General features: G+C 34.9%; 6 protein-coding genes across 10 annotated transcripts; 3 read left to right on the forward strand and 3 right to left on the reverse strand.

Annotated features, from left to right (window-relative positions):
- Positions 1-7,353: 7,353 nt before the first annotated feature.
- Positions 7,354-10,401, reverse strand: LOC108327719 (4-hydroxy-tetrahydrodipicolinate reductase 2, chloroplastic). The gene is made up of 8 exons (XM_017561410.2): positions 10,019-10,401; positions 9,593-9,830; positions 9,308-9,441; positions 9,000-9,074; positions 8,389-8,490; positions 7,936-8,045; positions 7,740-7,827; positions 7,354-7,630 (listed from the first exon to the last, which is right to left on the reverse strand). The coding sequence occupies exons 1-8, from the start codon at positions 10,235-10,237 to the stop codon at positions 7,562-7,564; spliced, it is 1,035 nt and encodes a 344-aa protein (XP_017416899.1). The 5' UTR covers positions 10,238-10,401; the 3' UTR covers positions 7,354-7,561.
- A 2,260-nt stretch (positions 10,402-12,661) lies between these two features.
- Positions 12,662-13,957, forward strand: LOC128195231 (uncharacterized). The gene has a single exon (XM_052872462.1). The coding sequence runs from the start codon at positions 12,662-12,664 to the stop codon at positions 13,955-13,957; it is 1,296 nt and encodes a 431-aa protein (XP_052728422.1).
- Positions 13,958-16,484: 2,527 nt separating this feature from the next.
- Positions 16,485-21,049, reverse strand: LOC108328417 (TPR repeat-containing protein ZIP4). Its single transcript, XM_017562283.2, has 5 exons — positions 19,598-21,049; positions 18,790-18,979; positions 18,673-18,705; positions 17,546-18,160; positions 16,485-17,391 (listed from the first exon to the last, which is right to left on the reverse strand). Exons 1-5 carry the CDS (start codon positions 20,914-20,916, stop codon positions 16,768-16,770), a joined length of 2,781 nt encoding a protein of 926 aa, XP_017417772.2. The 5' UTR covers positions 20,917-21,049; the 3' UTR covers positions 16,485-16,767.
- Positions 21,050-27,313: 6,264 nt separating this feature from the next.
- Positions 27,314-31,881, forward strand: LOC108326997 (uncharacterized). Of its 2 annotated transcripts, XR_008246745.1 has the most exons (8): positions 27,314-27,516; positions 27,588-27,739; positions 27,845-27,954; positions 28,614-28,699; positions 29,356-29,460; positions 29,541-29,718; positions 30,035-30,085; positions 31,524-31,881. XR_008246745.1 is itself a non-coding variant. In XM_017560642.2 (7 exons), exons 1-6 carry the CDS (start codon positions 27,407-27,409, stop codon positions 29,674-29,676), a joined length of 699 nt encoding a protein of 232 aa, XP_017416131.1. In that variant the 5' UTR covers positions 27,314-27,406; the 3' UTR covers positions 29,677-29,718; positions 31,524-31,881. The 2 variants fall into 2 exon arrangements, 1 of the variants encoding a protein (XP_017416131.1); XM_017560642.2 differs by lacking the exon at positions 30,035-30,085.
- Positions 31,882-36,025: 4,144 nt separating this feature from the next.
- Positions 36,026-39,383, forward strand: LOC108329493 (probably inactive leucine-rich repeat receptor-like protein kinase At5g48380). Of its 4 annotated transcripts, none has more exons than XM_052872166.1 (4): positions 36,026-36,337; positions 36,626-37,585; positions 37,792-38,803; positions 39,258-39,383. In XM_052872166.1, exons 2-3 carry the CDS (start codon positions 36,749-36,751, stop codon positions 38,797-38,799), a joined length of 1,845 nt encoding a protein of 614 aa, XP_052728126.1. In that variant the 5' UTR covers positions 36,026-36,337; positions 36,626-36,748; the 3' UTR covers positions 38,800-38,803; positions 39,258-39,383. The 4 variants fall into 4 exon arrangements, with proteins under 4 accessions (XP_052728126.1, XP_052728125.1, XP_017419209.1 ...); XM_052872165.1 differs by lacking the exon at positions 39,258-39,383 and adding an exon at positions 39,047-39,168; XM_052872167.1 differs by lacking the exon at positions 39,258-39,383 and having other exon boundaries at positions 36,029-36,337; positions 36,626-37,016; positions 37,347-37,585; positions 37,792-38,900.
- A 4,537-nt stretch (positions 39,384-43,920) lies between these two features.
- On the reverse strand, positions 43,921-45,883 carry LOC108327800 (cytochrome c). The gene is made up of 3 exons (XM_017561508.2): positions 45,603-45,883; positions 44,695-44,828; positions 43,921-44,274 (listed from the first exon to the last, which is right to left on the reverse strand). The coding sequence occupies exons 1-3, from the start codon at positions 45,712-45,714 to the stop codon at positions 44,182-44,184; spliced, it is 339 nt and encodes a 112-aa protein (XP_017416997.1). The 5' UTR covers positions 45,715-45,883; the 3' UTR covers positions 43,921-44,181.
- Positions 45,884-65,533: the final 19,650 nt, after the last annotated feature.

Raw genomic sequence — 65,533 nt, forward strand, 5'->3', positions numbered from 1 at the left:
TATTAGTTGTATTTCCTATAATCCATTAATTTAGTTATCATAATATCAATATCAAAGTGTTATATTTATTTTTGTATGAAATCATACTGCACAATATAATTATACATCGAGCAAAATATATTTGTCGATAAATTTGAATTATTAACGAATTTATAAATTGTTTCTATTTATGAATTTTATCGACAAAAAAATTCATCAAAAATAATGCATATTTTATTTATTGACGGATTATCATCGATAAAATCTATTAATAATATATATTTTACTTATGAACAGATTTTTCTGTCAGTAAAATTCATAAATAATGCATATTTCACTTACCGACGGATCTTTTGTCAGTAATTCATCGATAAAAGCTGAAATTTTTCATTTATTTTTCACTTATGGACAAATTTTTCCGTCAATAATGCATATTTTACTTACTAACGAAAAAATTTGTTGATAAATAAAATATACATTACCAACAGAATATTTGTTGGTAAATCATTTTTCCTCTTTATCTGCGAGACAGGATTATTTATTTTCTTTCTCCTATGTCTTCTTCATTTTGTGTGAGAGAGCAGCTTCCTTCTTCTCCTACAAATCAGCAACAATAGAAATCAGCAACGCACTTAATCTTGAAACACGACACACCCGGTAACTCCTTGCAACGCTTTGCCAGTCGTTGTGACACTTCGCACTCAGGCGTTGTCAGATTTGAGCTCACGTTCATCATTGCAAGTTGCTTCAAAGGAGAAGACTCTAAAATCCCAATGTTGTGAGGACACCCACAAACAAAGATCTTCATGTTGTTGAGGTGTCGCTCCAAACCTAGTCCCTCCTTCTTGTGAATAAAGAGGAACAAGGAGTGTCGTCTTCACTCCTCGCATAGAAAGTGAGAAAAAAGAAGAGAAAGGGAGAATATGAGGGTTTCCTATAGAACCAAACCTTCAACTAAGAAGAGGAAGAATGCCCCTTGCTCGAGTTGGACCCCAAATGCTAGGGATTTTGATTCGAGAAAAAAAAAAACAAGGATATCGACCTTGGATAAAATTAAAAGAAAGAAGAAGGAGAGCGAGGAAGAAGATGAATCAGTTTGCGTTATTTACCGATGAATTTTTCTGTCGGTAATTATCGATGGATTCTTCTGTCGGTAATTACCAACAAATTGTTCTGTAGGTAATTACCAAAAGATTTTATCGATAGATTTACCGACAAATTTTTCCATCGATAATTATCAATGGACTTACCAACGATTTTTCCTTCCGTAATTCCCGACATATCAAAAAAAATTGTCAGTAAAATTTACCGACAATGCTTTTATTGACAAATTCTTAACTGTTGATAAACCGTCAATAATTTTAATTTATCGATAGATTTTATACATTACTGACAGATTTTGGCCCTTAATAATATCAATTTTCTTATAGTGATAAAAATATGTTTTAGAAAAAGTTTTTCATTGTATTTTCTCTTTTCTTCTTACTTTATGGCAGTAATAATAATAACGATACTAACAAAGTAATGATGGTGTAATATAATATTAAGTCTTTTCCTTATAAAGGGATAAATGCATATAATGATTTTAAGAATGTAGAGAACAGTTAAAAATATCTGAAACCAAACCAATAAGCCCTAACACATATTTACATTAATTTGAAGGGAGCGAACTTCACAACCAACTTTTAACTAATTTTAAATAATATCAGGTTTAAATTTTTAACTAATTTAAATTAGTCAATTATAATAAGCACAGTTTCTTATGAGTTACCTTTTTCTTTGTCAATTGAGATATTCCAAATTGTTTTAACATGTTCATTCATTAGAGTTGAGTAGCTTTTCTATTAACTTAGTTTTGCATAATTTTTTTACCATTCCAGAACTTCACATACACGTATACAAGGTGTTCTCCATGTTTACCCTTATGTTTTTTTGATAGAGAAGAATAAGAATCTTTGACTAAGATTCTCTTCTTTCAAATTTAAAAATTTCACAAACTCTACACCCCTTCCGTGCCTCCTTCTCTCTTGTTTCCCTTCATATTTCATTCTCCATCTCTTTATTTCATTCTTCCTTGCGCCTCATCTTTCATATTTCATTCTGACCCAAGCTATTATACCATCTGGGATGTCTTGAGACAATATTATGTTCTACAAGATCCTGACAACTCGCCTTATGGAACCCTGAAATAACGGTAACAAACAACATAAATAAACCATCGTAAATATCATCTAAGACAAAAATAATTAGTTTGATTGCATACAACATGTCGAAATTGGATGAAGACCTACAACGAACTGGCATTGGGACCTCATCAGGGATGTGTCGCTGTAGTCGTGAGGCGAGACTAAGTAGGTCATTGTTAGGGTTGGAATGATGTATGGATGGGATACCCTCATAAACCACAGTAGGTATCCCACAACACACGCAGATGGATCATCTACTTCAACGACATCAGCTATAACATGCTCAACATATCACATCCAACACAAATCCATGGTTTAAATGTCTGGCATTGGAAGACTTTATGGCGGTCGTGGTATGATCTGCTGAAAACCAAATTGTCTCAACACACATTTAGGCAAATGTCGATGAAGCATGTCATTGTGTCGGATCCACCCGAAAAACATACAAATCTCAATGAATGGGCGAATAGGCATGTGTGAAATGTATGGGCACCGGATGACCGCATCATACGTCAGCCCATCTAGATATGACCTCCCCTCCAAAAGACCCCAATCATGTGTAAGAGGTATGAACCGCGAAGTCTAAGGATCATTTTCGTTGTAGTTGTCCAACATTTGCCCCCTTCACATGTTAGGAAGGTGCTTATAGATCCAACTCTACAAAAATATTACTTAAATTATGTTATACATTCCCAAAATATATCAAAACAAATTTCTAAAATAAATATATACGTCTAGAAGAGTGCAATATCCAACTATTTGTTTTGTGTCGGTAAAGCTAGCATCCCCCAATTGCTCATATATATGTGAAGTGTCGCGACACCCCAAGTATATCTCGCACAACCATTCAAGTCTAGAAACAGAAGTAGGTACGATAGTTGAATGAGAGTGCCACTCTTATTTGCAAAAATGGTGCATCCAACCAGATGCAACAGGTATGCACGAGCGGCACACTCCCAAAGCTCCTACTCACAACACTCCTCGTAGACCTCCTTGAGTCAGGTCAGCCTAAGTTTAGGACCGCATGTTTGTATCATCTCAGCTTTAGCTTTGGTGCGGTCCACGCCCAACAGATCCATGATATGAGATCAAGCCTCCTCATACTCTAACTGATCGATCTCACAAAATTGATCCAAAATGGATAGGTGCAACAGATTGTTGATGTCATCTAATGTGACAGTCATCTCACTTACCAGGAGATGAAAAATATTCGTCTCAAGGTGTCATCTCTATGTAAGCGCTACGATCAATCAATCATATGCGTACGTATAGGATAACTTCACAAGGGAACTCAACTCCGACATCATGGTGAACGACTCAATAGCCTCATGATATAATCCAAATTTTAGCATTTTTGCCCCATGGGAAATCACCTTGATCTCCCCTCGATCCTACATAACAACAAGAACAAAAATATAACCAACTAAGTACAAATTAATACACCTACCTACCTATTTATATTATAAGATTATTTTAATATAAAATGTTTGTCTCATTATTTTAATACACCTACCTACTATAATAATCTATTTTCTAGGTTCTTCAGCAAGAACAAAATATATAATAAAAATAAAATAAAAATATAATCAACTAAGTACAAGTTAACAATTTAGGTTGTGTATTAAATCGACCTTACTATAAGGCAAACACAACATGCTTCATGTAATGAGTGAGCAAGAAGGTGGACATCTTGAAAATCCACCTTTTTCATGTTGTTGTTGAGCAACATCTTCGTGCTCAACATGATCGTTCTCAACATAGTTCTCATGCTCTTCAGTAATGAATTGATCTTCAATGACGTCAACATCACTTTCTTTTTTACGTGCTCTACGAACCGATATCCTAGGTCTTCTCCATTCACCCTGCAATGGACTCCACGATGAATAGACAACTCTAGTTCTAGCCAAATCTATGAACCAAATATATTAAAAAAATTATATTAAATACTTATATATAAAAAAATAAAAAATAATAAGATAATTTTACAAATAAGTTACAAAACATAATTACATTCATAAATTTATAAAAAACTTAATATTATATATAATAAATATATTTAAAAAAATCTTCAAAAAAATACATAATAAAAAATAATTAAATAAATAAACAAATTTCATTTTACAAATTATAAAAACAAAAAACAAAACAAAATTAAATTCTAATACTTATAAAAAACTTAACCAAATAAATATAATATAAAACTAAAAATTAAAAAACAAAAAAATATTTAAATAAATAAAAAAATATAAAATTATAAATTATAAATGCAAAATAAAAAAATAAATTAAATTCCTAATTTTTTAAAATACATAACAATATTTCTAAAAAATATATTTATTCTAAATAAATTAAATATAAAAATACAACAACAAAAATGAAAATATAAAAAACAAAACAAATTTAAAAAATGAAAAAAAAAATTATAAAAAGAAATTAAAAAATAAAAAATAAATTAAAAAATGAATTATGACAAGGTTGAATCGGTTTTCTTCGAAATACAGTTAAGGCTTTTAAGCCTCTTCCCTCCATATTCATCTCCATTACAGATACTAATTTAACATACAAATTACATGTATAGATTAAACCGAAATTACATATACATTTCATACATCTATCTACCACAACAATCAATTCATTTTATCAACCATCAAATACATCGGTGAAGAAGAGAATGAACTAACTTGGACCTTGAGCACAACGAGAAGACGAAACAAGAGGAGGAAGACGACCAGCCGCACCACTAGCACCACGCATGCACACCAAGGAAGGGGTAAGAGGCACAACACCACTAGAAATCAAAGGACGAGAAATGAAACGAGGGGGACGCGAGGGTTCAAATGAAATACAAAGGAAGGGGAAGGACGAAGCGAGACAAAAGAGAAGGAGACGCAGAAGGGGGTAGAGTTTGTGAAATTTTTAAATAAAAGAAAAGAGAAACTGAAAAGTAAACAGGATTTTTTTTTCAAAATTGGGGAGTACAATGGAAGTTTATGTACAAATGACCATTTTTCCTCTGGTAATCGATTACAAGACTCCTGTAATCGATTACCAGAGGAAAAATGGTCATTTGTACAGAAACTTCAACTGTACTCCCCAATTGGGAGAACTTGACTCCCCAGGGTTCTTTTTATGTCCTTATGGGTGATTTTTTTTCCAATTTTTGCATGGATGTTTCATGTTGCTGATCATTGATGGTGTCAAGTGCATCAAAACACAATTTACCCCACTCAATTATGGACAAAATAGTTCATATAAGTGTTTAAACCAAGGTAGGTGAAGTCCATATAAGTGTTTGGCTTGTGCTAGTAGAATCATATCACACCTTAACTATACTACTATTTTACCTTGAATTATGGACATTTTATAAAGAAATAAAATAAATTAGAATAATATAAGAAACATGAGACAATAACTTGAAAGTAAACTTGTTTGGGAAGCTTAGAAAAACGTTGTTTTTGGGACAGCGTAATCAATTACCACGACATGTCTTGGCTAAAATGCGGTAGGACTTCACCTACCTGCTGAAAACACTCAAATTGGGTTTTTCATCCAGAATGAAGTGGGCAACAAGAAACATGACCAAGAAGTTTCATCCATTAAGAAAATTTTAAAAAGGCACCCTTAAGGACACAACAATGGTGAAGGACTTCACCTACGTTCGTCCAAACACTCATATGGGCTCTTTCCTTTTAAGTTCAATGTACTATGATCTTCTCTATGCAATAAACAACACAATTGATGATTAAAATCACTCATCAATTACTTCAACAATTATTTGTAGAAATTATCAGAATCATCAATTCAAATCAATTTCTCCATATTTATTATAATTGTCAATATTACTTACAATCAATTTACATCTACAAAATGTTCAAAAATCTTCTTCTATTCTTAATAAACATTGAATATAAACATCATTACTGTTTCAGATCAGTTTCTTTGTACAAAGTTCTCAGCGCACGACTCTTGAAACGTTTGCGTCCAGCTTCCTTCATTCGCGTGGACATATTGTTTTGGTTCATGGGAATGCCTCCCTCGCCTTCAAAGATAGTGTTGATGTTGGCTACTTCATAAGGGATACTTCCACCAAATTTGATTTTGAATAAATGACGCACATTCAACTGCATGACAAATAAAACAATAACCAACGGCCGAACTCAAAATGGAAATGGGTACATCCAAAACAAATGAAAATGGAGTAAGGGGAAAGGAAAAAGGGGGAAATGGAAAATGGGAAACGAAAAATGGAAAGGGGAAAGAAAATACCTTTTTACCGGAGTTTTCCATTACTTCACCAGAGTCTCACCAGATTGCCTCGCCGGAGAAAATGAAGCTTGCTTCGTGAGAGAGAAAGAGAAAAAGGAGAGAAAACACACACAAAATGAAAACCAAAATGCACATTAAAGGAAGAATGAAAATGAAAATGAGAAAGGGTATTTTTAGAAGCTAAATTCATTAACCCTTACCTGCCAACTTTAACAAAAAAATAATATTTTAAATAACTCAATAGTCTTTTTGACACATATACGTTATTGTTGTTAAAATTATGTTATTGTTGTTAAAATTATGTTATTGTTGTTAAAATTATGTTGTCAACATATCGCGGTCGGAGGGAGAATGCCTCATAATTATATTTGGCTAATGTAAATGTCGTTTGAATGATTTGGGGAAAGCCTTCCTGGAACGTTCTACATTTCTAATATTTTCTTCACAAAAAAGAAATAATGTTTTTAGAACGACACGGCAAATAAACTCTATCCACGCTTATTTTTTTAACCTGTCTTGATTTTCACGTTAAATCTTTACTTGCATATTACATATTTCTTCATACGTGTGGTAATACTTATAGTTATTCTCGTATTTATACTTATTTTAAATTATTAAATTATATTTAATTTATTAAAAATATAAATCATTTTACTAAACTAAGTTATTTTTACAATATATCTAATTGTTTTTATCCTTTTATATAATTATTTAATTTTATCTAATTAATTATTTAATATTTTTATTTTGTAAATTCTTTCATATTTGACATTGAAAAAAAATAATAATATAATTTTTTAGCTGCAATTTTTATTTTATATAAAAAATATATAGCTAATATTTGAAAAGAGTAAATAACCAATATAAATATAGATATATTTGTCGACCAACAAAGATGAGACATGAATTTCAAGAAAAGAAATGATAAAAGGAAACAAAAATGTTGAAATTGATCCCATAAGAGTGCTTTACATAGTCTTCATCGATTCATAAATAATACATACACTAACCTTGTGTAAGCTTAACAAAAACGAACTCAGGAAAATTGCTTGGCCCAAAAACCAACATGCGAAATCTTGTTTATTATAAGTTCTACAGCTGACTCCTGGTTCAGATTCAATGAAAAAATTTCATCGCATATTACCCTCTCGCAAGACATCAATCATATTATACAATCTCTTCTCGTCCTTTGCTTCAATCTGCATTACATCAAGTAACCCAATAAAGAATCGTATACAGAGAATGGTTAAAGAAAGAACAACTGTTGGTAGTTAAAATTGTTTTAACTCATCAAGGAAATATAAGTACCTTCTTAGCGAGAAACAATACAGCATCCACAGTGCCTTCTGCATATATTGATCTACCACAAACATTATGTTGGAATTCAAAAGAAACCCTGCAACAATGTTTTAAAGGAACATAATATAAGAAGGATAAGTAGTTAGCGACAAGTAGAAATATGTCAAAACATATAATAAAGGAAAGTGAAAATATTAATCCATACGTGTCATCTGGTGATGTCAAATGATACATATGAAATGCATGACCAGACAAATGCTCCTCTGGGACTCCAACCATTTCAAGTTGTTGCCTGGGATCCCTGATCAGTTTTATCTAAAGATATTCATTCACGAAAGGAAAGAAGAAAAAAAATCCAATAAGAATTTGTAGTTCCTATAATATGAAGATCACAATAGGCAACTTGTTGGCAATATAACTGAGAGTTCACGTAATAAGACAACTTAGAAATGGAAATTCACTGACAAGTAGCAAGTGATTAGAAACTAGAAAAAATTCCCATTGAACTACACCGGTAATACCAAGATACATGTTAGTCTACTAAACTCAAACCACACAGAGACAGAGACGCATACAGTTCAGCCAGAAAGGAGTTTATCTATAGTAAAGAGTATACATGGCTATACAGGGACGAACCATGCAATTTCACCTAACATACCTGATCCATATCAAAAGACACCCCCAGTTTGTTGAAGCAAGAAATTACAGCCTTCGCAGTTCCAGATGCATCAACTTTGCTTGCTTGATGGGACTCCAGTACCTACAATCTTTGACGATTGCATCAGATTTTAAACGTAGAATGTGATATACCAACTTTTGTTCAGAGATAAATCTGTTTGAATACTTTTGTATCATCAATACAGATGATTGTAACTTCAACTTTACTGTAACTCTCTTTCCAATTGCAGACAGCAGCACAGTACTCTCTAGAACAAGCATTACCAGTTCTACTAATTAGCAGTTTAAGCACCTAATTTAGTTGCAGCACAGTCATTTCAAGTTTCAATTATTTTAAAAGCATTGCCATTTTATTTGTACAATATGACTATTTGAACCTCTTTTGGTGACGTTAGTGATTTAGTTTCACTAAAAACAGAATAGAAAGATACACGTGGAGGAAAACAATGAATGCCCCCTCCCCCCAAAATAATAATATTTTTGTACTTCCACGTTAGGCTGAACAGAGACAATTCAAACATGGTGAACAGGGGTATCTAAGTGTTCCGAACCAAGCCTTTCCAAACCCCAAAATGTCAATGCAAGTGTTACCTGTAAGGAATACCCTGAGAAGGCTCCAGGAAATTGCTCTGCCATAATTTCCATAGCTGCAAGAAAAGCAACAACCTAAAGGGAACAAATATAGCAACATAAGGATGACAAAATACATGACTGTTAAAGACATGGAAGTTCGATCAAGGTTCTCTCCTTATAATACGTATACACACACACACACACACACACACACACATAGATATATATATATATATATATATATATATATATATATATATATATATATATATATATATATATATATATATATATATATATATATATATACACACACACACACACACCTGCTTTCCCATTTGCGGGGATATCACTGCATAATTCTTTGAGTCTTCAACAGTCTTATGCAACAAGTCCCGATCTCCACCGGTGGTTCCAATCACGAAGGGCACTCCAACCTTACAGTATAGCTCAGCATTGCCTTCATATGAAAATGTATTAAAAATAGCTCCAATACTATTACAATCTTCGTAAAACATTCCCAATCATGGATCATAAAATCACAAACAATCCACATTAATGTTATCCATTTCACTCCAATTATAAATATGCTTCAAGATACAATTACATACCATTAACCGCATTAGGTACAGTATAGTCCACAACAATCAAATTTGGATATCTTTCAAGGGCAGATACAAGAGCACTCTCCCTGTCAGAAGGACCATGCACCAAAAACTCCTTTCCACCTATCTCAAAAGTCTGTCCAGACTCCTCGTCACACCCAAATGACACAGGAACAACATTCAGTCCAGCAGCTTCCCCTGCATTAATCACGGCCTTTCCCATTTTTCCAGTACATGCATTAACCTAAACAAAATTGAATTAAGTGCGTGTAAGCTAATTCCACTGTGTTTTGCAACTAACCCCAGTTCAGATAAACTTATCCGCGTCCAATTACAATAGATAAAATATATCCTCATCCCGATTGTTTTAAACTGGAGAATCAGTAACTTAATAAAGCAATGCAAATTGCAAAAGTCGTCATAGTGAATTACCATTATTGGAATACCCGTGTTTTGGGACGAAGGTGGAGACTTTACTAGAGAAGTTTCAACGGGCGTGGCTGACATCGACACTAGAGCGAAAGAACGAGATCTCCTCTTTTGAGAAATAGGAACACTTGTTCTCGCACTTATGCTATTGGCGACGAATGCGAAAGGATTTTGGTGTCTTTGGAACACGTTGGGTGTAGTTTTCAGAAAAGATGTTGCCATTGAAGACGAAGAGTGAGAACCTGAGCTCAATTTGGGGATTTAGGTTTTCACTTTTTCCTGCGCTTTCTGAGAAACGATCCTGGTTAGGTTTTACAGAGTTTTTCTCATTTGTCCACCATTGTTGAGGGAGGTGAATGATGAGTAAAATAAAAACATCTGAGAAGTTAAGAAGGCTTTTACTTCATGCAACCCCACACTTTTATTGTGAACCTTCTTGAATTTTCATAAAGGTCATCTTATCATCACTAAAATAATTGTTGGATTATATGTTCTAGAAAGTTATTGGAATTTCTAAAACAATATTTTCAAAACAAGAATTTTGGAAAGTATAAATTACATTTTAAAATAAGTGTTTTTCGAATGTGATTTCAAAAATAAACCTTTGAAAGGTTGTAACATATAATGTTTCTAAATGATTTTTCTGAAATATTCTTATATGAAATGTGCTTGAAAAAGAGATTTTCATAATACATAAAATATGTTTTAGAAAAAAAAATTCCCTGTAAACATAATAATAATAATAATAATAAATTTATTATATTTTTTGCTTTTATTTCATTTTTTGTTTTTACATATCTTATTTAAAAAAGAAAATTTGTACATTATCAATCATCACTAAATATAAGAATTACTATTGATACTGACTTCCATTGTGTCTGGATCGGGGAAGGAATTGTTTATACTATGGAAGAGAGAGTGCAGATTGAGTTTGGTTAAGAGAATTTGCAATTCATCATATGACACTCCCTGAAGTGAGAAGAATGAGAGGGAAAGTCACGTATTACTTTTTTTTTTCTCCCTATGATTTTAACGTATTTATGGAGGTAAATGATGAAGGCTTTGTAGTTTAGTTTGGCTTAGAGAGAGGTTAAGAAGGTGAGAAATGATGAAAATGAAGTGTGGGAATCGATTAATCGATTTTAGGAACGAGAGAATTGATTCTCTCACAGTGAAACATTCTTCCAAAATACACAAGCAGATCGATTTCCCTCTCTCATCACAACCACAAAATCAATTCCCTTTATCAATTCACATTACACCTCCAACCTCCATAATCGATTCACCACAACATTAGTCGTTATTAGCAACGTTACATTTATTGTAATTAAAATTTTGAATTACAAATTAATATAAATCAAGATAATTTTATTTTAGTATACATTCTTAATTTTTATTTTTATATACAAAGTTACGTTTCATCATACAAACATAATTTTATAATAATAACACTCATAATAAATCTGAATAATATTTGTAATTATAAAATATTAATAAATAATAAAATAAATCATAATTATTATTATTATACTACTACTAATAATAATAATAATATTATTATTATTATTAACAACAACTACTCACATCTCATTTAAATATAATCAATATTAATTATATTTTACTTTTACGTTATTTTTATGATCAAGACAAAATATAATATTTTACTTTTATCAATTAATTTTTTTTTTTTTAATTTACCAAATTTCAACACTAACTTTTATAAACTTTCACCTCAAATCTATTAATTTCTCATCATTTTTTTCTTAATTTAAATAATCTCAACTTCACTTACTTTTTCCTTCAAATTCACTCTCTCAAATTAATCTTAAAATTTAAAAACAACATAAAAAAATTTACATCAACATAAGTGAAGAAAGTACTTATAAATATCAAATAAGAAATAATTTATTTTATATTTACATATATCTAATATGTTTTATTGACCTTGATAAAAAGTCTAATATAAAAATTTTGAAAAATTATCCATTGACCTTTATAGAAAGTCTGATATAAAAAAATAATCATGTAAATATTAATTGAGAAACAATTTTGAATTATATTTTAATCAAAAGAATACCAAGCAAATTTAATTGAAAATAATTTATTGATATTAAGAAAAGAAATCATATTTCACATGAAAAACAAAAGAAAAAAACATTTGTATAGTATAAAATATTAACCGAACGGTTACAAACAACCAACCGGATATTCAGGTAATCTGTTTATATCTTATTCTGTTTATATTTTATTGGGCTTATATCAGCTTAAGATCCATGAGGTAAATTATAAATACAAAGCCAGGGCCAAAGGCCAGGTACGTTCCACTTACGCATTACTCACTCTACGTTATTCTCAAATACTCAAGAGTGATAAACATTCACTAAATATTCAACCAAGAGCCGAGGCTCTTCAAATCACACGCCTAACTTGGGCGTCGGAGTACCTTTTGCAGGTACATCCACCCCGTTCAAAAGGAGACCGATCGGCTTGCGTCAACACCGATCGACCAACAACTGGAGTTTGGAGGCGAGCGAGCGGCCCAGGCGCATCAACAGGTTAGTTTCTCGGTCCCAAAACTTTCCACCGAAACATTTTGGCGCCCACCGTGGGGCCGAGCGGCAAACCCAAATGGTGACCACGAGGAGCATGGAGGAAGAGCAACACACCAGAGATTTGATAGCGCAGATGCAGGCGCAAATACAGGCACAGGCCAGAACCATACAAGCACAAACGCACGCACAACAGGAGATGCAGCGACGACACGCAGAGGAAATTACAATGTTGAGAGCAGAACGAGGTCGTGTCGAGCGGTCAACTCAACACTCGGAGTCCACAGCCGATCGGGGTAACAACCAACACAATGATAACGCTGGAAGTCGTAATCAGCAGCCATCTCGGCATACTGACCCGAACGATCGGGGAAGAAGGGAACCGTCCCCCTTACGAACCGATCGGCCCTCCAGTCTGCTCCCTTTCACTGCGATCGTCATGCAAGCTCCAATGCCAGAGAAGAACCCTCCTGTATTGGATAAGTACGATGGCTCGACAGACCCCGACAATCATCTCAGGATTTTCACCAATGCAATGGTGTTCTACACGGACAGTGATCCGGTTATGTGCAGAGCCTTCTCCTTATCACTCAAGGACGAAGCATTAGAGTGGTATAACACTCTTCCCCCAAACACAGTGGATTGCTTCGCCACTGTGGAAAATCTTTTTAAAAGGCAATACGCCTCCAATCGTAATCAGGAAGTAACGCCAGCAGAATTGGTAAATACTAAGCAGGAAAAGGGAGAAACTTTGAAGGCCTTTATGAAAAGGTATATGGAAACTGCACGACGAGTCAAAGAGGTAAGTCAATCTTTTATCATCACCACTTTGCCTTCCTGTCTAAAACCAGGGTACTTTGCTGAGAAGTTGTATGCGCGACCCCCAAAAACAATGGAGGAGCTCCAAGAACGGATAGCCGAATTCATCCGCATGGAGGACATGCGAATTTCACAAAGAAAGCGACAACAAGAAACTGAGGCAAGTGGAGGTAGAAAGGACGGTAAACGACCGTTCGACAATAATGGTAAAAGCGGGGAGTTTTCCCGAACATTTAAATTTAATCATTATACACCCCTCAACACACCTAGGGCAAAAGTTCTTGAAGAAGCTCTAAACGCTGAACTTCTCACACTCCAAACGAAACCATCTCCAAGATACGCAGATGAAAGGAAGCGCTGTCATTTTCATCAGAATCGTGGACATACTACAGAAGAATGCATTACGCTCAAAAACGAAATAGAACGTCTCGTTCGGGCAGGACACCTCCGTAAGTACATACAGGAAGCAAGAAGAAGTCCCGAACGAGCGTATCGGAAGAACGAACGAAGGCGAGACTATAGTCGTAGTCCTGCTCGCCATCGTGAACGATCGGTTCGCGGAGTTATAAACTGAAAATAAGAATCCCAATCTCTATTTAATGTCACATTTAAATTCTTGATTTAGACTTTTGTTATTTTACTAAACTTTCGTTATGCAATGAATAAAACCGAGCAATTCACGCTCGACCATCGGTTACCAATTTCGATCAAGAATTTCAGCTCAAAGCAGAGGTAAAACCCTCTCAAAGTCGAACGGTAAAGCCCGTTCCCTAGGAAGCACTCCTAGGTCGAAGACCGAGCGGTAAATCCCCCTCGGGCGAGAGGTAAAACCCTCTCAAAGTCGAACGGTAAAGCCCGTTCCCTAGGAAGCACTCCTAGGTCGAAGACCGAGCGGTAAATCCCCCTCGGGCAAGAGGTAAAGCCCTCTCAACGACGAACGGTAAATCCCGTTCACTAGGAAACACTCCTAGCTCATAGCAGAGGTAAAACCCTCTCAAAGTCGAACGGTAAAGCCCGTTCCCTAGGAAGCACTCCTAGGTCGAAGACCGAGCGGTAAATCCCCCTCGGGCAAGAGGTAAAGCCCTCTCAACGACGAACGGTAAAGCTCGTTCCCTAGGAAGCACTCCTAGGTCGAAGACCGAGCGGTAAATCCCCCTCGGGCGAGAGGTAAAACCCTCTCAAAGTCGAACGGTAAAGCCCGTTCCCTAGGAAGCACTCCTAGGTCGAAGACCGAGCGGTAAATCCCCCTCGGGCAAGAGGTAAAGCCCTCTCAACGACGAACGGTAAAGCCCGTTCCCTAGGAAGCACTCCTAGGTCGAAGACCGAGCGGTAAATCCCCCTCGGGCGAGAGGTAAAACCCTCTCGACAAATGTCGAAGGCCGAGAGGTAAATTCCTCTCGGTTCCTATTGAAGGTCGAGCGGTAAATCCCGCTCGGTTAAAGGTTGAAGGTCGAGAGGTAAAACCCTCTCGACAAATGTCGAAGGCCGAGAGGTAAATTCCTCTCGGTTCCTATTGAAGGTCGAGCGGTAAATCCCGCTCGGTTAAACGTTGAAGGTCGAGAGGTAAAACCCTCTCGACAAATGTCGAAGGCCGAGAGGTAAATTCCTCTCGGTTCCTATTGAAGGTCGAGCGGTAAATCCCGCTCGGTTAAAGGTTGAAGGTCGAGAGGTAAAACCCTCTCGACAAATGTCGAAGGCCGAGAGGTAAATTCCTCTCGGTTCCTATTGAAGGTCGAGCGGTAAATCCCGCTCGGTTAAAAGTTGAAGGTCGAGAGGTAAAACCCTCTCGACAAATGTCGAAGGCCGAGAGGTAAATTCCTCTCGATTCCTATTGAAGGTCGAGCGGTAAATCCCGCTCGGTTAAAAGTTGAAGGTCGAGAGGTAAAACCCTCTCGACAAATGTCGAAGGCCGAGAGGTAAATTCCTCTCGGTTCCTATTGAAGGTCGAGCGGTAAATCCCGCTCGGTTAAAAGTTGAAGGTCGAGAGGTAAAACCCTCTCGACAAATGTCGAAGGCCGAGAGGTAAATTCCTCTCGGTTCCTATTGAAGGTCGAGCGGTAAATCCCGCTCGGTTAAAAGTTGAAGGTCGAGAGGTAAAACCCTCTCGACAAATGTCGAAGGCCGAGAGGTAAATTCCTCTCGGTTTCCTATTGAAGATCGAGCGGTAAATCCCGCTCGGTTAAAAGTTGAAGGTCGAGAGGTAAAACCCTCTCGACAAATGTCGAAGGCCGAGAGGTAAATTCCTCTCGGTTCCTATTGAAGGTCGAGCGGTAAATCCCGCTCGGTTAAAAGTTGAAGGTCGAGAGGTAAAACCCTCTCGACATTGTCGAAGGCCGAGAGGTAAATTCCTCTCGGTTCCTATTAAAGGTCGAGCGGTAAATCCCGCTCGGTTAAAAGTTGAAGGTCGAGAGGTAAAACCCTCTCGACAAATGTCGACGGCCGAGAGGTAAATTCCTCTCGGTTCCTATTGAAGGTCGAGCGGTAAAACGCTTTCAGTTCCGCCAACGCAGCCTCCCTCAAACTCATCAGTCCTACAGTTAACCACGGCTAAAGCCGACCGCTTAACTCGGACTTGGGGGGCATGTATAGTATAAAATATTAACCGAACGGTTACAAACAACCAACCGGATATTCAGGTAATCTGTTTATATCTTATTCTGTTTATATTTTATTGGGCTTATATCAGCTTAAGATCCATGAGGTAAATTATAAATACAAAGCCAGGGCCAAAGGCCAGGTACGTTCCACTTATGCATTACTCACTCTACGTTATTCTCAAATACTCAAGAGTGATAAACATTCACTAAATATTCAACCAAGAGCCGAGGCTCTTCAAATCACACGCCTAACTTGGGCGTCGGAGTACCTTTTGCAGGTACATCCACCCCGTTCAAAAGGAGACCGATCGGCTTGCGTCAACACCGATCGACCAACAGCTGGAGTTTGGAGGCGAGCGAGCGGCCCAGACGCGTCAACAGGTTAGTTTCTCGGTCCCAAAACTTTCCACCGAAACAACATTGTTAATATTAATGAAAATTAATAGCTACTAAGATGAAGAATAACTGACGTGTATCTAAATCATATAAACTATAAAGCACCTATTTGGATCTAGAAATTCCACTCTTTTGACTCATCATTTAAACACAGATACAGAAGTTCAATAATATGGAAACCAGAAAAGAAAACCCCAAGATTAGAATGGGAGTAGCTTTGTTTTACAGAATAATAGAAGTAGTGGAAACCTGCTCTTATAAAATTTACAGAAAATTACCAAAACAAAATTCAACACCAGATGTTTTCTACAATATACACTTTTCTGAACTTCTTTCCTGTACAAGATCTGAGTTCTGTACTTCTAGAAACTGTATTTGAGATTCGTGTATATCAAGGTTCTTTCTTCAAATTACCTAGGACTTCTTCCATGCATGCTCTGTAAGCTTCCATGCCTGGAACATGCTTTGCAATGTCCAAGCCGACAATCATCCATTTCTTCCCTGCTTCAATCTGGCCCAACTTCACTGGCACTGCTGCTCGGTTCCATGAAGTCATGGCAAGCCACTTTCCTTCTTCAATTGGATATTCATCTTCCTTTAAGCCAACCATTATTCTATAGGCTTGCCTGTACATGCCATACACAAGATCATCATCAGTGTCACCCTTGTAAACGCTAGCCATGGATATAAGCTTGCGCATCACAAGAGCAACATTTTGGTAATCTGGAACTGGCGATGCTAGGAAAGATGAGAGGCATTCATTTAGAGCAAAGGATGCTACTTCGTGATTCAACCGTGGTGCCTGTGAGGCAGAGAGACCAATTTGGAGGAGGTGGTAGGGTTTGCAAGCCTTTGAACTGGCAAAGTTTCTCACGTTGAGAAATTGCGACCCTGGGTCATTCAGCCTGCCTTGTATATCATAAGCACAGAAAGTGTATATGAAAAGAAGTTCAGGCTCAATGGTACTAATTTGGTCATTGTCAACTGAGTTCCTGGCCGAATTTGATTTTAGCATCTGCATCCACACAATATGGAAGCAAGAAAATGCTCAAGGGCATTGAAAACTAAAATATAACCTAAAAAAATTACTTCGATAGCACATTATGCATCATGTCAATCTAAAAGAGAAATGCATCTAGCAAAATGAATGTGGTGCTACATTTTCATACCTGCCCTGCTCTATCTAGCAAGTGTAAAGCTTGCTTGACTTCAGTTTCTGACATTGGAGTCTTCCTTTCAAACTCTAAAGCTATCATTGATGATACAGAAAGCACTAACGATTTGCAAACCATGACATTGCTGTCATCCGACCCGTCGATTAGTGCATAATAATCTGATGCCAGTTTTAAGAACTCAGCTGATAATTCATAATTCTTATCCTGCCCCGCTTTTGTACCGTAGTTCCATGAAGTCACAGCAAACCAATTCCGCTCCCGTCTGCCAACCTCCTCTTTCCCAAAGAAGAAATCGGGACCAATCTCTGATGCTCGAGTATAGGCATGTTTTAAGAATTTGACAACTTGCTGTTCGTTACCTGGTTCTTGAGAGAGGACTGTCAGCAAGGTGCGCACAACTGTTACTTCGGCAGTGGGCATGGACTTTCCCGATGCGTAGAAGTTTAGCATACTTGATAGAGAGGCAACAGCAACAGGTAGAGCATGACACGCAACAGCTTCATGCGCTGAAAGTGAGAGAAAATCGGGTTGAAAGTCAAGGCATGTTGTCATGGCTTCTATTTGATCAATAGCACCTTTGTGGTCATTCTTTTGGAGATAAATTTTGAACTGGGTTAAAACAAATAAATGTCGATGTAAGTTCGCATGTCATTCCTGTTGCAAAAGTGTTTCTATCATCCTAATGAGATGCAAGTGGGATTAGTTGCAACAAGCTTAAAGCATTACATGTTTGCAAAATAAATTTTAATTAAAATAGATCTTGAATTAAATATCTTATGCTAATTCAAACTTCACAGTAAAACAAGACAAGAAGTTAGTTAAGATTTTTTAACTCATTCAATTTTATCAATTCATCCAATATTATTTTAGCTGATATTTAAAATGGTTTTTATTATTTAAAATAAATTCAAACGTGTAGGATAGCATTATAAATTTGTGCGATCTATGATGTATGCATATGGATACGCAAGCACCAACACACGATTATTAATCATATTTCAATGTGATTTTGGATAGCTCAACGTGAATTCAAGCATAGGATAGCCTTATAAATTTATGTGCTGCTTTGTATACATGCGATACTGAAGCACCAACACATTCTCGGTTAGAAGAAAGTGTACCTTAAGAAAAGCAGAGACAACGTTAGGCTCAAGCTGCAGGGATAGAAAAACATCGATAATATTTCATATTGACTGAAAATTAATGCAACAAATTCAAAACTCTGTCAATAACAATACCTTTCCAGCCTCATTGATGTATTCTTGGGCACGATCCAGCTGCAGGAGACCAAGGTGGCAGAGACACAGAACTCTATAGCCCTTTGCTCGAAGTATTTTGTTCTCTGTATCATGTGCAATATATAGCATTGATTTTTCAAAGAGTTCCGCACTGGTCTCATAATCTTTTGATTGAAAGTTATCGGCACCACTGTAGGTCACATTAAAATATGGAGATCAGTAGGTTCATTTCGAGAGAACTTCCTAGTTATTGAAAAACATTACGGAACGCAAATCTGGATCAGGCAAACGGTAAATCCCTCAGCGTGTACATTTTATTATTTACCAAGGTAAAGTCGATAATAATCAAGCCATGAAATATCACATCTAAGAATCAAAGTATAACAACTTGCTTATGTTCCTATTTTGAGTTTGCTATAGGAACTCAACATTAAAGGCAATCTTGCTTGAAGTGCAATCAACGGGGCCACCTCTTCCAACAAAAATTCAAACCGTAATTAACCACTATGTGAACAACTACTAATCTCCAATGCCATGGTGTCTATTATGTCCTTTAACATAAGATCAACCTCGAAAGCTATCGCACTTAGTTGGCAATTCGACCACCGACAGTAACTTCTATTCCATTATATTCAACCACGCTCACTATATATTTTCTTGAGAATACATTTAAGAAGATAAAACAGAAAGATAGCACAGCCAAACTGCTCTAAATTCGAAGTTTGCACACCCCACGGTGCCACATTGCAAAATTCACAAACTTAAGTATTCAAAGCAGATTAGGAATGAAAGGTTCAAGAAGCTATACCAATTCCACAGAACAGCATGCATTGCCACCCTATCCTTAGCAGCATCCTGTCCTGCAAAGAGGGCCACCACCCTCTCATCAGACACAAGTTCGGCAACCACCTTAGCCCTCACTCTCCCCCCTTCCCCGCCACCACCCGCCACCCTATGCGCCACCCTCACCGCCGCCCCAGCACTAACATGACACCTTCCCAACAGCCCCAAGAACACCCCCTTCGCTGTCTCCGCCCCAGCTGTCCCCGCCGCCGCAAAATACGCCTCCACCGCCGAAACCCAAACTCCCTCCGGAATCCCTCTGTCAATCACCATACCCCGCAACTCCCTCTCCGCCTCACCATGCCTTCCCAACCCTAACCACGCCTTCATCGCCAACACCGAAAGACTCGGATGCTCGTCACCGCCATCAGCCGAGTCTCTCAAAACCTTCACACACTTTATCACGCTCTCATATTCCTCTTTTTGCAAATGAATCGCAGCAATAAACCTAAGTGCCTTCCACCTCAACCCTCGGATCTCCACCTTCTCTTCCCGTGTTCGCGCTGTATCGAATCCCTTTTCGCAAGTCTCCAACGCCTCGTTCATCAGCTTCAGCGCCTCGCGAATCGCGTCCGCGCCGCTGTTCGACAGCACGCGTTTCCCAAACGCCATGAACTGCTTCGCGAGATCCGCGTAGTGGTCGCACGAACCGAAGAGGAAGCTCTTGCTCCGGTTAAGCAGCGCCACCGACAAGCTTGGATCCTGAACCTCCCACGCTGTTCGGGACCGTGCCAGGTTCAGATCCAGCAACAGTTTTCTCTCTCCAGCGTCGACGATTGAATTGATGTCAAGCTTCGAGACCAGATCAGTGGCGCGCTCGAAGCACTTCGCCGCGAGATCAAATTTCCGGAGGTTGTGCCAAATCAGACCGGTCTTGTGGTAGAACGACGCCGATTTTATCGCCGGAGAGGGAACACCGGCGACTTCTCCGGCGATAGAGAGAAGGTCAGCGGCGATGTGTCGGAGTTCGGCTTGACTTTCGGTGGTGGCGGAGGATGAGGAGCGGATGGCGGTGGTGTTGGAAATGTCGACGCATGCGTTCCAGAGGCGGTAACTGAGCTTCCAGATCTGAAGCTTCAACGAATTCGGAAACGGAGCGAGTTGACTTAGCTGAGTCAGACATTGTCGGAGATCCGAGGTGGTAGTTTCCGGAGGTGGTTTATGGGCGGTGAGCGTTTCGAGTTGCTTGACGATTGCTTCGATATGGGAGAGGCTACGGTTGTTAGCCTCTGTCTCTCGCTGAAGTGGACGGAGCTCCGGCGAGGATATCTCTGCAATTCTCATTTTTTTTGGCGGGCAAATTTGAAAGGCTGGTTTTTCAGTTTTGCCTTTCGTTGTTTTCTTTTTTCGTGAAATTTAACTTTCATTTTCAAATTGCACTAGATAGGCAACATTTTTTATTTAATAGAATATCAATGGACGCTAAATTTATTATATTTTAAAATTATTTTTAACTAGTCATAATATAGAAAAACTTAATACATACAGTAATAGCATGTAGAAACTAAAATGTTACTGTTTTACAAGTAATGAAAACATTTATTTTCAAGGATGGAGTTTTTAGAGATTTCAGTTTTAATTCATTTTAAATCAAACAATCACTTGAGTGCCTGAAACCAAATTTCAATAAATTGTATATGCTATCGTATATATATCATCTTTGTTTAATTTTGAAAAACAATGAATGAAATAGACATAGTATGCTTAATTTAATTTATTGTCTTAATGTGTATTGATAGGATGTTGTGTTTTACTAAAAAAAATGTTACAGTGTTTAAATAATACAACATAATCTAAAAATACAAAATTGATTTATTCTATTTATTATTTTATTAAGATAATGGATTATTTATATATTGACCATTTTATCAAATTATAAGATAATAAATTATATTAAGATAATGGATTAATTTAATCTATGCATTCAGGGGGTCATTGTCAAATGGTGAATATTTTCAATTGAAGTGCTTCCAAGTTTTCCTATCAAAATGTGATGTAATATTTATTGAGTTTTGTTATCATCATATCATGTCATGTATTTTGCTGTTTGCATTAAAGCAAACATTTTTTTGTAATATTGGAATTATCGGCAGGTAGAAGATGAACTTTAATGGAATTAGTTTTTATTGTCTCCAACCTGCATGCATTGTGTGATATTGAGGCTGTCAACAAAATTTTCATTCAAGAATAATGCATCATTTTTGTCACTATCATTGTCATGAAAAAACATACAGTCATTGACATAACAATCAATCTTCTTGGCTTCCAATCCCAACTTAGAAACACATATATTCGCTTCATAATAATTCTTTGGCTATGAATTATTTGGTGGTGTCAAATCTAAAAGATTCTTGAAATGAAATTAAATGCTTGACTAGGAACATTCTAATTATAAGCCATAAGTCTAATGCACATAGACAATTTTGAATCTGTTGACCCTTCAAATACAGACTCGTTTGCTTCTGTCAATAAATTGTAAAACCTCTGAGAGTCTTCGACTAATAGCATGATTGACCATCTTTTGCATATGCATAAATTGAACCATCTTAGAGGTCGGTACAAAAGTGTTTGAACCTAACGACTGACAATTTTCACGAGCAGTTGAGGTGGAGGAAATTTTTTCACCATAAAATGTTTAAATCTTGTAATTTTGCATAAACCCTTTTTGGTATAGGTGAACTTTGACCACTTGATCTTTCAAAATTCTTTTACATTTGCACTTGATGCACATGTATCTAGTCCTTCTATCAAAAGCATAATATTTATATTGTCGAGCCATCCGAACAAACTCTTCAACTCCTTCGACAAAAATTTCCTTCAAACTTTTACTTCCACTATAACAATGGTCATACATTCACCCACATTGTTGGAAACTTCAACCATGTTCTATGACAAGCCAAAGGAGGAAAATGTTGAGTGAATTAAAGATAATTACAGCTTAATAAAGAATTAACTAGTTACTCCCATTAGGATTAACTAGTTATTGTTAGCCCTGACCTACATAACTTTACTACAACTTATTCTTCTCAACGAAGAATTGTGTTTATAATACAAATATAATTACAACAATGGGGATAATACATTAATAGAATTGAAAAGCTAGTGCCTAACTTGAAAATTTGCTGCTTAACTTGAAAACTTATTGCCTACATGATAGGTTTATGTACTTTAATTAGTTAAACTAATTTGTTTCCTATTTCACTATTTTTAGGCAATCAAAGACTTCTAATTACCTGTTTTTCCATGTTGTTGGTTGCTTACATAACAATCAACAAATAAAGGCTAAAAACAACCAAAATCTGAAAAGTGCATGTCAAAGTTCCTAGAACTAACAAACTACAAAACCAAACTAAATGGTAGGAACTTGAAAATGTGAATTAAAAGTAAAATTTCATGTAGAAGCATGAATGTAATATAGAAATAATCATGAAACAGTGAATCAAACTTGTGTCCTCATCATATATATAGTGTTGCCACACACAAAACAACGCATATAGAAGTGGCAAAAAATTCAAACAACTTAAATGACCATATAGTTTAAATGGACAACGCATATAGTTTAAATGGATGGCTTAAATTCATTCAAATATGACAATCAACACGTATAAGGTCAAAAACATCACTAACCCCCCTAACCGCATACTAAAATTCTCCTAAACTGTACATTTTGGACTTAAATCCACCTTTCTAATATGAACATATTTCACACTATAATATAGGCCTAAATTGCTACCACATTGAATAATTTCACTAAAGTTAAATTAGATCTTCAAACTGCATAAACAACCCTTAAAAAGTATCACTAGAAAGGACCATAAATAATGTTACTTTGGCCAAAGTAAACGCTGCAACCCAAGGGCTAAACACTTACCCTTTGATTATCCTTTTAGTGCTACCTAGGACCTTGTTAGAAGTTGTAGGAACAAGCTAGAAAACGATCAACACTTTAAACCATGTTATTGCTACTAGAACAATGTTAAAGGCGGTAGAAACACTCAAGGACCCCTCTCAAAATGGACAATTGATTGTCAAACTGGTCCAATAAAAAAAACAACAACAAGCAAAGTCTCTAAGTGTCATATGCCTAAAACCACCAATTGTATGACTCTTACTAGATCAAAACTTGTACACTCCTACATTCAAAATACATGAAGAATAACCAATAACTAGAGAAAACTAACAATATATCAACCCGAAGTTACACCATGTGGTTAAAAGAAAATAAATAAAGGCCCTAAAACTGCACCAAAATAAAAAGAAGGATGGAATGAAAACCAATGTCCAAACCAACTCATGCACGTATCCATGACGAGGACACAAAGCTGAAATTGAGGGAAAGAAGCTACATTATATGTATCAACCTCAACATGAATCTATACAATTAAATGCACTTGGACATGGTTGGTTAAAGGAAAATTAAAGGGAATTTCTAGTAGTTAATTAAATTACTATAAATATGCACATTTACAAACTCATTTACAAACTCTTTTACCTTGGTTCCTTATGTCTCAAACAACACATATACACTATTATTATTAACATTATGACCAAAACCAAATCAACAAAATGTAACACTTTTCCTTGTACATAAGCAGAGGATTCACAAGAACCAATCTATGGACCACTCATCCCAAAACACAAAGACAATCATAAGGTTCGTAAGCACATGATTCTACTTGGGAAGAAGTCGAGAGATACACATTTAAAGTGGGAACATGTATAATTAAACAATTTTTAATCAAAACAAACATATTAAAATCATTTAACACAACCAAACACAACTCTGAAATGCAATCCAAAAGATAGGGTCACGAGATAACCCATTTTCAAAAATGAAAGAACAAGAGACTCACCAAATGCAAAACCACAACAGTCAATGAGGGAGGACAATGTGTTGAAGGTGGCTTTGTGAAGGAGACTTTGTTACGAATGAGGGAAGGAGGCTCTACGAATAAGGGAAGGAAGCGCTCAAGCTAGCTATGCGATTGGGTGAGGGAACAAGGTTCTTAGTGAAGGAATGAGACTCTACGAGTAAATGGATAAGAGGGAAACTGAGAGGCTACGAGGGAGTCGAAATAGTGAATGGAGAAGAGGGAAACTAGGAGGTTGCGAAGCAGTCCAACAAAAAAGAAAAGAGTGTGGGAAATTGAGAGACTTTCAATGAAACCGAGAAGAGGAAAACTAATTTCACAAATTTACAATCAATTTCACGTTGATCCTTATCGACAAACATTATCAATATTAAACTGATTGAATTTGTTGATAAATCTATCGATAATGAATAATTATTGACAAATATTGTTGGCAACTCAATTGACAGATTCCATCAATAAATCTATTAGTAATTATTAATTATTGATGAATTTACGTTCATCGGTAAATATCTATCTATATATTCCATTATTTTTATAGTTAAATCAAATTAAAAAGAAAAGGACAAATAATTTAAAATTTTTTCTTTTCACATAAAATTTAAAATTTTTCAACTCTTTTAAAATTTAAGAATTTCAAATTTTCTATTTCTACTCAAATAACATATAATATTTAAGGTTGTGCATAATTAACTTAGATATAGTAAACTATAGATAATCTATACTATTTTGTACTGTAAAAACTGAACTATTTTTATAAAAACTGAATTATACTGCTTTTTAGTGCAGTTTAGAAAAACTAAACTTTTTCTATTAAGAATATAGTTAACTGTTTTAAACTCTGAACTGTATTTTAAACTTGATTTGAAACTTTTACTTAGCTTCGTTTTTTCTTTTTAGCAACCTAAAAAAATAAAAAACAAAGAAATATGTTTGAATTATCTTTTAAATTATATATATATATATATATATATATATATATATATATATATATATATAAATAATATGAACAAATAAATAAATAACTGTTTTTAGAGTTTTTTATAAAGTTAACTATAATGATTATTATAATAAAATAATATTATTAAATTTATACTAAAATTCATTAAATATTTTAAAAGAACTAAATTTTATTAAATTGTAATTATGAATCGATAATTATTTTGTAAATTAATAAAACTAAATATATATATATATATATATATATATGATATGGATAAATAAATAAATAACTGTTTTTAAAGTTCTTTAAAAAATTAATATAATAATTATTAATAAAATAATATTATTAAATTCATACTAAAATTCATTATATATTTTAAAAGAACTAAATTTTATTAAATTGTAATTATGAATTGGTAATTATTTTGTAAATTAATAAAACTAAATATATTTATAAAATAAAAAGATAAAAAAGTGTGTATGAGAAAATAATTATAAAATATAATACAATTATATATATATTTTTCTATTTTGTGTGTCAGGTGCAAGCAATGACTAGTATTTTCTCTATATTACAAATATTCAATATTATTAATATATAAGCAAAATCGATATATGTACGTAAAAATTTGTTAGATTTCAAAATAATACAATTTATGAAATAATTGTAATGAATACACACTTTTATGTTTCAACACGTTCTTAGTGTATATAAATAGCAATGTATTGATTTAGTACCGTTATTAATTAACTAAATAAGTTCAGTTTTTAAAAATTGAACTATAAAACAGTTCAGTTCAATTATTATCTTAAATAGTTCAATTTCTTTTAGTTTAGTATAAAATAATTAGTTATAGTTTAATACAGTTTAGTTTGATTTGTCCAGTCCTAATAATATTTATTTTTTCTGTAAAAATAAATTATCCTATTTAAATCATATTTAAAATGTTTGGCGTGATGAAAACTGATCCGATAGAAAAAATTTAAAAGTGATTAAAAAATTATTTCGTTTTATATATCTAAATATATATATATATATATATATATATATATATATATATATATATATATATATATATATATATATATTTTCTTAGAACCAACTATCTACGTCATCTACCACATTTAGATACCATTTGAAGTTAAATTGTATTGAAATAAATTATTTAAATATTATTATATTACTTACTATAAATTAATATATAATAAAATTATTTATCATGATCAATATGAATAAGACTGGAAACATATATTATTAGAAAAATATACTGTAAAATTACAAATTTAAAATTTGGTTTTAGGTTGAATTTTATTTTATTTCATATTCAAATCAAACATATATAAATTTTATGTTTGATTTAGACAACTTTTTATTTTAAAATTAAAAAAAAGTTACATATACCTTATCTATTATCTTACCAGAAAGAAAATAGAGGATACATATTTAAAATTTTTACTTTTTAATATAACTTAACTTATAAAAGTATATGATAATGAGTTATAACTGTGTCACGTCTATCAAATATCAGGTTTTTATAGCGGATTATAGAAGAACATAACTAATGTTGTTTAATTTATGATAATATATTATTTTAGCTAAAAGAAATATTATTTTCTTTGCTTTTCTGTTTTTCTTATATATATATATATATATTTAAATGAAACAAATTATTCCACCTAGGTTTTAACATAAATGAACAAGAATATTTTTTAAATGATTTTTTAGGCTGAATATTTGAAAATAAGTCGAAAACAATGATTTTTCTTAATTTTTCAAATATTTATATTTTATTCTATTTTCCTCTTGTATTGTTGTAGTTTAGTGGTAGAGGGTATTTTGGGTACTAAAAAGTGTATAAACCTAATTCTCTGGTTTCTTCTTCCCCCTCACTCCCTTCGTAGCCAAAACAGCGGTGTCACTTCATCACCCGAGCTGGGTGGCGCGTGGAGCACAATTGTCAATGGAAGGCTTGAAGGTCTCGAAAGCGAATTTAACTGTATACATTCACCCTTCAAAGAGCAACCAGGTTTCCCAAGCCGTTCTCCGCGAACTCAGCTCCTTGCTTTTCACGTACGCTTCCAAACCCTAACAAAACGTCACAATCCTTGTCGTCGTTTTGTCTTTAACTTCTCCTATTTCAGGTTCAGCGAAATCGTCGACGGCGTCGTTTTGGCCTACGATGTCAACTCGCTCGACACGTGCGCTAAGATCCTCTCCGGCGTTCACCCTTACTTCGGCGTCAGACTCAAGGTCAATTTTTTGCTCTTTTCTCCCAAGCCAAACACGCTTTTAGGTATTTTTTTCTTTTCTACCACCTTTTTTTTTCAAGTTTAAGGAATAAATTAATGAAAAATCAATGCCTCGCGTTAACTGGTAGGATTTGTTTTGTTGGTTTCAGAAGGGAAGGTGGTTAAGCTTACGGAGGATTCCATTCACGTTGTTGTGCTTGGCTTTTCTGCTGCGGTTATAGCAGAGAAAGACATCAGGGAAGAGTTTGTGTGGAAAATGGTGAGCTGGTTTGGTTCTTGGTTTCAACTTGTTTGAGTGATTAATTATCTAATCAGTCTCGCTGATATGGTTTGTGTGGTTCGGATATTGTAGATTAATGAAGGATTATTTAGTGTTTATGATATGGTTTAGCGATTAATCAATTAGAGGTGTGTTGATATGGTTTAGCGATCAATTAAATGTGTGTTTGGGTGCATGTTAATTCAATGTTTAATTATTCATCTAGCTTCTCTACTCACACTATCTTCATTATTTAGTCTCTCTATATACACTAAAGCTACTCGCAGTAGTCTCTGCATGCACATTTTTTAATTCATTGTAGTCTTTACACACATATTTTGTCCCTATGGTTGTGGATGACAGGGACCGAAACAAGTAGTTTTAGGTTTCGGGACTAAAACGTAAAGATTGCAGTGGTACAGGAACATACTACGTAATTAAAGTTTTATTCAACATTGATGTGGATCAAGTGAAGCTAGAATAACTACCTTTTTGTGTGTTTCGTTCAAATTTGACGCTGGACTATTGGAATGTGTAATTTTGAAAATTGAATCCGGACATTCTTTATTATGGCAATGATGAATTTATTAGTTCTATTTGTTTTAGTGATTAATCAATGGTGCTGATACGGTTTATGTGATTCCTCTTCCTCTTTGTAGAAAAAAGGGCATGAGGTGTACGCAAGCAGGTCTAACAAGCGACATGTGATAAAGGTCGGGACCATGATACGGTTTTTAGTCAAGAGGTGACATACTGTTAATTTGCCTGGTTAAGACTAATTGTGTAGAACGTATATTCTTTGGAATTGAGTGTGACTTCAAATCTTAGTGAACATTTGTATCAATAAATAGTATTACCTATCCTAGTTGATACAATGAAGACATGTCAAACTGTGCCGGAATGTTTCTCTCGCTTGGTTGGGGTTTACTGCAATGAAGAAACTCCATATTTGCAGACTTATATAGGTAGTAATTAGGCAATAGTCATAAGTTTGCACGACTGTTTATAATTGTATGATTTACTGTATCTGAATTTATCAGAAACTCCACAGTTTTGACATATTCATTGTATGAGATTATGTATTTTGGTTTTTTGTTTTTGTTGAATGGATTAAAGTGGGCACTGATAGCATCTTATGCATATGCAGTGGGTATCATATAATTGTTCCATGTTAAGTCTTTGCTATTGTTTTTAGGAATATGTATTCCGTGTTTGGTTGTTTCTACAGTGGTGCAGATCATAGGAGTACTGTGAAGATTTTTGTTCACAGTAATGAAATTTGTTAGAGACCAGATACTGATAACCTCCTGATGATGAAATTTGTATGAATTGATGGTAATTAATAACTGTGAGTTGAACATTTCATCACATGATAAATTTCAATGATTTATCCTTTTGCAGTTTTGATGAAGAAATACTTCATGTTTATGGATCTCTAATTCCTGATCACACAGGCAGCATTCATTGGTTGGACAAAAACTTAGAAGTTGTTTCCCATGCTGACAGGTTTTTCTTTTATAATGTATTTGTCCAGTCAAAACAATACTTTAAGATTATACTTTCATAGCTGTCTTAAAAATATACAGGAGTGAAAAGAAGAAAAGAATTCAGCCAGAACGAATAATGCTTGAACAAGATGCTGTGGATGGGGAACTGTCAACCTTGGACATTGTCGAAAAGAGAACAAGTGCAAAAAGGCAAAAACACTTGGAGGAATCTTGAATGTAGAATTGGAATCTTATGTTGAGTGCATTTTATCCACAGGTAAATTTTCATTTTTTAATAGTGGATTATATATTAAGTGTCTAATGCCAAGAAATTTTATGTGGGATGTCAAAGTGAGTCAATTTAGTTTACATGGGTGAGGTCTCCACAGGTGAGCTAAAGATGGGCTTGCTCAGCCCTACTCACTCACGTGGGTTGACTCACTGAATTTAAAAGAATATGAAAATGATGTTTTTTTATTAATTGTCTTCTATGTATATATGTCTTTGTATAATAGCATTGAATATTTAAATAGCTAACCAATATTAAGAGTTCTAATACTTTCAAATTGTAATATTTTTTATCATGAAAACAGGTCAACCCACTTGTAACCTGGCTCAAACCTGTTTGACTCATCTTAAATGAGGCGAGTTAATTTTGATCTGTAATTTAAAACTCTTCAATTTTCCAACTCAACGTGGTTCAAACCCATGGTGAGCTTGGTTAACTCACTGATTGCAATGCATTCTGACACCTTTAATTTTATGGTTTATGTTCTGATGAACGTGTTCCTGCATTAAGTTTTGTACTATATAAGTTTTTATTTTGTAGTACGGCTATACTTAAAAGTAGAGAGCCATGTTATGTTGAACAAATGCCAGACTCCAGTGTGCTCATTATGACACATTACACTTCTCACCTCCTTTGGAAAGCTGCCCATTCTTTTAACGTCTGAAATAGCAAACATCCTGGAAGATAACGAAAGAGAAGCTAAAATTTATATTTGATCTCAGCAAATTATAAGGCTGTAGTGACACCATTGAAGTTGCGAGCATCCGGCTCCAACCAACTGTACCCAAGGGCAGCAAACATCTTTACTTTTACCAAAGCCTTTAATTTTTCCTAGAAAAATGTCATTTACTGTGTTGTTTTCCATGGAGAATTTTTTTAAAAAATGACTTCAAACTCTTAAAGCTAACATGTTTGAATCAATTTAAAGCTTACATACAAAATTCCAGTCATCTAATGCAAAAAAATAGTTTACATATCTTTATCAACTCAGTCTGAATAAGAGACCGGATATAAGGTATTGATGAGTCACTTTCAAATCTCTTCTCTTAATACTTAAATACATGAAAATAAACAGATCAAGGGAAGATATAGTGCAGGGATGACATATTGCATTTCCCTACTTTGGAAGTGTATAAAGAGAAAAGTAAAGGGAAATCAAATATTGAATTCCTTAAATGAACTTGAAAATTTGTCTTAGGGGAGGATACGACAATTTTCCTTTATATATTATATTTTTAGTGTTTCAGATTGATTTATGTTTTTATTTATGTTCTCTTGAGGCCTAAAGGAGATCATTTGTCATTTTATTGGAAATGTCAACTATGTTTCTCCGTATGTTTTCTTTAATGTTGTAACATTAAATATTTTTTTAGCTTTAGTAAAATAATTCAATGTTAAATATAATTTATGCCACACGAGGATGTTGCGCTTTCCTTAGCAGTTCTCTACTTTGTTCATTTTAGAACACCGCTTTGTTGTTCCATTTGCGTTGACCTATTGAAACATTGGTTTGTGGAGTCTCAGCTCAGTATTTTTTACGATAGTGTTGGCTGCATCTGAATCATAGCTTGGGAACAAGGTTTTATAATTTTGTATAAATATCTAATATCTAATATTTCACTCAATAGATGACTTTAGATTTCCCGTGTTTATGTTTGTGCAACTTTATCTAATATCTACTTTCTTCTCAGTGACTATACTCATGTGATTGGCATTGCACAATAGCTAAATGTATGAATGCAAGTGTTTGGACCTATCATCTGATGTGAAATGTGTTTCATTCTTTTTTTCAGGACTGGTAACGCAAATTGGCGTCTTAATTACATTGGGATGCTTCAGCATTTAGACTTCTGAAAGGATTCCCGAAGTTTCCTTGGACATAGGTGCACTTGTTTCATTTAGGTCATAATTTTTGAAGATTCTGATGATAATTTACTGTATGATTAAGAAGTCAAAGGAAGTTTTGCAGTATTTTTCTATTGGTAACATAGCTTATTAATTGAATCCTATAGGAAGTGGGACCTATCCATGTATATCACCGAGTCTCGTAATTAGATAGGATGGCATGAATTACGTGGGAAGAAAGGTTGACTATTTTCTTGGTTTGATCACATCAATATTATATGCTGAAATTATCCTAAGCTTTTTTTCTACTGGTTTGTAAATTACCATGTTCTCTACTAGCACAAATTCTTCATAGTCTTTTACTTCTACTGCAAATATGATTGCTAATTGTTTTTTTAAACCAACAAATTATAAGTGGTCGAGGAAACTCTGAAATGGATTAGTATTTTAAGACAAAGGATTTATGAGAAAGTTTATGGTCCCGAGTCCTGAATCAACGACTTTCTTTTTCTTTTCCTATTTTTATTTTTGCGTGTCCAAACAATGTTCCCTTCCACCTACTGCGAACTTTCAATTTTCTGGTTTCTACTCTTTTTTCATCTGCCGTGTGAAATGAAAATTAAACAATACTACGAACAATTATTTGAGTGAGCTTTACCTTTTGAGGAAGAAGTTTTCTTTATTCAGTCATGAAGAGAGCATCGTCGATTACTGCTTTAGTGGTCTCCGTTTACTCTCTCTTTGGTTAAAAAGTAATCTAACTATGAAATCGTTTTCTCTTATTAATCACCAAAGAATCTGTTAATATGAATATTATAAAACTGATTACATGTACAATAATGTTAATGGGGATACATAATTTTTAAATGAGTAGTACTATTATCAATTCCGTATCTTTGAATCGTGTTCTTTATTGAAATGAAAACCAGCCTGCAGCTACATAGATTTGACTATGATTATTTGGTCATGTAACTATTTTTAAATAATATTGATTTAAAAAGGTTGTGAAATTAGCACTATAATAATCTATGAAGTTAGATTTGACAGATAAAACGTGTTTGTGGAATACCTGTTAATATTTGAATTTGATTTGTAAAATAATCATGTCTAAGCTTTTTATTGTCTTAATGTCTTCGTCCTTATTGGGCTAACCATCTTTTACGTTTCTTCTTGCACTTTCATATTTCATATAAAAATAATTTTCATTTTTCTTAAATTGTGTAATCTGAAAGATAGAGAAAAAATTAAAATATTTTCGGATTTCATATAGCATAATTTCAAAATTATTTGATTTTCAGATTGCATGAGCAGTATGAAAGTTATTTGATTTTCGTTCTGCATAATCTAAAAATTATTTTTAGCTATTAAAGTGTATAATTTAGATGTTATTTTTTTATTCAGATTATAACTTTGAAAAAAAGTAAAGTTTATTTTTTGGGTAATGGTAGACAAAAACCCAATTTTTTATTCAATAACTGTCCAACATAAACAAAATAATATTTTTATTTTAAAATATAAAGTAATTTAGAATGAATGAACTAAAAAAAAGTGTGAAATAGAGGTAAAATATTTAAAATGTGCACATGAAAGTTGTTTTTTATACAGAGGAAGAAACTGCTTTGTTGTGTCTAAATGCATGTCGTTGTGAGGAATAATGTGAAAACCCAACACAATGAGTAATTGGAGAAGTCAAATAACTTTTGAGTAAGTTAAGATAATCGGTTTGAAAATTGGCATGGTGCCTCAGAGTTCTATGATGCCCTTTTCCCTTTCTATGGATAAACTTAATTAAACATTTATTAAATACTTTTCCTACATTTATTAAAAATTATAAGACTAATAAATTGTTATAAATGTAATTGGGTTTAGGAAAAATTCTTCTAAACAAACTCAAACTAAAAACCCTAAATTGTGCTTGTCGAACTCCCGATCCCACGTGTCTCTCTATCAGTGGTAAGCGATAATTTAACATTATCTAAAATAATGCTCTTAACTTCAAATCAGAGATAGATATGACATCATCAATCTTTACAAAAAGTAACAAAATGCCAAATTTTCAACAAAAAGTTCAAGTCAGAAAAAGTTGTCAAATCAAAATTAATGCAAATATATAGAATATGAATACATCTTTACATTACATTAAATTCATACTTCAACATTTGATTGATACTTTTGAACATGGAGATTCATCTTCAAAAGCTACAAATTTTTCTTGCCTAAAACACCAAAATTTATAATTATTAAAAGAGTATAACTTAGCTCAATAATAACTTATTATTTTTTCAAAAGAGGATTTTTTATTTTTGGAAGAAAAGAAATTAAAAACAAAAATATATCTTAACTCACTAGTTCCAAATGTAAAAATATTTTGTCACCCCTTAATGTAAAATTGATATTTTAAATTCTAAAATTTAAACATAGTTTTTTAGTTTTCCTTATCGCAAATTATTTTTTTGGTTCACAAAATTAAAAATAATTATTTTATGTTTTCCAATTTTGAAATGATTTATTTTTTTAAAGTTGACATTGTTAAAAAATATGTTGGCCAACTAGCACATTTATAAGGGACTAAATATATTAGTTTTAAAATTTAAGTGAGTAAAATAAATTTTGACTTAAATCTGAAGATTAGAAATATATTTTAGTAATTAAATTAAAAAACTACGTCATTATTTTATGATTAACGTAGCTAAAATTTATCGTGTTAGCTATCATTATGACACCAACAATATTAAGGAGCTAAAAATAGCATTTATGAACGTGGAGAACTAAACATAATTTTTAATTTTGTGAATAAAAAGAAAAAAGAAGACCCAGTTTTGAAAGACTTACAATAATTTATGTATACATAACATATTATAGGATTTTAATGTTAATAAAAAATATAATTGAAATATCCTCAAAATATATTTTAACAATACATAATATCGTTAAAACATATCTAATTCTTATTTACTTTTATATATTATTTAGCTAACAATTCTTTTACATTTATAATTTAATGAGTTTGTTTGACAGTTTAAGCTATTAAATAATTTTTAAGTAGTAAAAAATAAAGGAAAAAAAATTATTTAACCCTTTCGAAAATAGCTTCTGATTAAAGCTTTTAAAAACTGGCTTATAAGCCAAATTTGGTATTCTAGTTTGATACGCCTCTCCAACACTTTTTAAAATGATTGGTTCCATAAAGTTTTGGAAAAAAAGTAAAAGAAAAATTTGAATTCCACTTTTTTTCTTTTTCTTTTAATTAATTATTTCGTACCTAACTTTACGTCTAGTTTTTGCGTAAACAAAACTTCATATTTAATTTTAATTACTCATGCAATATCTAATTCATTGGTGTTACAAAAATAATAAGAATTAAATAAACAATAATTTTGAAAATTAAAATTAAAACAAAAACATTAATTTTACAAAACAAAAAGCATAGTTAAACATTAAGAAAACCAATACTATCACTAAATTTTCTTGAAGGTATTAGTTAAGGAATTAAGAGTTATTATTTTTGCCTAGTGCTTAAATTGTCCTATCCTATGATATTTTAATAAAAATATTCTCATAATTTCTTAACGAATGTGCTAACAATATTACTTTCAGACTGACCTTACACTAATGATACATACTTTTATATTTGTTTTATAATTTTTTCCATTTTCGAAATATCATCGTTTCAATTTTAATTAATGAAATTAACTATCTAAAATACTCTTTAGACAAAACCGCGTTCCACTTATAGAACTCAAAACAATAATTCTTTAATAATTGATACAAAAATATTTAAAATATTCTAATAAGAAAATAAGTCCAGAATGAGAAGAAATGAAAATATATTTGAATCCTAATACACGTCAATTGTATCATACATATTTATTACTAGAATAAATAGTCTCTTCACTGAAGTATTACAATAAAAAATTAATCTAAATATAAAAACTTTATTTTTTTTTAATTATAATAATTTAAGATAATTGAATATATATTTCAATTTTAATAATTATCACCTCCCTGTATTTATTAAAGAGGTAATTTAACTTTTATTCTTTATTTTGTAGATTTAATATAATACTATTTTCTTCAAGATTAATTGTATATTTCGTATTAATATTACTTTCTGATAATTATTAAAAACCACTAAATACATATTTAATTAATTCAATAATCAATAAAATTCAACATTTTCGTACTAAAAGTTTAATCTTATTTAAAAACAAAATATGAATACTTATCACGCCTGTTTACCTTATCATTAAAATAAAAAATTAATTTTATTATATTTATATATTCGCAGTCTCTTTCATTTTATTTTTGCCTATGTTTTTATATATATATATACCATGCATAAAATCTATAGATATATTTTCCCTATTTTTGATTAGGTAAAATTGAAAAAAAATATCATAAAGTTTTGTCACTGAATATTTTTTTGCCCTTCATTCTCAGCAAAAAGCGAAATAGTCAAAGAAAGAAACTCGATAAGTCTTCGTCTTCATCAATAGTCTACACCTCTCTGAACTTGTCCAAAAAAAAAAAAACTTAGCGTGTTATTCGTTTGACTCGTGAATATCTTCTCTTTTGTGTTCTCATCACAGTTCCTGAAACGCATTCTCACTCTCTTCTTTCCCATCATCACTATATACCGATTCTCTCTCTACATAATTCTTGGTCTAGTCTTCCTTTTGTTCTGTTCCATGTGCCTTGCCCTTTCCTTTGGGCAAAGTGATTATTCCCTGCTATTTCTGAGTTGACTTGTTCAATATCCCAGGTGGGTATTTCAGTGCTCCTGGGCAAAATTCACGTGATTTCTGAATCTGGGTTCCTTCTATTTATGTTTGTGTTGATTTGTGTCAAAAGGGATTTTTTAAAGATGTATTTTTTATGTAAGTTCAGTGGGTTTTGGCGAAGACTGTGAATTTTGTTCTTAAAGGGGGGTGGGGAATAGTTGCCCTTTTTTGCTCTCTCTTTTTTTTCTATTCGTGGGTTGGTTGATTTGGTCGGTGTGAATTGTGGACTGCTGAATTGAGTTCATGGTGTTTGTTTTATTGTGTTTCAGGGCATGTATGTGCACTTGTGAGGATTCAAGTGCTATGGAGTGTATAAATTTTACGCTACAGCTTCATTAGTTACCAATTTTGGTGAATTATCTCAATACCTTGTTCTTGGATTTTTGGTAAAGATGGTTGAGGGTAGCCAAGTTTTCAGTTCTCATGTTATTGTTAGTTTCTTTCTGCTGGTTTTCTGTGGCATGGTTTGTGGGACTGATAGTGATATATCCTGCTTGAGAAGTGTAAAGGCAGCACTTGAGGACCCTTTCAAGTATTTGCAATCCTGGGATTTCAGCAACAGAACAGAAGGGAGTATATGCAAGTTCACCGGGGTTGAGTGTTGGCACCCTGATGAGAACAGGGTCTTGAATCTGAAACTGTCAAACATGGGACTCAAGGGTGAGTTTCCACGCGGCATTAAAAATTGCTCAAGCATGACAGGATTAGATTTTTCACTTAACAGACTCTCTAACACCATTCCAGCAGATATATCCACACTTCTTACCTATGCGACAACCATTGATCTATCCTCAAATGATTTTACCGGGGAAATACCTGCTTCCCTCTCAAACTGTACCTATCTTAATACTCTCAGACTTGATCAAAACCAACTCTCTGGTCAAATTCCTTCAAATTTGAGCCAGCTCCCGCGGCTTAAGGCTTTTAGTGTTTCCAATAATCTTTTGACAGGGCCGGTTCCAGCCTTTAACGCAAGTGTGGCTGATGCAGGAAGTTATGCAAATAATTCTGGCCTGTGTGGTGGTCCCTTGGATGCTTGCCATGCCAACTCTGCAAAGAGTAACACTGCTGTTATAGCTGGAGCAGCTGTTGGTGGTGTGACAGTTGCAGCATTAGGTTTGGGCATTGGAATGTTCTTCTACGTGCGTCGTATTTCTTATAGGAAGAAGGAAGAGGACCCTGAAGGAAACAAGTGGGCAAGAAGTCTAAAGGGAACCAAAACAATAAAGGTAAGCTATATCAATATTATACATGGAGCTGAAAATTCCTTTTATTTCTAGGATTGATCCGTGTTTTAGAAGATTGCTTAGTTATAGAAAGTTTATCACGCATGATGATTTCTTTTTGTATATTTCCATTTAAATTTATGCAGCCAAAGTTAATGTGATTTGAACTCTTGCGTATTATGTGTAACTGTGCTGAATTTGTACACCAGGTTTCTATGTTTGAGAAGGAAATTTCAAAAATGAACTTGAATGATCTCATGAAGGCAACTAATAACTTCAGTAGTAGCAATATTATTGGGTCTGGAAGATCAGGAACTGTTTACAAAGCTGTCCTTCCTGATGGCACATCACTCATGGTTAAGAGATTGCAGGAATCTCAACACTCAGAGAAAGAATTTATGTCTGAGATGGCTATACTAGGGACTGTCAAACATCGTAACCTGGTTCCTCTTTTAGGTTTTTGTCTGGCTAAAAGGGAGAGGCTTTTGGTCTATAAAAATATGCCAAATGGTACCCTCCATGATCAACTTCATCCTGAGGCAGGCGTGTGCACCATGGATTGGGCTGTAAGGCTCAAAATTGCAATTGGCGCAGCCAAAGGGTTGGCATGGCTTCATCATAGCTGCAATCCCCGTATTCTCCATCGAAACATAAGCTCTAAGTGCATCTTGTTGGATGCTGATTTTGAGCCCAAAATTTCTGATTTTGGTCTTGCTAGATTGATGAACCCAATTGATACACATTTGAGTACTTTTGTGAATGGGGAGTTTGGGGATTTGGGTTATGTTGCTCCTGAATATACAAAAACTTTGGTGGCTACTCCTAAAGGGGATATTTATAGCTTTGGGACCGTGCTTCTTGAGCTGGTGACAGGTGAAAGACCTACTCATGTGGCTAAAGCTCCTGAAACTTTCAAGGGAAATTTGGTTGAATGGATTTCACAGCAATCTAGCAATGCAAAACTCCATGCTGTCATTGATGAATCATTACTTGGGAATGGAGTAGACCAGGAAGTTTTCCAATTTCTGAAGGTTGCATGCAATTGTGTTTCAGAAATGCCAAAGGAGAGGCCTACCATGTTTGAAGTATACCAGCTTCTAAGAGCCATTGGCTTGAATTATAATTTCACAGTTGAGGATGAGATAATGCTGCCTGTAGACTCTGGTGACGCTGAGAACTTAGAAGAACTTATTGTAGCTCGAGAGGGACATAACTGAAAAGGTATGTGTATGTGAGATATAACTAGGCTATGCAATCAATTTTATTATGTAAGTATCTCTTTCCTTGTGGCCCTAAAATAAATGTTAGTGTTATATATATATATATATATATATATATATATATATATATATATATATATAGGTTTTATGGTCTAGATCCACTAGTGTCCTATCAATGTTGAAACATCAATTGTTATAATCCTTATTTTTCTCAATTTCCTTGTTCTTCCCCTCATGTTGGCAGATTTTCTTTCCCCTGGAGTATTTTATGAGTTCAATGTAATGAGTTGTGAGTTACTGTCATTATTAGCTATGCCCTCATCTGGATCATAAGAGGGTCATCATGCTAAATTTCGTTTTAGATTGCATTATGTGTGAATAGTTGACCAATTATGCATTTAATACCCTTTCTGTTTGTTCCACAATCCCATATGCATGAGTGGATTTTCGTGTAGGACGTGGGCCAATAGGTACATTCTTGGTCACATTATGTTTTGGCCCGTTGAAGCATGGATGCGTAGATACTACAATGCTTGGAAATGTAAAGAATTAAAAGTGTATGGAATCAGTTATTATTGTGAGAGGTAAAGTCAGAAGAAAAAAATGCTGTATGTTTGAGACTAAAAATTCTATCCAGCTTGGTTCAGCATATGGGAGTATTTGGAAGAAAAAAACTTAGAATTGAGCTTGTGAAAATGCTTTATAACTTTCTTAAGTTTTTCTTAAGTTGTTTCATAAAGCTTATTGACATAACTTATCAAAATAAGCCTTTTTTTAGCTTATTGTACTGAGTTTCATGGTTAAATTTATGGCGAAAAGTCTCATGATGAGAGCTTATTGATGAGCAATTAATTAAGCTGTTTAAATAGCTTATTTTGACAAGTTTCACAAAATAATTTATTGAAATAGATGAAAACAGTTTGTTGGAGTTCTAACACAGTTTCACTAGTCCAAATAAATTCCTGTACTTTCCTCCTTATCCTATCAAAAAGCATTAGTTGAATTTTGAAAAACACACACACACAAACACATAAAAGAAGGCCTTAAAAGCAACTAAATTTTGAATTGGCAATCATTGAAATAAAACAAAGAAATAATCTTTATCAAGAATTTGCAGATATTGCAGTGAGAAGAAAGAAAAAAAGAGTATCTATACAGATTCATTTCTGTCAGGTATCTAACCAAACTTCTCTTGCTTTCTTCCAAGCAATTTCCCCGTAACTTTAAAAATCTTCCGTAAGAAAGTTCACTGTGTTATGGTTAATTTTTGCTGCATTCTACAAGCCAAATCTGAATCATATCTTGTACACTCCCCACCATTGCTTAAAGCTATCGCAAAAGTCTTCAAAACAACAGTGAATTCATTGTGGATAAACAAACACTTTGTATAAAAAGTATCCTTGCTACAAAGTTAATCACACTTGCAAATAATACGTGTCAGTGCAAAGTTTATCTCATTTGCACAAAATTAGAAGAAATTTCTAATTTCAACAGATTCTTCAAACCATTCTATGCGTGTAGGGATTCAAATTAATTGCACCAATTTGAGCCTAACGGGCATATGTAGATTTCATCAATGTTCCTAACATAAAACTACTTTTGAAAAGAAGGCTAACTAACCGCTATGCTTTTCTTTGAAATAAGAATAATAAATTATAGTAGCATTTTAAAAGGCCAATCATAACATGTAATTAAAAAAAGAAATCAAAGTGAATGTTGGTCTTGATTTCACACCATTTTCCTTGACCAAACAAAGCATATAAGTCCAAATGTTTCAGTTATGTTTTATTTGCAACTTTCACTATAGAAATGTTTGCTAAGGTTGAATATTTACATACCTATTTCAGACGAGAAAAAGACACATTAGAGCCAAAACAAGCACTTTGGCGCATGACAACGACCTGAAAATTGGGTGCAAGCAACTATTACTTGACTTTCGTTAAAAACCTTTTAGTTTAACATATATTCAAGGAAAGTGACCAGTATACCCTTAATTATCTGCATCATTAAAAGCTTAATTGGGTGATTAATGACTAATTCTACTTTTGGTGGGTCCTCACAATCAATAATAAACATAATGCTCAATGAACAGGTGGCTTAAATGATACATGAATAAATAACCTGTGATGAATATCCATAAAAAAAGTGTTGTTTTCAGGGATTAAAAAAAATCAATTAAAAATGTTTATAGGGTGTTTGAATAGAAATGAATTATCTTCTGTTAAATGTAAAATATTCAATCCATAACAAGAATTGAATCTGCTGAAAAAAAATATATAATCAATTTTAAAGATAATATTTTATCTTTTAAATACAAAACATCATAAACTTCACTCATGATATTTAGAACAAAAAGTTGAACAATGATCATAATATGTTATATCAAATACAATAATTTAAACCTAAACAAAAACGGATTAAAATAGACTTTCAAAGTTCTTTCTAGTAAAAGCTTTTAAAGAAAAGAAAATTGAATAAAAAAATCTAAAATTATTCAAGTATTATAAAGAATGAAAGAAAAAGGTAATGTATGAAATCCAATGAAAGGAATAAGAACGTTTCATTATTTGTACATAACAATTAAAAATAAAAGAAATAAATAAGAATAGAAAATAAATCTAATTAAAAAATCTTAAAAATCTTAAAAATCACCAATTCATTTCATAAATAACTCCTTTATCTATGTTTAATCTTGTCCATGAATTTTGTAATACCACTCCATTAATAGTGAGACCACTTCTTAGAATCTATTTACTAATAAACTCTTTTTATACATTGTTTTTTCTTTGTGACAAATCACTTCTATATAGATCCACAGTGTTCATTTTTGATAAAAAAATTCATTTTATTGATTCATAAATATATTATATCATATCTAGCCCATTCTTAATATTTTTAATTTAAATCAAACCAATTGACCCTTAAAACATTGGTTTCCATTAATTGTTTATAATATTAATTAAACTCATTCTAAAATAGTTTCTCTTGGATGTCGAAAAAACCGACGTAATAACAATCATCGAATGATACTTTTTAAAAATTTGCCGAATAATGTTTAATAAAACTATTTATTTGGGTCATTCAGTGGAGAGTGCACAAGAAAATATACAAGTAAGGGAAACAAAAACCAACATTATTTTAAGTGACCCCGCAATAATAGCCATTCAATTCGCCAATAAAAATTTATAAAAATTGACCAAAACGTCAATTTAAAAGATATCATTTTATATTAATACACGATAATTTGTAAACATTAATAATTTAAATTATAATTATTTTCAAATAATATTGTTATGAAATATATTTAGGCCTTAACTCAATCCCACAAATATAAGGTAAGATCCACTTATATATTCTAAATCAGTCTTATCTATAATCGATGTGAAAATTTCAACACACTTCCTTCATGATAAGGTATATAAATATCGAACGCGAAACTAGACATTAATAAATGATCCCGTGGATGAAACAATATACCCACAAATATATTAGAATAGACACCAACTTAGCTCGACTAAATATAATAAAAATAATATATGAGAATAATCTCCCTTCAGATCACATCATCAACATTAACTTGACTAAAAAGTCCTCTGTGTTCCTCGTTTAACAATCTCAACTCTTTTCTCAATACTGTAATTAAACTTCTTTTTTCCAAATTCATTTTATTATTTAGTTCTAAGAACATTTAAAGCTCAAGCTGATGCCATTATTTGGAAGAAAGAAAGTTTAATTATAAAGTTGAAAAAAAAATGAAATTATCAATAAGTCGAGTTAATGCCGATGATGTGATCCGGAGGACAAGGGAGATTATTCCCATATATTATTTTCACAACAGATATAATATTCAACAGATATAATATACAGATATAATATGTAAATATTAATTTTAATTTTAAAAATAAGTTAATGGATTACCTGAAGTCAAATTTTGATACGCTGAGGAGCAGCCCGACAAACAAGACCCTTTTGACACCTTCACCAATTACATCATTAACCACCAACCACAAACCATAATATACCTTTTAAGTAATCATAATAAAGCCAATAAATGTAATCCTTTCATGCAAACTTACTTAATTTTTAATATGAATATGGTATAATACATATGCGTATATAATATAAACATTTTCACATTGACCGATTAGAAAAATACAGCTTAATTCAACCCGGTGACAGAGTTGGGTGACCATTGAGTCACTTCCAGCATAGTATCTGAATGTTCTAACCATTCCCCTCCAAATCCAAAACATATCTATTACTCATCTTACCAAGAACTATGCGCTCAATCAACCATCCAAATCTTTAGATGCTATTGTTTTTAAAATCCACAGACAATAAATCTCAAGGAAAATCACCTATTGTGTTGGAAAATAAGTTCTCTTATCAATTATTTCAAAATATTCAACTACTTTTCTATCTCTCTTTCTCTGCATTCTTACTAAAATATGAACACTGAAAATAATTTTATTTGTGTAAATAGTCTACCATTTAATTTTATAATCAACAAAATGATGTAGCCATTATTTCCATCTACATCTAGTTATTCAACTCATCCTTTAATCTCCTCTAACTAGCAAGTACCCCCCTTGAAGAGGAAAAAACAGTGATTAGTAAGTTGGAGACTCTCGCAGATAAAAACAATGTGATTATTAGTTAGAGACTAAAAGACACAAGTAACATGTACTATCACGTTATCTTACAAAAATCACCTAACAAAATAATTAAAACGAAAATGAACAAAATAATTTAAAATAATAACTCAATTAAAAATCCTTACATTTAAATAAAGTCCTTAAAACTTAACCTAAATTAAATTCACCCATCAACCAACTCCATAAAATGACTAGAAGACATGTAGCAAATAAACTAAAGCCAACTGACCGATTTCATCATTGAAACTAAACAATAAAATGCAAGAATTGTTCGGCTCAAATTTATCCAGGGCTAACTGACAATGGAACAAAATCTCTCACCATACCACTCCAGCTCAAGATTGGGCCAACACTCTCCTTTGGCATATCATGACCTAGATCATTGTAGTTAAAGTATGCATTTCATTCAGCTAAGCAAACTACATAAATTATACGACTTGAAAAAACACTTGTGCAACTAAGGTAGACCAAATTGTCCTTCTAGCAAATTAAATATCAGCAACAATGTTTCAACTTTCAACTGCTAAATTAATTGGGTATTAACCCATATATTGCAAATTCTTAAAAAGCAATGCAAAATGAACAAAATAGCATTGCAAACAAATCAGGTCTACTTTATTTGTTGATACAGTACTTCCTGTACCACATAATTAAATGTCTGAAAATTTAAATCTCCGGAACTTCGAATGAACAATGCGTAACTGTATGTATGAAAGTTTAATCCTTATGCAGTGGATTCTTTAAGATAAGCAATAAGATCCGCACGATCCTGAGGTTTCTTAAGACCGGGAAACACCATCTTCGTCCCTGGAATATACTGCATAAGGGGATAAATGAAACCACAAATCAGTAACATGGTGGTGGAAACAAGTTCTCAATGTCGCCCTGCATTGCAATATTATTATCATAAAACTTAATAGCACAATACCCTGACTACATAAGATAACCATCTCCAGATGAAAACAATATATAAAGTGACATGAAATGATTCACATACAGGTTACATAAGCAAATCTCACATTTGTATAATCAATGATTAATTATTAATTAATCTATCGTCTCTGTACATTAGAAAAAATTATTTTCAATGTCACCTTACAACATTACCAACTTAACAGCACAATGCCCCAAAGAAAAAATTTATACATCAATACGAAGGTTATACAAGTAGCATGAAGTGATAACTACGTAGGTTAGTGAAGTACATTTGAAATCAAAATATTAATTTACGCTGTACCTTTTTGGGATTGAGCAAGTAATCATACAAGGTCTTTTCCTCCCAAATCACAGCCATGTTTTTGTTAGCGGTAGAATAGGAATATCCAGCGGTTGTGCCAGATTGCCTTCCAAACAAACCATTCAGATTGGGTCCTAAAATGATCAAGTAAATATTTTTATCTTCAGAATATTGCATAATGACATTATTCATGGAGAGGAGACTTCTAAGCCTTCCCTACCTTTTCTCTAAAACAAATGTGTGTAAACGATATACCCTATAACAAAATAAAAGTAAAACAGAATAATTCCAATAAGATAGGAACATTAGATCAGGGAAACCTTCTGTATAGAATATTCAAAGTATATGATTTCTTATCGGTTATAAAATGGTTTCACCCAAAACGTACACAAATTAAATTCTTATTGCATTCCCAATAATTTCAAACATAACCAATTCATTCGCCTCTTGCTTCTCTCCAGTCAAATCTTTAATAAACAAACCACCTAATTAGAAAAATAAAAATAATTGACACTGGTTGACAGATCAGACTTCAAAAAAACAATTTCAAGATTCCAAAAACCAATCACACATCAAAATAACCTTCAGTTTTAACAACGAATTTCTAACACATAAGGCTATGCACGGATTGAAGTCAATAGAGTAATTTTCAAATTCCAACAACAAAACGAAGTTGCTTTGAGCGTAAAAGTATTTTAAAACTCTTACAACCGAAAGCCAAACATACAATAGAATGTTTGAGTCAATATCAATACACAGGAACTCTGAAACCTAAACAATGAAAAATAAAATCCAAATCCTGAGAGTATGGAGCGTTGAGGGCGATGCAAAAAGTGATGAAAAAGTAACAGTGGAACGATAGATCTGAGTGCTAATTAGGACAAAAAGGGAAGAAGCTAATACGATACCTTGTTTGTGACCGGCACCTTTATCGACGGTGTGACACTGAGCGCACTTAGTCTTGAAGATCTTCTCGCCGCTCTTGGAGTTTCCGGGAGGAGCTTCATCGAACGACGCCATGGATCTCTGCGTGCCGAAGCTTCCAGAAAGAAAACGTCAAATGAAATGCAAATGAAACGAAATGAAGCTGAAATGAGACGATAGCACCACACGCTACACCACAAGGCGGTCACATAAAATCTTTTTAAAACCCCTCACGTTGGAAACAACCTGGCACTTGCCACCTAACCCCATTCTCGAATGTAAGAGTAGCTTTTTGAAAACTAAATTAAATAAATCTTAAAATAAATCACAGTTAAATTAATCCCTATGTTTTTTAAATTTCTTGAAAAACTTTTAATTAATTCTTATTTTAAATTAGTTTTATATTATTAAATGATATTTTTGTTTTTTTATGCGGGTTATCAAAATGAAGTCCGTTAGGTCAAAACGGATAGATCCAATACATATTCAACATGCTAAAAGATCAGGATGGGCTGGGCCATTTTTAAATTAAATTGCATAAAATAGAATGGGCTGTTGCTTCCTGCACCCCTATTATTTTGGATTTTATTTTCCAAAATGTATTAAATAATTTCCTGAAAGATTTTTCTGAAAGTCACTCATTTCACTTTTTCCAGAAGCTTTGAAGGGTGCAATAAGAAAATTAATAGGGTATAGAAAGTAAAATCCAAAAATATCACAAGCAATCTAATGATAGTTTGGATTGAAACCTGGGCCGGATTTGTCCACTGGATACAGAAAATTCAAACACAAATATAATATCAACTCATATTGCATTGACATATATGCCCTTTAGCTATTCCCAAGTTAAATAAATATAATGTAAAAAAACATTAAATTCATAATAATCTACAAAATATTCAATAAAATAATATTTCTCCTAAAATTTTATTAAAATATAAAAAATACATAAATTAACCTAGTATAACTTATTATTTTACTCATCAAGTTGACACTTTATAGACAGAATCATATAAACAATCCAATTAACATTTAAAGGTTAATTGACTTATCAAATTCAATCTATTTTTCAAATGAAAACAATACTAAAAATTTCTAAAATACTATAACTTTTTTTTAAAATTTTCATTTATAACTTGGACTTGGTAAGCTTAGCTTGTGTTTTGTTTTGTCATTTCCAAAAACATCAAAAACAAACTCTCATACATTTCAAAGTTGTAAGGAAACTTTAATACATTGAACCTCCTTTCTCCAAACACACACTTTTATGTATCTATCTAAACTTTTGTTTTCCCATAAATATATATAGTATTGGCTATAGTAATATCCTAGAATGTTATATTTCAATTCATTGCACCTATATTTGATTACCAAAACACATTTTAATAACTTTTTAATGATGCAATTTAATTCAGTTTATGATTGGATTTGGTTCCCCAAAGAATTTGCTTGTCCTAGATAAGTTAATTGGTAGTTTTTTTTTTTACGTTTTTAGCATTTTAGAAATAAATTTGTAAAAATAGATAGTCGTGTCATAAATTAGGGATCTAGATTCCTTTGAAAAAAATATAGATAAGTCATCTTTTACAATGATCCCTGATTATTATTTTTTATTTCAAATATAACCTATTTATTCTGTTTAGTATACTTGAAAATGACTTAGTATTGTAATTTTTTTTAAATTAACCCTGTATATGAAAATAGTCATATGTCTGTTTAAAGGTAAGTTTTTAAATTTCAAAAATACTATAGTAGCAGAAGATAACTGTTATGTCATATATATATATATATATATATATATATATATATATATATATATATATATATATATATATATATATATATATATATATATAAGCAAAAATTTTACTTAAAAAATATTTATAACAAAAGCTTGATTTTTCTAATATGTATAGCCTTCTATATATAAGCCTTCTTTGAACGAGTTTCTTTTGTAAGTATTTCTATGATAAAGAAAAATAAGAAAAAAAATTAAAATTAATTTCTCTGTAAAATAAAATAAATCCCGAATTTAATTTGTAAAGTTTTCTTTTGTGGCTTTTCTACTTTTATATTTTAAATCACCCTTTAGACGTCCGACTCTCAAATATCCAACATAAAAAATGATTGGTGACATTTTCCATAAATAAAACAAGCATATAGACGTCTGATGTGTGAGAATATATTTTTATATACTCATTTTTGAAATCTAAAAAGTCACTTTTTAAATCCATTTAGATATTAGATCCCACCAATCCGACTTTTACAGCCATATAGACGTCTGATGTGGCTGGAACCGATTTCTATATACTCATTTTTGAAATCTAAAAAGTCACTTTTTAACTCCATTTAGACGTCAGATCCTGCCAATCCGACTTTTACAGCCATATAGACGTCCAATGTGGGGGGAACCGACTTCTATATACTCATTTTTCAAATCTAAAAAGTTACTTTTTAACTCCATTTAGACGTCAGATCCCGTCAATCCGACTTCTATATGGCGGCATTAAAACACCGCGAACGTGAGACAACAGTTACGCGCATTTAATGTTCATCATCTTCCTTGCTTTTTCTCTCTACGGGTTACACTTTTCAGGTTCATTTTCTCACTTTTGCACCATTTTAAATTAATTTTACTCCGATTACATCACTCTTTGATGCATTATGTTACACAATCAAGGATCTGATATGATTGTAATTATTGTCAAATATTGTAGTTAGCTTAAATTGGGATATCTACTTAATATAGGAAAGATAGTTGCCTAGTTTCTAGAGATTTAGCTTATTTCTCTTCTAATGTTATGTAACGGTCAGTGTATTCACCTGTATATATTTTGCCTCTCGATTAATGAAATATATGCTCTTGAGGTTTACTTTCATGGTATCAGTAGCATCTCTATAATCAACTCTGATTTTTTTTACCTCTGCAGCATGTCTACAGATCAAAACACAACTCCCACCAACAAAAACGACAATGCCAACTCCTTTACCTCCAGCAACCTTAATCTGGAGAGCCCTTATTATCTTCCCTCTTCTGATAATCCTGGACAAACTCTTGTGAGTGACGTCCTTACAAGTCTCAACAATTACAATCCATGGTCTCTTGCCATGACAATGGCTTTAAAGGGCAAAAACAAATTTTGCTTTGTTGATGGCTCTTTAACGTCCCCTGCATCCACTCATGAAGATTATCACCGTTGGTCTCGTGTCAATAATATGGTTATGTCATGGATCCTCAACTCCATTGATCGCTCTGTGGCCCATACTGTGCTTTATGCAGAATCTGCCGCTGCTGTTTGGACAGATCTCAAGGCACGCTTCTCCTCCAACACTGGCCCTCGCATATATGAGCTTGAGCAAAATATTGCTACTCTTCAACAACAAGATTTTTCAATTGCACATTACTTCAATCAGCTTCGCTCCCTTTGGGATGAGTTATCCCTTATTGATCCTCCACCAACGTGCACTTGCCAAGGTTGTACTTGTGGAGCCAAAGAGACGTATATCTCCCAACAAAACAAACGACGCCTCATGCAGTTTTTGATGGGACTCAATGACAGCTTCAGTCAACCACGAAGCCAGTTACTTCTTACTACATCCCTCCTCGATGTTGCTCATGCCTATTCCCTTCTCCTCCAAGATGAGGCTCAAAAGGCCCATACACATCCCCCACTGACTTCAGAACGTACAGCCCTCCAAACTCAACCTGCACATGCTTTTTTGGCCAAACAACCACCTTCTCGCAGTCGTCCCAAATGTGCGCATTGTGGCATCCTTGGTCATACGGAGCATAAGTGCTATAAGCTTCACGGATATCCGCCAGGGCATCGCTACTACCATAAGGGGAACACTCATGGACAGTCATCTACTTCATCCACTCGTGCTGACCAACGTCATGATGCTGTGAAAGATCCTTTCTCTGCAGATTCGTTACAGCAACTTCTTCGCCTATTAAGGGAGGTAAACCAACCTAAGGCCAATCTCACAGGTGCGTCTCTAGCTCTTTATTCTGCCCTCTGTATGCCTACTGAATGGGTTATTGATACTGGCGCAACAGATCACGTTTCTTTCACCCCTTCCTCTTTTCAACAGCCACCTATTCCTTCTTCTCTTCATAAATCTATTTGTGTTCCTAATGGTCATTCGGTTCCTATACATGGCTTTGGAAATGTACAGATAACATCAGATATCATCTTGACTGATGTCTTATTTGTACCCTCATTCAAGTTCAACCTTTTATCTGTGCCAAAACTCACCCAGACTACTAATTGTTCTGTTTTCTTTTATCCTGATCATTGTGTATTTCAGGACCATTTGACGAAGAAGGAGATTGGTCGGGGCCATAAAAAGGGTGGACTCTACTTCCTTGATGTCTCTACCTTTGTTGCCGCCGTCATCACTACCTCATCCACCACTTGGCATGCTAGGTTTGGTCATCCATCATCAAGTGCCCTCAAGTGTTTAGCTCCTGTTCTTGGTTTCAATAAAGACTCTTGTGACCATTGTGAAGTCTGTCATTTGTCAAAACAAACAAGACCCCCTTTTCCTTTACACACACCCACTACCAGTAGTTTGTTTGAATTAATTCATGTTGATGTTTGGGGAAAGTATGCCACACCTACAAAAAATGGTCATCATTATTTTTTAACTATTGTTGATGATTTTTCCCGTGTCACATGGACCTATCTCATGAAATACAAGTCGGATGCCTATTCTTTATTAGTTCATTTCTTAGCTTATGTTCGAAATCAATTTCAGACATGTGTACAAACAATTCGCTCCGATAATGACACTGAATTTACAAATAATTCATTTCAGAAAATTCTTTGTGACTCTAGGATTCTCCAACAATTCTCTTGTCCCGGTACCCCACAACAAAATGGTGTCGTCGAGCGTAAGCACCGACATCTTCTCAATGTTGCACGGGCTTTACGTTTCCAAGCCGATCTTCCACTAATTTTTTGGGGTGATTGCATTCTTACTGCCACTTATTTAATAAATCGGACACCATCCAAAATTTTAGCCGGTCAAACTCCTTATGAAAAACTCTATGGCCATCCACCTGATTTCACTCACTTGCGTACATTTGGTTGTTTGTGCTATGCATCCACTTCACATGATCATCCAAATAAATTCGCACCTAGAGCTAGACGTTGCATCTTTGTGGGGTACCCTGCTGGTCAAAAAGCCTTTAAACTATATGACATTGATCATCATACATTTCTAGTTAGTCGAGATGTCATCTTTCATGAAACAATATTTCCATTCCAGAATAGTAAGGCTTTGCATGATTTACACATGGAACGACACCCTCTTCCTCTACCCATTTGTGATCAAGAACCCATAAATTCACCCACCCCCACACCTCCTAGAAACACTTCTCCACTCTCTCCTACTGCTGAACCCAATGATAATGAACCCACACATACTGTTGAACCCTTGAACCCCTCCCTGCAGGTGACCAACCTTGAACCCCTCCCTGCAGGTGACCAACCTTGAACCCACACATGCGGTTGACACCCCTACAGTGACTACCCTTGAACCAAGACACTCCGAACGTCTCAAAAAGCCTCCAGCGCACCTTGCTGATAACGTGTGCAACATGGCCTCCGCTCAATCTTCTTCCTCGTCTCCAGGTATGCAATATCCTATCTCAAACTCTCTTTGCTCAAATCCTTACTCAAATAACCATCTCCATTTCATTAATTCTATTATCAAGCACATTGAACCCACCTCATATACTGTTGCCCGTAAAGATCCCCATTGGAGACAGGCTATGGAGGACGAACTAAAGGCATTAGAGGCTAACAATACCTGGACTTTAGAGTTTTTGCCTCCCGACAAAACAGCTATAGGCTGTAAATGGGTGTATCGTATCAAATATAAATCTGATGGCTCCATTGACCGGTATAAAGCACGTTTGGTTGCTAAAGGTTACTCACAACTAGAAGGATTTGATTTTACTGACGTTTTTGCTCCTGTTACTAAATTAACTACTGTGAGGACTGTTCTTAGTATTGCCGCAGCAAAAAATTGGCCAACTCATCTAATGGATGTTTCCAACGCCTTTTTACATGGCAATTTACATGAAGAAGTTTACATGCAGCTTCCTCCTGGGTTTCATAAACAGGGGGAGAGTCGAGTTTGTCGACTCAACAAGTCACTTTATGGCTTAAAACAGGCACCTCGCACTTGGTTCACTACCTTTTCGAGTGCTTTGCTTGAGGCTGGCTTTACTCAGTCAAGGGCCGATTACTCCATGTTCTTATTTACCCGTGCATCCCATATAACAATTTTACTTGTTTATGTTGATGATATTGTAATTACAGGTGATGATGCGTTGGTTATTTCACTCTTAAAGAAATACCTTTGCAGCCGGTTCAACATAAAAGATTTGGGCTCATTGAAATATTTTTTGGGAATTGAAGTGGCACGTTCCAAGGCTGGAATTTTTCTTAATCAGCGAAAATATGCATTAGAAATTTTGCAAGACACAGGTCTTCTTGCTAGTAAACCAGTCACAACTCCACTGGATTCCAATCACACTTTGGTTGCTGATCATGGTGACGTCCTATCTGACCCTGCTTCATATCGGCGATTGGTTGGTAGATTGTTATATCTTACAGTCACCCGACCGGATATCACTTATGCAGTTAACTTACTGTCACAGTTTATGTCTTCTCCTCGTGACACACACTGGCAGGCAGCACTTAAAGTGGTGAGATATATCAAATCTGTCCCGGACCATGGTATCCTACTCTCATCTAATTCTTCTTTACGCTTGCATGCTTATTGTGATGCGGATTGGGCTTCTTGCCCCACTTCTAGAAGATCAACCACTGGTTATTGTATATTTTTGGGTCCAAGTCTCCTCTGCTGGAGAACCAAAAAGCAGTCAACAGTTTCTCGCTCCTCTGCCGAAGCAGAGTATCGAGCCATGGCACATGCGGTTAGTGAGCTCACATGGCTGCACACTCTTCTTCATGAATTGGGTATTCTACCACATCCTGCAACTTTATCTTGTGATAATCAAGCTTCCCTCCATATAGCAAACAATCCATTCTTTCATGAAAGAACAAAACATGTTGAAATTGATTGTCATTTTGTTCGAGATAAAATTCAAGAAGGAAAACTTCGAACCACATTTGTCTCCTCAAATCAGCAATTGGCAGATATCTTCACAAAGGCTCTTCTTCCGGCTTCACATACTCAGTTAATTTCCAAGCTCATGTACCTTCCTAGTTCTTGAGCTTGAGGGGGAGTGTTACACAATCAAGGATCTGATATGATTATAATTATTGTCAAATATTGTAATTAGCTTAAATTGGGATATCTACTTAATATAGGAAAGATAGTTGCCTAGTTTCTAGAGATTTAGCTTATTTCTCTCCTAATGTTATGTAACGGTCAGTGTATTCACCTGTATATATTTTGCCTCTCGATCAATGAAATATATGCTCTTGAGGTTTACTTTCACATTATCTTTCATTTGAACCGATTAAAATGCATTTTCTGTTGGGTTTTGATGTAGTTTTGCTCGTGTCCTTGGGCGGTGATTTCTTGTATTTTGCACTCCTCCAATTCTCTCCACTATGTTTTTAAAACCATCTAATACAAAAAAAACGTACAATACATTCTCTTCAACTAAAATATAAAGTTGTAAACTCGGAACACCAAGAGCCAGGAGCAACCCGAGAGGCCTTAAGCGAAAAAAGATTCGGCAACGTTTTAGATGTCTAATCTATAGTGTCAGACGTCTATATAAACGTCTGACCTATTGTGTCCGACGTCTCATTAACGTCATCCATATAGACGTTGGACAAAGATGAGACGTTAAAAGCCCAAAATAACAGAAGAAGTCTAAAGGCCAAAATAACAAACATCTAAAACTCTTTCTGCACTATTGATTGTTTCGAAATTTTCTTTATATTTTTCTCTTCAAAAGTAATTATATATAAGTTTTTTTATACCCAAAATCATTAAAGAGGGGCTCGTTGCATTAATATTATTGGATTCTTTTTAATATAACTGAAATTTGTGTTTATACAGTAGTGCATGTTAGAAATTCAAGATAAGTTGAAATTTTACGTTTAAATTAAAAATAGTATTATAACTTTTTATTTAGATTTATTTATTATTTGTTGGGGTCAAATATTCTAGTATCTTTTATCAGAAGAAAAAATCAATACACCATATTGTTGGTTTAGAATAGTGTCGCAACCGAAAAAAATCGCGACGGGACGACGATCCAATAAAAAGAAGCTTATATTTTGAAAAGAGATTTTGGAGTCGCCACCATAGTTTATTCTGGAAAACTACGGAAAAAAACCATAAAATAATAAGGCATGGTCAAATTGAACCAGATTCTTGGTTCGGGAGTCGGTTACGTGTAGGGAAGGTATTAGCACCCTACAACGCCTGCCCTAAGGCAATACCTTTAACTAAATGTGCGAATGTGGATGTGGTTTTCAAAGTATTTAACTTTCCCTTAAAATAAAACTTAAAAGAAACAAACAATATTTTTTAGCTTTTTGGGCCCGACAAGGATTGACCTTGCTCCTACGTATTCTCATGCAGAATAAGAAATCAGGGTTACGTAGTTCTTTTAGAAACTGCTTGAGAAACTTGTTTGAAAATTTGTTTGAGAAATTGTTTGGAAAATGATTTGGATTTTTGGGAGAGTGAGCCTGACAAGGACTGGCCTTGCTCCTACGTATCTCCACTTTTGGTGGAGAATCAAGGATCACGTAGTTCTGGAGGGCGATATTGTTTGAGTTTGAAAAGTAGATGTTTTTGGTTTTTGAGGATTTTTATATTTTTTTTTTGGTATTTTTGAAGAAAGGGAAAAGGTTTTTGGCACAAGGACGATGCGTGCGATCACACATGTGCCTAAACCTTTAAAACGTATTTTTGGTATTTTGAAGAAAGAGAAAAGGTTTTTGGCACAAGGACGATGCGTACGATCACACATGTGCCTAAACCTTTAAAACATATTTTTTTTGGTATTTTTGAAGAAAGAGAAAAGGTTTTTGGCACAAGGACGATGCGTGCGATCACACATGTGCCTAAACCTTTAAAACATATTTTTTTGGTATTTTTGAAGAAAGAGAAAAGGTTTTTGGCACAAGGACGATGCGTGCGATCACACATGTGCCTAAACCTTTAAAACATTATTTTTTGGTATTTTTGAAGAAAGAGAAAAGGTTTTTGGCACAAGGACGATGCGTGCGATCACACATGTGCCTAAACCTTTAAAACGTATTTTTTGGATTTTGTCAAATTCATTATTATATTTATTTTATTTATTTATTTTTGTAATTTTTGTTCATTATAAAAAAGTGAGTGTATGCAGATAAATAAACAAGACAAAAACAGTACAGAGGGATGGGGGTTATCTTACAAAGGGGTTACATCAGTAAAAACTAATAACCAAACAAATAATAAAAATAAAGAAACAAAAGCCTAAAAATAAAACAAGAGAAACAAATCAGGGATGTAGAGATAAAACCAGGAGTGACGTGTGAAATTGATGCTTCTTTGTTTGGGCCAAAATCCCCTCTTTTGTCTTTGTATCCGTCAGGGGTGTCAAGATGAAATTGGGGGGTGCATTGAGTGTACGCTTGTGAGTCCCAATTCTTCTTTTTATTTTGTTTGCAGAAAGCTTCATTCCAAATGGAAGGAGGTGTAAAGATGAAAACCGTGGACTGCAGAAAGCTATTTTTTTTATTATTTTTTTTTATTATTATTATTTTTTATTTAAGAAACCAAAACGGGCTCCAAGCCCAAACTCTTCTTCAGGGTTAAGAATCAGACAAGGGGGCGAGCCCCTTCCTTCCTAGGCTTGGCAGCCACTGCATGGGGAGGTGATGGGCGGCCGTCGGCGAGGGTTTGATGCTGGAGGACAACGGCGACCTTTCTTGCTGGCTGCGACCTCTCTTGCTGCCGGGTCGGAAACGTCGGGGCTGGAGCTCGTGGTGGCGGGTATTGACCTAGGAGAGAAGAAGACGGCGGCTGCGAGGTAGAGGCGGCGACGCCCTCCATAACCGATAGTTGCCGACGAAGATGGCAGAGGCGGAGAACGACGGTGACTGGATCTGAAGTGTGCTGGTGATGAGGGTCGCGATAGACATACGCGGAGGTAAAGGATGGTGGTTCGGGTTTGGATCAGGGGCGACGGGCAAAGGCTGAGGCAGAGTCTCCGATGACACTCAAATTTGGTTTTCTGTTTGTTAGGATGATGAAAACGAAGGAAATAGAGGAAGACTAAGGTGCTGCCATGAAATGGTATAAGGATGGCCGTGAGGCGTGTTGGAAATGAAGGTGATGATATTGACTGTGTGTGAATATGGCGTATGGATGTTTCTAGTAGGAGTGGGCGTTTGAGATGAATAGGGGATGTTGTTGTTGCTGATATTATGGAAGAAGATGATGAAGTTGGTCATGAGGTGAAAACGAAGAGGGAAGGGATGTGCGGGTGTTCCCGGGGTCTTGGAGATGATCACCGGCGTTGAAGATAACAGAGTTAGTAGTGAGAAAGGAAAAATGGTTGTGGTCATGAGGTGTTGAAGATGATGTTAAGATGATGAAGATTGGGGGAATGGCCTTGAGGTAAGGGTGAAGATTGATGATTAGGTGTGAAGGTGGAGAAAAATGCTCAGAGGTGTTGACTGTAGTCATTAACACTTGATGATCAAAATGCAGAAAAAAAACAAGGTGATGATAGGGGTTGGCCGTGAGGTAAGGTTGATCGTGGCATTGGGTTTGGGATGTTGGGGTTGATGAATGAATAGTAAAATGGTCGTGAGGGAAAGAGGGAAAGGATCAGTGGGCGTGTTGATGATGCTGGAGATGGTGTAAGGATGATAGGTGCAGTAAGTGAATATGGAGGATCGGTTGGGTGAAGGGAGTTCCGGCTTAAGATTAGGCCGTGGTCATATTTGGGTTCTCTGTTTGTTGGAGTGAATTGGTTTTGGAGGGGTATGGTTTTAATTAAGTGGTTTTTTTTTGTGAGAGTTGGATTGAAAATTTGAATTTGAAGTTGGATGATGAAAATGGAGGAAGAAGGTGAGGTGGTTGGGTCACGGTGGGTGTTGGGGATCCATCTTAGAAGTGATGAAAAAACTGGCTGGTTTGGTGGCGTTCCCAGGTGTGGTGAGTGATCAAGGGTCTCAGAGATGGGAATAATGATACTGGAGGTGGTTTTTTGTTGTTGTAGATGAAAATGGAGAAGATGAAGGGGCCTCCCCTGAGTAGTTGGCTGTAAGGTAATATCATGTAGGCTTCAGCATATTGTCAGGTGAGAGTGTCGGTAGCTGTGTTTTTTTAAAATTATTGGGTTGGTGGAAGTTGTTATGGTGGTGGTGAGTGGAGCACTCATTCGTGGAAGGTTGGTGATGGTGGGGAATAGTGGAAATCAATAGTGGAAGATTGGATGGTGGAAGCTGTTGGTGGGGAATCATAGTGGAAGTGGAGGTGGAAGTTGTTACGGTGGGGAGTAGTGGGAAACAGTAGTGGAAGACAGTGGGATGGTGGGAGTTGTTACGGTGGTGAATAGTGGGAAACATTAGTGGGAAATAGTGGGATGGTGGGAGCACTCATTCGTGTGAGGTTGGTGATGGTGGGGAATAGTGGAAATGGATGAAGATTACGGGCAGGTTGGTTGGTGGTGAGTGGGGCACTCACTGTAATGGGAGGTTGATGGTGCCCTGGAGCGATGGGTGATCGGGACGAGCGGTAGGAAGGGTATAGTGGACGAGCGGCTGAAAGGGGAGGTGATTAGGACGAACGCCAGGAAAGCAGGACGAGCGTAGATGAGGGGGAACGAATTCGGCGAGCGGTCGCGCAAAGGACGAGCGCTCAAAACCGAATCCAGGGAATACGAACGCTGGAATAGACCGAACGGTCAAAAGAGAAAACCGAGCGTCCAAGTGATGACCGAACGCTCATTAAACAATATAAACCGAACGCTCACTAACACAAGACACAACAAAATCGAACGTTCACTAACACAAAACACATCAAAATCGAACGTTCACTAAGAAAAACATGACCGAACGCTATTTGCTGAACCCCACAAATGGCCGAACGTCCAAAGCCGAACGCTGAAGACATATATCATGGTGACCGAGCGTTTAATTTAAAGACCGAACGCTTATTACACAAAATAAACGAACGTTTAATAAACAAAAATAACCGAACGGTAAACATGAGAGGCAGTTGAGGACGAGGACGAACGTCCAAAATGAACAAATGGCCGAACGGTCGAATAGTGAACGTTTGAGGATGACCGAACGGTTGAAGATGAGGACGAACGTCCTAAAGAACCGAAATGCCCAACGGTCGAACAAAGCAAGTGACGGTCGCATAAGGGTGAGGACGAACGGTCACAGCAACAGTGCGGAATGACGAACGGTTGAACAACAGTGGGCAAGGACGAACGGTTTAACAGTTTGGACGAACAGTTGAACAACAGTGGGAAAGGACGAACGGTTGCACAGTTTGGACGAACGGTTGAACAACAGTGGGGAAGGACGAACGCTTTCAGCAACAAAGAGGAAGGACGAACGGTCACTGTTTGGACGAGCGGCCACCACAACAAAGGGAAAGGACGAACTGATAGCGTCCTCCTCGAGCTAGGTTGGGCCAAAGCACGAAGATGAAGCTATGGAGGTGGAATTTGTGCGGAAGCGATGGATATGGTGGTGGGCTCACAATTTTGGTGATGTTTTTGGTGAGTATTTGTGGTAGGATGGAGGTGTTTGATGGATCTCCGGAGAGGTTGGGCCAACTCTAGAGAAGGGTGGTTAGAGGGACCTCATGGGATGCTCTAGCCTTGACTTGAGACAAGATATGTTTGCACACATTTTGGCATAATAACATTCAAATTCATCAAGTGATTTTACAAGGAAGGAGACCCTTCTATTTATAGAGAAAGGTGTCTCCTAAGTTGACAAGAAACCCTAAAAACTATCCACTCTTAAAGAGACATGTGGCAATCCTCTTTTACAAAGTTTCTCCACTCTTAGAGTGCCATGTGGCAATCCACTTTTGTAAAGTCTTCTCCACTCATGTGGTAATCCACTTTTGCAAAGTTCCTCCACTCTTAAAGTGCCATGTGACAATCCACTTTTGCAAAAGCTTTCCACTCTTAGAGTGACATGTGGCAATCCACTTTAGGAAGAGTTTCTCCACTTGGAAAGTGACACATGGCCACTTCCTTTTTAAGAAGTGTCTTCACTAAGAGCTTTCCATGTGGCCATCATGTCCCATGGTGGGACACACTCTTTTAAGCTAATATTACAAACCATACAATACTTGGCCCATTATACAAGGCCTAAAAATATACCCTATACTACTTGACCCTTAATACAAGGTCTAGAAATACTTCATGATAGCCCAAGTAAATAAGAGTTTAGCTCCTTCTTTTGGAAATGATTTTAATTCTTCTTGAATTTGTTTGGCCATGCTTCTTGTGATTGGACCCTTAGCTAGGAGTTTGTCATCATCCCCTCCCTCTTGAGAAGGATTTGTCTTCAAATCTTGAGGCTCTTCATCTTCATCTTGCTCCAAATATCCTACAAAAGGGGTTAGATCACAAACATTGAAAGTAGCACTTACATCATACTCACAAGGCAACTCTAGCCTATATGCATTATTGTAAATCCTTTGAACTACTCTAAAAGGTCCATCACCACGAGAGTTGAGTTTGGACTTCCTTTGTGTTGGAAATCTATTTTTACTTAAGTGGAGCCAAACCCAATCTCCTTCTTCAAAGATCACTTCTCTCTTGCCCTTGTTACTATACTTGGCATATCTCTCAGTTTGATGTTGTATTTGTGACTTTACCCTCTCATGCATTTTCTTCACAAACTCAGACTTAGACACTCCTTCCTTATGAATGAAATCACTAGGATTTGGGAGAGGTATGAGGTCTAAAGGAGTGAGAGGATTAAAACCATACACAACCTCGAAAGGAGACATTTTGGTAGTTTTGTGAACCACCCTATTGTATGCAAACTCAATGTGAGGAAGGTACTCATCCCAAGATTTGTGGTTTCCTTTCAAGATAGCCCTCAACATGGTTCCTAAAGACCTATTCACAACCTCGGTTTGTCCATCAGTTTGTGGGTGAGTAGAGGTTGAAAATTGAAGCTTGGTTCCTAGTCTAGACCAAAGTGTTTTCCAAAAGTGACTAAGAAACTTAGGATCTCTATCTGAGACAATGGTCCTAGGCAACCCATGGAATTTTACCACATCTCTAAAGAAGAGTTTTGCTATGTAACTTGCATCATCTACCTTGTGGCATGGTATGAAATGAGCCATTTTGCTAAACCTATCTACAACCACAAAGATAGAGTCAAATCCCCTTTGAGTCTTAGGTAGACCAAGTATAAAGTCCATGCTAATGTCTTACCATGGGGATGAAGCAATAGGGAGAGGGGTGTACACACCATGAGGCATAGTTTTAGCCTTGGCTTGTAAACAAGCAATGCACTTATGACAATACCTTTGAACTTCCTTTCTCATGTGGGGCCAATAAAATTTCTCTTGAAGAATGTTTAGAGTTTTATCAACTCCAAAATGGCCCATGAGACCTCCTTCATGCGACTCCTTAATGAGGAGTTTCCTATGGGAACCTTGAGGCACACACAACTTACCCTCCTTAAACAAATACCCTTTGGACACATAGTAACCTCCTTGAGCCTTCTTTTGACAATTTGAAAAGATGGAGGAAAAGAAGTCATCTTGTTCATACAACTCTCCCATGTGATCAAAGCCAAGAATTTGTGCTCCAAGTTTTGAAAAGAGATTGCGCCTTCTAGAAAGAGCATCAGCCACAACATTAGATTTTCCTTTCTTGTATTTGATCACATAAGGAAATTGTTCTAGATATTCCATCCATTTTGCATGTCTCTTGTTTAGCTTGTGTTGTCCCCTTAAATATTTAAGTGACTCATGGTCACTATGAATGACAAACTCCTTGGAAACTAGATAATGTTCCCAAGTTTGAAGGGACCTTACAAGAGCATACAACTCCTTATCATAGGTGGGATAGTTGAGAGTGGCACCATTTAGTTTTTCACTAAAATAGGCAATGGGGTGTCCTTCTTGTAACAAAACTCCACCTATTCCTACACCACTTGCATCACATTCTATCTCAAAAGTTTTTGAAAAGTTTGGAAGAGATAAAATGGGTGCATTGGTAAGTTTTTCTTTGAGTTGCTTGAAAGCCAACTCTTGTTTCTCTCCCCACACAAATTTCACATCTTTTTTTACTAGCTCATTGAGAGGTGAAGCTATACTTGAGAAGTTAGGGACAAATCTCCTATAGAAAGATGCTAGACCATGAAAACTCCTAACTTCTCCTATATTTTGGGGAGTTGGCCAATCTTGAATGGCTTGGACTTTGGTGGGATCAACATGCACACCATGCTTGTTCACTATGAATCCTAGAAATACCACACTATCTTCACAAAATGTGCATTTTTCTTTGTTTGCAAAAAGATGGTTGTCCCTCAAGGTGGAGAGAACAACTTGCAAATGTCCTAAATGATCATGAAGACTCTTGCTATATACTAAGATGTCATCAAAGTACACAACCACAAATTTTCCAATGCAATCCCTAAGGACATGGTTCATTAATCTCATGAAGGTGCTAGGTGCATTAGTTAAGCCAAATGGCATCACTAACCATTCATATAGACCAAATTTAGTCTTAAATGCAGTTTTCCACTCATCACCCTCTCTTATTCTTATTTGGTGATAACCACTTTTAAGATCTATTTTGGAAAATATCATGGATCCATGCAACTCATCTAACATGTCATCAAGCCTAGGAATTGGGTGCCTATACTTAATGGTGATGTTGTTGATAGCCCTACAATCACAACACATTCTCCATTTTCCATCTTTCTTAGGAACTAACAACACGGGCACAACACATGGACTCAAACTCTTTTGAACCCAACCTTTGTCTAATAATTCTTGAACTTGAGTTTCAATCTCCTTAGTTTCTTGAGGATTGGTTCTATAGGCTGGCCTATTTGGTAAACTTGCCCCAAGAACAAAATCTATTTGATGTTCTATACCCCTGATTGGTGGAAGATCTTTGGGATCTTCTTTGGGAAACACATCACTAAATTCTTTCAAAAGTTTATCCAAAGGAGATAGACACTTGGGTTCTAGATTTGCAGTAATGCATGAAAGTGCTCCTTTACAAAAAAGGAGATAGGAAGGTTGCTCACAAAGGAGAGTTTTCTTCAATGTTTTCTTAGACAAATTTTTCTCCTTTTGAGTGACCTTGGTAAGAGCACTACTTTCCCCTTCTTCATGAATGCAAGAGTTGGGAATTTGCTCCCTTAAATCCTTATGCATGCTCTCTTCATTTCTCTCTTCATTCCTTAGTTTCTTCATTTGTAATTGATCCTCAAACACTTTAGAAGGTGGTAGGGGATGAAGAATAAACTTCTTTTCCTTATGGTGGAGAGTAATCTCATTAGTATGACCATTGTGTATAGTTTTCTTGTCAAATTGCCATGGTCTTCCTAATAGAATGTGGCAAGCTTCCATAGGAATTATGTCACAAAGTACTTTATCTTCATAGTTTCCTATTGAGAGCTTGACCTCCACTTGTTGGTTCACATTCAAATCCTCTCCTTCATTTAGCCATTGAAGTTTATAAGGTTTAGGATGGGGTTTGATGGTGAGACCTAACTTTTCCACCAACCTAGTGCTACAACAATTAAAACATGAGCCACTATCTACAATGAGAGAACATGTTTTGTTTGAAACTCTACATCTTGTATGAAAGATGTTTTCTCTTTGGGTTAAGACTTGGGGATTGGGTTGATTCTTGAGAACTCTTCTCATCATGAGGAGATCTCCATCACAAGGGTAGGAATCTTCTCCTTCATTCTCCTCCTCACTTGCACCTTTCTCTTCTTCTTCTTCACTACTATATGAGTCAACACCCCTTAAGATTATGATCCTTTTGGTGGGACATTGTGATGCAATATGACCTCTACCTTGACACTTAAAACATTTAATTTCACTAGTGCGCATGGATGATGATGATCCTTGATTGGGCTTCTCTTTCTCTTTCTCAAATTTCCTAGGGGTTTCCTCTCTTCTCACTTGTTTTCCGTCCCTCTTGTAGTCTTTCTTAACATATGAGTTTGAGTGGTCAATTTTCAAACCTTTTCTCAAATGTTGTTGCTCTACCTTTATGCAAATTTGTACCAAATCATTAAGATCTTGATAGGGCAACAATTCCACTCTATCTCTAATATCAATATTAAGACCACTTAGAAATCTAGAAATTGTGGTTCCTTCTTCTTCCCTAATTCCCGCCCTCATCATGTAGAGTTCCATCTTTTGCCTATACTCTTCCACACTCATGGTTCTTTGTTGGAGCCTTTGGAGTTTATCCATAAGCTCTCTATGGTAGTAGGAAGGTATGTGTCTTCTTCTTAGAGCACTCTTCAAGTCATTCCAATATTGGACTTGAGGGGAATTGGAGAGTCTTCTTTCTCTCACTAGGGCAGTCCACCAATACATGGCATTCCCTTGAAAGCTTAAGGTGGCTAGGGAAACTTTCCTTTCCTCTATTATTTGATGACACTCAAAAAGTTGTTCTACTTTCATTTCCCAATCTAGGTATGCCTCAACATCTTCTTTCCCATGGAAATGAGGAAGGTCTATCCTAATCTCTCTTGGTGGTTGTTCACTCTCCCTTCTATACCTTCTAGGTGGAGGATGTTGGTAGAATTGTGCAGCAGTCCTACTATCTTGTTCAGGGTATGTGTTTTCTGTGGGAGTTTTTGAACTTCTCCTTGAGTGACTCCTACTCCTACTTTTCTTTATCTCTTCTTGGACCTTTTCTTGTTTTTGGGCTAGAACTCTAAGTTCTTCTTCTAAGGTTTCAAGATATTGTTCTCTTTCAACTCTTTCTTTTTCTTTCAAAATGGATTCTTGCTTTTGCCAAAGTTTTAGTGATTTTAGTTCCTTGGCCATTTGTTCTAAATTTGGTTGGGCCTCTTCACTATAATCACTATCAATTTGGTAAGAAGGTTCCTTAGACATTCTTAAAAAAAAAATTCAAAATATGTAATGCACACACAAACTTGTATTTCAAAAGTAAATTCCTTTAGAGATTTAAGGAGGCAAAATAATCTCAAGTTCACTTCCAGGAAAGAGAGGAGAATCACTAAGGATCACTTAAAATCCAAGCCTTTCCTAGCCAAAGTTTACCTCAAGTCCTCTTGCACCAAACTTCTCAAATGGAATTAGGTTTGATACACAAGTAGACACACAATAAATTATAAGCAGTTAAAGACAACAATTAAACTAGACTATGCGGCCTAATGGTAAAGTTAGAAGGCACTTTGGAACCTTCAAACTTTAACCAACTAAAAACGTTTTCAATATGGTTTACAAGTCTTTGTTAGGATATGGGATTGAGTATCACAGACTACCCCAAGATACCTAACAAGGTTATGAGTTACAAATCCAAAAGCAATACAATTTTACAACTCAAAAATGCGTAATACAAATAAATAATGTGTGTTCCTCTCTTAAGTGTTTCACTCCTTTTCTTCTTGTCTCTTCCTCAAGGTTTCAAGGTCCAAAGAGGTCTCCGATCACCCAATATACTATGTCCAATTTCGTTTTTCCTCCAAAGAATATCCTACACCAAATATCAAACCAAATCCGAAAGGTAGGAATCCAAAGAGAATGCAAATCAAGGGCCAATTTGAACAATAGCTCTTCAAAAGGAGTTATGTTGAGACAAAACAAAGAGTAATGAACAAGACAATCAAGAAAATAAAGCTTAAAAACAAAGGCTAGGCACTCAAAAGAATTACCTAAAGAAAGGCACTAGAATAGATGAATAAAACAAAAAACAATTAGAATAGAGAATTATTACTTCTTATCTTTACAAACACTGAGCTAATGGTGCAATGTAGGCAGAGACAATATTTTTTCAAAAGTGTCATGTCCAAGTCTCATATCCAAGGGTCATGTCCAAGTGTCATGTCAAAGTATTATGTCCAAGTATCATCTCCAAGTGTCATGGTAAAGTCTCATGTCAAAGTCTCAAGTCAAAGTAACTTTTTTTTTTCACTTTTGCTTTTGCTTGTACTTTTACTTTTTTTTTTTTTACTTTGGCTTTTTACTTTTGTCTACACTTTTGTTTTTCAACACAAATTAGATCTGGACAATTTGTTTGGGTAGCTCAAAGTTCATGACTCAAAGAAAAAAAAAATGGAAGAAATCTTACTAGAATCAAAAATAGAGCATGAAACTCAAAGAAACACAAGAGAAACTTAACTCTAAGAACTTGACAATGATCTAATGACAAGCATGAACTCAAATATGAAATAAAAAAGCACTCAAATGGATGTATATACTGTAATTTCGAAATCCCAATGGGACATATTTTTTTATGATTTTTGCAAAGCCCGAACTAAGAGAAAATGACATAAAAATGACTACACATGACTCTAGACAACATGGATGGAATTAAAAATAAAAAATAACCCAAAAATGACATTAAAACAGAACCAAATATATGAAGAAAGACTCAAAAAAAATATAAAAGCACGCCACAACACATGTTTATGGAAACTTAGTGGTAAAAACCGAATGGTTCCGCAAAAGAACAAACTAGAACCATAAAAATAACATGTATGAAAGTAGACTATGGAAGACAATAAAGAACAACACAATAACAACAAGAAATACACAAAGATAGGTAAAGGACCAAGATACTTAGCTCTTGTAGACCCAAAGCTCTTGATACCAAATGATAGCGTCCTCCTCGAGCTAGGTTGGGCCAAAGCACGAAGATGAAGCTATGGAGGTGGAATTTGTGCGGAAGCGATGGATATGGTGGTGGGCTCACAATTTTGGTGAT

The sequence above is a fragment of the Vigna angularis genome, chromosome 2, assembly GCF_016808095.1.
Source record: "Vigna angularis cultivar LongXiaoDou No.4 chromosome 2, ASM1680809v1, whole genome shotgun sequence".
Lineage (NCBI taxonomy): Eukaryota > Viridiplantae > Streptophyta > Magnoliopsida > Fabales > Fabaceae > Vigna > Vigna angularis.

Excerpts from the sequence above, each read along its gene's own strand:
- LOC108329493 (XM_052872166.1), top strand. The coding sequence starts at position 36,749 with ATGGTTGAGGGTAGCCAAGTTTTCAGTTCTCATGTTATTGTTAGTTTC. Across the intron at positions 37,586-37,791 it reads AGGGAACCAAAACAATAAAG|GTTTCTATGTTTGAGAAGGA; the intron begins GTAAGCTATATC and ends TTTGTACACCAG.
- LOC108327719 (XM_017561410.2), bottom strand. The coding sequence starts at position 10,237 with ATGGCAACATCTTTTCTGAAAACTACACCCAACGTGTTCCAAAGACAC. Across the intron at positions 9,075-9,307 it reads CCCCGCAAATGGGAAAGCAG|GTTGTTGCTTTTCTTGCAGC; the intron begins GTGTGTGTGTGT and ends TGTTCCCTTTAG. Across the intron at positions 8,046-8,388 it reads TGTCTTTTGATATGGATCAG|ATAAAACTGATCAGGGATCC; the intron begins GTATGTTAGGTG and ends GAATATCTTTAG.
- LOC108327800 (XM_017561508.2), bottom strand. The coding sequence starts at position 45,714 with ATGGCGTCGTTCGATGAAGCTCCTCCCGGAAACTCCAAGAGCGGCGAG. Across the intron at positions 44,829-45,602 it reads AGGTGCCGGTCACAAACAAG|GACCCAATCTGAATGGTTTG; the intron begins GTATCGTATTAG and ends TGATCATTTTAG. Across the intron at positions 44,275-44,694 it reads ACTTGCTCAATCCCAAAAAG|TATATTCCAGGGACGAAGAT; the intron begins GTACAGCGTAAA and ends CCCCTTATGCAG.
- LOC128195231 (XM_052872462.1), top strand. The coding sequence starts at position 12,662 with ATGGAGGAAGAGCAACACACCAGAGATTTGATAGCGCAGATGCAGGCG.
- LOC108328417 (XM_017562283.2), bottom strand. The coding sequence starts at position 20,916 with ATGAGAATTGCAGAGATATCCTCGCCGGAGCTCCGTCCACTTCAGCGA. Across the intron at positions 18,980-19,597 it reads CATGCTGTTCTGTGGAATTG|TGGTGCCGATAACTTTCAAT; the intron begins GTATAGCTTCTT and ends TGTGACCTACAG. Across the intron at positions 17,392-17,545 it reads TGCTAGATAGAGCAGGGCAG|ATGCTAAAATCAAATTCGGC; the intron begins GTATGAAAATGT and ends GTGTGGATGCAG.
- LOC108326997 (XM_017560642.2), top strand. The coding sequence starts at position 27,407 with ATGGAAGGCTTGAAGGTCTCGAAAGCGAATTTAACTGTATACATTCAC. Across the intron at positions 27,517-27,587 it reads CTCAGCTCCTTGCTTTTCAC|GTTCAGCGAAATCGTCGACG; the intron begins GTACGCTTCCAA and ends CTCCTATTTCAG. Across the intron at positions 29,461-29,540 it reads GTTGTTTCCCATGCTGACAG|GAGTGAAAAGAAGAAAAGAA; the intron begins GTTTTTCTTTTA and ends AAAAATATACAG.